The sequence below is a fragment of the Mustela putorius genome, unplaced genomic scaffold, assembly GCF_011764305.1.
Source record: "Mustela putorius furo isolate JIRA1106 unplaced genomic scaffold, ASM1176430v1.1 tig00000788_pilon_pilon_pilon, whole genome shotgun sequence".
In the NCBI taxonomy this organism is placed as follows: Eukaryota; Metazoa; Chordata; class Mammalia; order Carnivora; family Mustelidae; genus Mustela; species Mustela putorius.
This window is the reverse complement of record NW_025421481.1, coordinates 5,447,595-5,514,918: the sequence shown is the minus strand read 5'-3', so window position 1 is coordinate 5,514,918 and position 67,324 is coordinate 5,447,595. Positions and strand designations below refer to the sequence as shown.

At 40.3% G+C, this 67,324-nt stretch overlaps 1 protein-coding gene and 1 non-coding gene across 3 annotated transcripts; one reads left to right on the top strand and one right to left on the bottom strand.

Moving 5' to 3' along the window:
* The first annotated feature begins 8,261 nt into the window (after positions 1–8,261).
* On the top strand, positions 8,262–60,831 carry SLC17A8 (solute carrier family 17 member 8). Of its 2 annotated transcripts, XM_004742953.3 has the most exons (12): positions 8,262–8,994; positions 24,042–24,294; positions 34,992–35,110; positions 37,117–37,231; positions 38,849–38,936; positions 43,142–43,228; positions 43,630–43,769; positions 43,893–44,042; positions 44,992–45,124; positions 52,331–52,441; positions 56,656–56,783; positions 58,615–60,831. In XM_004742953.3, the coding sequence occupies exons 1-12, from the start codon at positions 8,894–8,896 to the stop codon at positions 58,954–58,956; spliced, it is 1,767 nt and encodes a 588-aa protein (XP_004743010.1). In that variant the 5' UTR covers positions 8,262–8,893; the 3' UTR covers positions 58,957–60,831. The 2 variants fall into 2 exon arrangements, with proteins under 2 accessions (XP_004743010.1, XP_044940734.1); XM_045084799.1 differs by lacking the exon at positions 43,893–44,042.
* TRNAK-CUU lies at positions 32,973–33,045 on the bottom strand. Its single transcript has one exon. It is a non-coding gene; the product is annotated as a tRNA-Lys (tRNA).
* Positions 60,832–67,324: the final 6,493 nt, after the last annotated feature.

Sequence of the window (67,324 nt, the reverse complement as noted above, 5' to 3'; positions counted from 1 at the left end):
ATTATATGAAGACAGGGATGCCTGGGTGGCTCAGTTGGTTAAGTGTCTGCCTTCAGCTCAGGTCCTGATCCCAGGGTCCTGGGATCGAGTCCCACATCGGGTTTTGTGCTTGCAGAGCACCTGCTTCTCCCTCTGCCTCTATAGCTCCCCCTGCTGGTGTGCTCTCTCTCTCCCTCTCTCACTCTCCCCGCTCTCTGGCAAATAAATAAATAAAATCTTTATTAAGAAAAGATTATATGAAATTGCTTGAATTAAGGAAAGTGTTTGAATGACTTTGATTACCAGAAAAATGTAGAATGAACATTGGCTGCTTAAAACCTTCTGTATTAGATGAACCCAGGGATGACAAGGCAAGGAGCAAGGAAGTGAGCTAGAATGTCCTTTTTAGCTAATATATGTTTCATTCATTTCAGAAATTAAAGACTTTGCACCTATGGGTATAATAAAGGTATACTAAACAGGTAAGTAAATCTATTCCTTTAAAACAGCGGCTGGTTTCCAGGGGAAAAAATGTCCGGCATAAATGTATTTTGTCATAAACTACCAGAAGATGTCACTGTCTCCCAATTAATGGTCTGCTCCTTTGGCACTTTTGCAGGTACCTTTTTTTTTTATTTAACACCAGCCTGCTGTGATAGATTGCTAAGAGTATTTGTCTTCTAGTATTGAATTTATACGAAGGATAGGACCTCACAAGAAATACGCATTCAAGGTGTGTAGGTTTGTTTCTTTATGCCCTTTCTTGATTCTTTATGCCCTAAATATGAACCCTGTTAGCCGCTCCATATATTGAAATGATGTGGACATTCTGAGTTCTGTCTGAAGTTGAAAGTGAAGATGGTGAAAAATTCTTCAAAATATTCTCTCTGATGTTGATTTCTGCTTACATTTTCAGGTTGCCTTGTTATGATGCAACTGTATTTACTAATTTATCAGATCTTCTAGGATATTTTGGCCTTGGACACAACCTAAGCTATTGAATCTTTTTTCAAATCACCATTCATTGTGTGTAAAGCAGAGCTGGAAAGTGTTTCCATGGATGAAATGAACCAGTATTTCCCCAATTACTTACAAATAAGGATATCAGACTGAGTCTGAGCCAATATACACAAGAGTGTCCAGACAATAACATATTGTTAAAGAAAAATAAATTCTTTTGTCTTTATAGCCAGAAGACAGAGCTGATACTTGATAATTGTCTTGTGCTGGGGGCTGTGGGGAATGGGATTCTTTAAGTTGAAATGGTAGGTAATTTGTTAAAGGCATTCAGGGATAGCTAGCAGATGAATATATGGGTATGATTTCGAGTGCAATCCTGCTCAGTACCTCAAAAGAACAAAGTACATCATTAGTTTTCTCCATGCTGTTGGCTTTAACAGTAAAGTGGGGTAGTCTGCCCAAGCTGGTCCTCTAGATAGTTATAAATATCAAAGAAGCAGTTAAGAATGAAGTTAAAAGTGCTTCATAAATATAAGGAATTTATGTCATGAGTAAATTCTTTTATGAAAAATGTGAAACACTTAGAAATTATTCCAGAATGAAGTTAAAAGTGCTTCATAAATATAAGGAATTTATGTCATGAGTAAATTCTTTTATGAAAAATGTGAAACACTTAGAAATTATTCCATGCTATATGGGCATCCTGTCTTTCTCTATTTTGATTATTTGACTTTCTTTTAAATTTTCATTAGTTGGGAAAAAAATTAATGACACCGAATATTTAGGCAATTACATTGATGAACCAAAAATAGAATTGGGTATGTTTCCAGGGTGTCCATATATGCAGCCTTATGTTTGCAAAGTATATGGAGATGTATTTTATTTAATAAGGGTATAAAATGTTATTCTATGATTTAGGAACATAGAGCCAAATTAATTGAATTCTAGTACCCAACTCCGAGTGAGCTGTAATATAATAGGACCGACAATGCTTTATTGATGGACCTGAATCAGCAGGGCATAATGAACATTTGTAATCAGGTTTGTTTAAATCCTGGCTCCTCCACAACTCTTTGAACGAGTTACTGAGTTTCAGCCTCAGTTTCCTGATTTGCAAAATGGAGACAATATCTATTTGGTCATTCTGCTTTTTGCATATACTTCATCATTCTGCTTTGTGAGAATAAAATATCAAGAAACTCAAGTCACAAAGATAGATAAGGAAGCAATTACTATAGAATGGGCCAAAGGTTCCCATTAACCTTAGAAAGGATATGTTACCACACTTTGGTGGAAAGTGGCAGTCTTAATATAGGGGCTAGTACATCAGTGTTTTATGTCAATTTCTCTTGATTTTACTATTGGTTGGCCCTACTTTTTGGTGGAACTTTTTAGTGAAAGCCAACAACACAGGATGTAATTTTAAAAATCAGCACCCAATTTTATTTATTTCTAAAATTTCCATAGTAGTTGCACAAGATTACCTATCGTTAGGTGCTCAGTGATGTTTGTTCATTCATTCATCCATCTTTAATTAGCATTTTTAAAAAAATATTTTGAGAGAAAGTGTGCACGAGAGAGCATGAGCAGGGGGGCAAGCAGAGGGAGAGGGAGAAGCAGGCTCCCCACTGAGCAGAGAGCCCAATGTGGAGCTGAGTCCCAAGACCCCAGGATCATGACCTGAGCTGAAGGCAGGCACTTAACCAACTGAGCCAACCAGGTGCCCCTTTAACTTTTTATTTACATTCAATTTAACATACAGCGTTTTATTACTTTTAGAGGTATAATTTATATTCATTTTTAAGACAGAGCAAAAGAGGGGGAGGGGGCAGATGGAGAGGGAGAGAGAGAATCCTAAGCAGGCTCCATGCTCAGTGTAGAGCCTGACTTGGGGCTTGCTGTTAAGACCCTCAGACAGTAACCTGAGCAGAAATCGAGAGGCAGACACACTTAGTGGACTGAGCTATCCAGGTGCCCCTCAAATGATGTTTTTAAAGATACAAAGATTTTTGAGTACACCTTCCTGAGTTATGTTAAAGGCAGTCTTCAGTATGCACAGTAGGATTATAGGATCACAATGTACTGTGTACTATGGTATTACAAACTCAGGAAATGGGTGTAAGGACCTACCCCCAGATCTCCACATTCTACTAGCCAGATTGCCTTGGGCAGAATTGAGTCTTGATATCCATACCTGTTCCACGGGACTGTTGTGAGAATCAAATGACATATTTGAAATTGCTTTGTATACAACCTTGACTATTAATAAAAGAATGAATGTTAAATATGGCAGTGTAACAAAAAAATTGTTTTATATACATTCTGCTTAGTACTGATAGTTATCAACAATATAATTATAAATTGTAAAAAGTTGAGAGAGGTTCTGGAAAAAAGAAATTTTTATGCTGGTCTCAGTATGTAATGGAGGATGGATAGGAGAAATGTGGAGTTGGGGTGGAGAAAGGGATTGGCTGGAAAAGCTGGCACAGAATTCAGGGGAGAAGGGACCTCAAGATGATTAGTTTTCTTCATTACCATTGTTTCCATATGAAGTTTCTTATCTGAAAAGGTGAATAACTTGGTCATTAGCTCTAAGCCTGGTTAAAATTCTCCACCAAATAATTTGATTGGATTTGATGAAATTATGTTCTTGAATAATTATCTTCAGGTTGTTTAGGATTCGTTTGCTTACCCACCCCATCCCATACACCCATCCCAGGTAGATTAGAACATCAGCTCACAACCAGGCCACAAGCTCTACTCTTTTCACTGTTGGGGACTAGAAATCCTACTTGTCATTAAACTGGATAGTGAATCTTCCTATATCGTATAGGTAGAGACAGTCTTGGCATTACAGGATTTGGGTTTGAACCCATTGCAATAGTCAAAGTTGTTTATCTGTGAGGAGCAGAAGATGTCTTAACTAGAGCAGGCTATAAAAGGTCAGTTTGTTATAAGGGTGTGGGTATTTCATGAAACCCAAGGGTAGAAGGACAGCTGGATCCAGACCAACAGGAACTGGAAGGTGGTTATAAGCAGAGACATACTCACCCTGATAAAGTTTCATTCTGTTTCATTTCTCTCTTTGTCAGACCGGTGTTCTCTCCATCTCCAGTCCATACAGAGAATGTAGCCCACTCCACAGTTACAGCCCCCCAGGTCCTGCATGGTTAACTAGTAGCATTTCAATTCCAAAGTTTAATTACCAGGAGAATCTGGCATCTGACTGCCTTAGCTGGGTGTAGGAGCTCAGCCCTGATCCATCCAGCAGTGGTCAGAAGAGATGAGAGCCCGCTGTGATCTGAACAAGTATTTCTAAAGAGGTCTTAGTTAATATTTTGTCTAAGGAAAGAGACTTTTTTGATACAGGATGCCAAGAAGTCATCTACTATATGTTGATGGGTGGACTCTTTTTCTAATAAACATTCCGTCTACATATCCCAAAACAAAGCTTTGATTTCATGGCCCTCAGGAGGTTCTATTCTACACATTTCCTACATCTTTACACTATTTGATGTTTTGAGATGGGGATCCATTGTTTAACAGTTGAGTTATAGAAAGCTCAAGATCATCATTCTGGCTGTTTTCTACCACATGGCACACACTCACCCAACTCTGAAAGTATGCAAGTTACCCTCAGATGCTACTCTCCCTCATGCAAGTCTTTGCTCCCACGTGTTTTTTCCTAGTTTGCCTCATTCTCTCATCCCTGAAAAGTAACACTCCCATACCACTTATCTAGGAAGTCCTTTCCTGTTCCCCATCAGCAAGCCAAGTGAGGTGTCCTTCCCTGTGCTCCTGTAATTCCATACACTTGCTGTGCTGCACGAACTCATTTTGTGGTTGGTTTTGTTTTTCAAGAGGCCTTTCCATTTCAACCTCTCACAGTGCCTCAGTAGGGCCTGCCACATAGTAGGCCTTCAAGAAAAACAGCAAGTGAATAAAACAAACCTCAATTCTTTAAAGTCTGGCTTGATATTTTCTTGTCAGCCAGCACTTTAAGCTGGCTCTGATGGCAGAATTCCTGAGTTCGTCTCTTGTCTCTGTTTAGTGTCTTGGTTGTATGCACTTGAGCAAGTTTACCTAACCTCTCTGGCCTCCATTTCCTCATCTGTAGATGGCATAATAATTGTACCTACCTCAGAGGGTCGTTGTGGGGATTACATGAGTTGAGTGTTTAAAGTCTGACACCTAGAAACTACTCCACAAAGGTTATTACCATTATCAACCATCTAAATCACCACCAAGAAACTTTTGTAGACCTTAAGTGTGTTTCATGAGCAACATGAAGGCTAGTTCTTTAAGGATGGTTAGTGTTTTCAGCAGTCATTGACCCTTCAGAAAGAGGTTCATGTGGTCTTTGTCTGGTAGTGCTTCCATTGTGTGCTCTAAGAGATAAGTAACCTTAGAGTATCTAGGGACTAAGAATTGGATTAGAAGTTCTGCCAGTGGATGCTTTCTGTAGTGAATGAGTGTGCTTATCATATTGTGATTGTATTTGCTTTTGATGAAGGAGCAAGGTTTTTGGGAAACAGGTAAAGACTTGGGGAAGTGATTGTATGTGTGATGTCCTGGGGTCTTAGCATTCTCAGCCTTGAGGATTGGTGGCCAGAAACTATCCTTTTAAGAGCACAGGGCTGACAGGAATTTTTGTAGAAACTAATAGGCTGCTTCTAAAATTTATAAGGAAATGTAAAAGACTTAGAATTAGCCAGGACAATTTTTTTTTAAAAAAGAACAAGTGATTTAATTTCCCAATTTCAAAACTTATTATTAAGCTGTGTTAGGACAGTGTGATATTGGCATAAGGATAGACATGAAGATCAACAGAAAGAATTGACACTCCAGAAATAGGTCTTTATGTTCAACTGACTTTTTGACACAGGTGCCAAGACAATTAATCCAGGATAGCCTTTCTAACAAATGGTGCTGGGACAATGGATATCAACATGGAAAATGATGGATTTAGATGTATACCTCACACCATATATGAAAATGAACTCAGAATGATTATGGACTTAAATATAAGAGCTGAAACAATAAAACTTGTAGGGGAAAAATAGAAGAAAATCTTTCAGACTTTAGATTAGTCAAAGATCACTTAGATATATAAAGATATATAAATCAAATGCACAATCTATAAAAGAAAAAAACTGAAATTGGACCTCATCAAAATTAAACATTTTTGTACTTCAAAATATAGCATGAAGAAAATGGAAAGACAAATGGCAGACCAAGAAAAAATATTTGCAAAACACATAATCTAAAAAAGGATTGAAAACATATACACTTCAATAATAATAATACAAAAATCTTGTTGAAAAGATGGTTAAAATACTTGAATAGAAATTTCACCAAAAAAGACATAAAAATGGCTAGTAAGAACATGGAAAGGTGGTCAATGTCATTAGTCGTCAGGGTAATGCAAATTAAAACCACAGTGATATACCATTTCATATCCACTGGAATGGCTACACTAAAAAAGATAGCAAATATTGGTGAGGATGTACAGAAATGGGAGCCCTCATACATGCTGATGTACAGAAATGGGAGCCCTCATACATGCTGGTGGAACATAAAATTATTTTCCACTTTGGAAAATAATTTGGCAGTTTCTTAAAAAGTTAAACAAATACCTATGAAATGACCCAGCAATTTCATTCCTGGTATTTACTCAAGAGAAATGAAGAGTTATGTCCATGCAAAGACTTGCACGGGTATATTCTTAACAGTTTTATGCATAATAACCCTAAATTTAAAACAACCTGAATGTCCATCAACAAATCAATGGATAGGCATCATGTGGTAAGTCCATATATTGAAATTTTCTGCAGAAAAGAAAAAAAGAAATAACAACTGCTGATAGGAGCTGTGACTTGGGCAAACCTCAAAAGTGAAAGAAGCCAGGCACAGGAGAACATATATTGTATGATTCCATTTATATGAAAAGAAAATAGATTAGTGGGTACCTGGGACTGGGAATGGGAAGGGGAGATGGGCACTAACAGTGAATATAAGGGATGTTTGGGGGATGATAGACACATTCTATCTACTTTGTGCTTTAGCTTAAGCACCTAATACCCACCATTATTGCATAATTTGGTAAATTTACTGAAAACCATTATCCAGTTGGAATGGATGAACTATATGATATACAAAATATACCTCAGTAAAGTCAGAGGAGGCAAAGCAGAGGGTGTGATGGGGAGGAGAGAGACACACAAAGAGAGGTGAGAACAGCTGGAGCCACGATGTTTGGATCTGAAACCTGGCAAGTCTTTGCCTCAGTTTCCTGTTAGTGAAATTGGGAAAAATGAGTTACTAATCACAAAGCAGTCTTGGGAAGATTGTGATAATATATGAAGAGTGCTTAACGGAATTGGGCCATAGAGAGAGCCCGATAAAATATTAACTATAATAATAATAATAATAATAATTGTTATTATAGGTAGTGTATTTAATCTACAGGATGCAGCTGTGATTTAGATAACTTAATTCAAATCTTGAAGAAGGATCAGACTGCAGCTTGCAAATGACAGTGACCAGTCCTGTGGACATGACTTTTGGGGGAATCTGAGAGCCCGTAGCACAGGATCTGTTAGGTGCATGCAGGCTGGGAGATTAGAGCACTGGAGCCTTGCTAATGACAGCTGTTTCTTCATGGCAGCATCATTTACAAAGGTGTCACCCGCTGCCCAATAACATATTTTAACCCCAATCAACAATCCTTTATGTTATATCCCACTGTGTGCCAGGTCCTACTGGGGCAGAGGACAGGTGATTTGGAGGTGTGGAGGAGGGACACCTTGTCTACGAGGGTTACTAGAGGAAGAGATGTCTTGGTGAGGCTTAACAATCCCCTGACACTTCCCAGATGAGGGATGTGGAGAGTTACCCAGGCAGAAGGTACAGCTTGAGCAAACCCCTACGTGGAGTTCGATGAGTCCAGTGAAGGGCTGATACGAAGAGCAGAGTGACAAGAAACAAGGTCCCGTGGAGGTCCTTGTGAGCCATGACAAGTAATAAAGAACTTGGATTTCTCCTGAGGACAGTGAGGACCAGTGAAGAGGTCTAAGCAAGTATTAGGACCGGCTCAGATACCTTCAGTTAGGCGGTCCCAATGGACCCTCGCACTGTACCTTGAGAGATCCTGCTCTGTCCATCAGGAGCAAATAAATGCCTTCCTGGATATTTGCATTTAGCACTCTAGCATGCAAGTGTTCCACACTAGTGTCTGGCTGAGAAACCGCTTCGGGGCTCCCACGAGGGGTGTATGAGGCATACTGTGGTGGCCGAGAGCCTGTCTGTAAGGCTAGACCTCAGAGAAGCTGAGGACTTGTAAATGCTTCATTCACTTCGACCTGGGTGTCTGCTCTGGCTGACAGCCCATTAATGAGCCCCAGCGGCTGAGGGGCAGGTATTGTGCCGGTTACTATAGCATCACCTTGGAAAGGATCACTCAGTGAGAGCCAGTGGCTGAGTGAGGCAGGAGGGGGATGTGGTCAGAAGCAGCCAGAGGGGCTGGAGAGAGAGTGCAGATGCTGTTGCTGGGCTCAGGACACCTCGTGGGCTGGAGCCCACTTCAGCTTCTCCAGCTGCAGCCCCAGGGAGGGAGTGAGGCTGCGCTCAGCCTGAGAGTGGCTGCCTGAGACAGTGTCACCGGCTGCTGCTGAGCTTGTGGCTTTCAAGGGACTGAACTCCCAGCCAGACACTACTTGGCCTCTCTTTTTGGGGGGGGAGGGGCGAGTAGGGATTTAGGAAGGGTGTCTCGTCTTGGAATATCTGAGCTGGGTTTCATCTCCTTTTTGATGTTAAGTAGTTACCTCCATGAGAACTGACTTCAGGGTACTACTCATCGAGGAGAGCAGAGTGGTCCCCACGCTGGAGATGAGGAAGGATGACAGTTTCTGAGACTTAACTGTTAGTGCTTGGAGGTCCCCCTCACCCATTCAAAATGCCTTTTAAAGCATTTGATACCTTTAAAGAAAAAATTCTGAAACCTGGAAAAGAAGGAGTGAAAAACGCCGTCGGAGATTCGTTGGGGATTTTACAAAGGTAAAGTTTGGATGCAAACTTCGGGTTTATTTTTGAGGAGTTTCACATTGCCAAGGTTTGAAAGAATTTGCTTCATATTTTTTTTTTTTTTTTTTTTTTTTAAAGATTTTATTTATTTATCAGAGAGAGAGAGAAGGGGAGAGAGCGAGCACAGGCAGACAGAATGGCAGGCAGAGGCAGAGGGAGAAGCAGGCTCCCTGCTGAGCAAGGAGCCCGATGTGGGACTCGATCCCAGGACGCTGGGATCATGACCTGAGCCGAAGGCAGCTGCTTAACCAACTGAGCCACCCAGGCGTCCCTGCTTCATATTTTAAAAGCCACGTTTTTAAAAAGGAGTGGGTAGGTCAGATTAGATGGCTTCTGGAGTCCTTTCCGGCTCCAAGACACAATGCCTGGAGTTTGAAAAAAAAAAAAAATGCATCGAAAGTATAGGATTGAATTAGGAAAATAACAAGACAGGCATTTGTTTATATGGTAGTATGTGTACTTGCTGGAGATGGTGATGTTGCATATTGTGTGTTTGGCATTGAATTAGAAAAGATACAGGGAGATAATATTTCCTGTTAATTTAATAATAATGCCAAAATCAGGAACCCCGTTACATGGTTATGCTTTTAGTTGAAATAATTTTTAAGAATTTTTCACTACAAATGAAAATTGGATATGTATTTAGCTTGTTATATAAACTATATAGGGTGGTTGCTGATTGGTTTGGAAAGAAAAGAATAGGTAGACAATAGTCTGAAGAAAGTATCTTTAAAAATTAGTATTTAAGTAAAAAAAAACACCTTACATGGTTACAGTGAGAAAATATTATGTACTATCGTTAAAGTGAATGTTTTTCTCTAAAATAGAAACACTTTGTATTAAGATAGAAATTCATAGCTGGAAGTTAGAATAAATGCATGTATGTGGTCATTTCCAAACCAAAAAATAAACATTTTTTAGAAGTAAAATACAACACTGAAAAAAATAAAATAAAATAAAGTAAAATACATTGTTCTTGGAAGGAGAGTTTGCCACAAATGAATGAATTGATGGGACATTTTAATTTGTGGTTTTTTATAGACATCGCCTTTCTAGGTTTTATAGGTGAATTTATGAGCAGTCCTTAGGCACAAGGTAAAATGACTTCTTTAAACTCTCTAATATAAAAAAATGTGAAAAATACTCTTGATAAGATTTTTATATGTTTGAATGACTCTTTCTAATCCTGATGAGTGAAAATGCCATCTGGTATCTCCTTTTAACTTTTATATGGTATCCTTTAAATTTAAAAAAAAAAAAAAAAACTTCAGCATGGAAGGGACTATTTCTAGGCACACAGAAGTTCACTCCATTCCTTGGGTTTTATAACACAGGGGCTCCTTGTCAGTGTGAAATTTCCCTGTATCACTCCTTTTTTTTTTTTTTTAAGATTTTATTTATTTATCTGACAGAGAGAGAGATCAAAAGGAGGGAGAACAGCAGGCAGAGAGAGGGAAGCAGGCTCCCTACTGAGAAGAGAGCCTGATGCAGGGCTTGATCCCAGGACCCTGGGATCATGACCTGAGCCAAAGACAGAGGCTTAACCCACTGAGCCATCCAGGTGCCCCTGCACTATTTCCTTCTTGATGAACGTTCATAGTAAGAGAACTGGGTTCAGCCTGTCATTAATTTAAATGTTAAAAACAAAAAGATTTCAATCAGGCCCACAATGAATTATCACATATAGATAAAAACCTAGCGGACAGCAGGATAAACCAGCCAAACATAGGAAGTAATTATAATGACCTTTCCTTTTAAGAATGTTTTAGCCTTGTATTGCGCACTCCCCAGGTAACGTCCATCTTACTGCGGTGGTTTTCCTTTGATTAAAAATGAAAGAGGAAGGCACAATGGCTTGATTGGCATATTTAAGTATGATGACAAAGGCATCTGACAAAGCCAGGAACAAAAACTGTGACTTTGGGTTATCGTTGACTACAGACACCATTATAATCATGCAACTCTGTGCCTTAGTTTATACAATATTTGACAAGGAAGCACTTAGGAATTTTCTTTCCAACATTAAGTTGAATTGCTTTTTTGAAAATGAATCACTTTCTTCTGTAAGAGACTTATTGTAAGAGCTGGTTTTCTAGTGTTTGCGTAGATGATCCACTTGAAGATTCTTTTGTTTGCCAGATTGGTTTGCTTAGGAATAGAACAAGATTCGTAATTTCCACGTTGTACGACCTCAACCCAACACGGAGCTATGTGTTTAGGGACTCTGAATGGTTTCTTTGGAAGTGAATCACAACACAATAGAAAATTACTAACAGGGCTCGAGAGGATATAGGATGCACTAAATGCATGGTAGATGTTATCACTGTTCGCTTACTAGTAGAATGATGAGAAAAAATAGTGCCAAACTCAAACCCCTTCTTTCTGTGATCCTAGAAGGAAATTATTGACAGAGGAAGGTAAAAAAAGGCATTAATTGACTAGCAATCCAAGTTGACCCTAAGCTCTGACAGTCTCTGAGCAGAGCTCCAGAATTAGGACTCCGTCACCGAGTCCTAACACCGAACACACTTGGTGTTCACCTTGTCTATAAGATATTTATATTTAAGTGCCCCACACAGAGCCTGGTATACAATGAACATTCTTTCCTCTCTGCTGATTTTTCACTTAAAACCAGTTGGCAAACTCCAATGGAAAAAAAAAAATCAGAAAATACTGTTTTCTGTTTTGTAAGGTACAAGAACATTCAGAAGTTAGAAACGTTGACTTCCTAACTCAGCAAGCAGTGTAAATCACTGATGTCTTGTAATATTGGATACTGAAATCATCATTTAAATGGAATTCTTAGAGTGCTTTTCTTAAAAAAGATTTCATTTATTTGAGAGAACATGCACATGCATTGCAGGGGAGAGGAGCGGAGTGGGAGGGAGGGGAGAGAGAATCACATGCAGACTCCACACTGACCACAGAGCCCCACTCAAAACTCAATCTCACCACCCTGAGATCATGACCTGAGTGGAAACCAGGAGTTGTGTGCTTAAATACCTGAGCCACCCAGGCATTTCTTTTGGGGGGCTTTTTAATTACTGAATGTTTCTCATGCTCAGGGGGGTGGCACATGCATAGGGAAACATTTGAAGTTTGTACGTGGGGCTGATTAAAGTCAGGCGTTATTAGCCTTTCTGGAGAAGAGTCATTGATAAAACATAGCTGAACAATTTCATCAGCTAAAAGTACACTAGTATTTCAGAAGTGTAGGAAGAAAGTATACGTTCACTCATAGTCCAGTATTGGAACAGATGACATGGAAGGCATTACATTTAGAGACTGATCTCTAGAAATAGACATGTAAATTTTTTGACTTACATGACAATATGGGTGTCCCCTAATTGCTTATGTATAATAAAATAATAATGGCAAACATCTGTTCCAGGCACTGTAAACACTTTTAATTCTTTTAAACCCAATGGGATGGGGACTACTGCAGTTACCATTTTAGAAGAGAAAGCTGAGGCACAGAGAGGTTCAGTAAGTTTCCCAAGGTTGCATAGCTTGTAAGTAAGTGGCAGAGCTGGGTTTCAGACTAGATGTTCTCTGCCCACCATTCTTAGTCATTACACTATGTAACCTCTCTGTCTTTGCTCCTCCCACTTATTGTGTTGAAACTTAATGACTCATTTAGGTTTAGGGAGTTATTGGGCTGCAGTGTAGCCAGCAATCACTGGATCTTTTCGGCACGTATGAGCTTTTCTCCCAATCAGTTGTAGTAATGAAGACTTCCCAAGGGAAACTGATGGGATCCTTGGTCTCCTTATAAGTATTTATATCTTTCCTTTAAAGATATGGAACCAATCCTTGTGTGTTGCTTCCATCATCAGCATTCAGTGACTGTGTATTCAACTTATGTGCCAGACATGCTTTGTCTAGTTCCTTGACAAATACAAGTGTGTGAGAGTGGGCTCTGAGGTCAGGTGAGTCTGGGCTCTAACTGCTGTGACATCATTTACTTTCTGCCTGGACAACCTCAGGCAAGCTGGCATCTACTGGCCAGGGTAATTCTAGTAAAGCAAAGTCAGGTCACATCTCTCCCCTGCTCAAAACCTCCCCACGGTTTCCCACCTCTCTCAGAATTAAAGCCAACATCCTTTCAATGGACTTAAAGACCCTACCTGATTTGTGGGAACTTGAGAACTCTGAGTTCATCTCTGGCCTTCTTCGCCTGCCTCACCCCACTCCAGCCATACCCTGCACTGATGGGGGAACTCCCGAGACCCCTCTTGTGCCAGCTTCTGCATCCTGTTTTTCACCCTGTAAGGTTTTATCTCCAATTCCTTGATGGCTTATTCTCCCATTTTCAAGTCTCTTCCCAAAAGTGACCTTCCCAGGGAGGATTCTCCCGACTCTCTTTCCCTACTCCTCCACCCGCTCCCAATCTCTCTTCCCTGCTGCATTTTACTACACTTCTATCTTAGCTAGGGTTCCCTAAAAGTAGACCCTGAAACAGGAATTTGGAGAGCCTAGGATGTGATTTACGGAGGTGGAAATTGGGAGGCAGGGAGTAAAGCAGGATAGGAAAGGAGAAAACCAAGCGAGGATGTGATCTCAGGTAATACACAGGGGCCAGATCACAGTGGGAGGATCTGGGCACTGAGCTGTCCCTTGAAGCGAAGGGGCCAGTCTTTTGTGTCTCTGCATCTGTTAGTCATTGACTGTGGGCTGTCCCTGCTGGGGATCAGGACCATTTCAAGACCAATCAGCCTTGCCACTCTTGTGACCCTTGGCCTTGCCTTTTGGTCTTGGCATGAGAACCCCAACATGACCGGGCAGCAGTAATAGCTCTATTTAGTGGGATTTTTCACTGTATTCCCAAGTGGAAGAATTCTTCCTTGGGCATCAGGACTCCTAGAGCCACAGAGTCCAAAGTTGAAGCGATGAGATATCCCATAAGTGAATTACTGGACATAATGGTAAGTGGGCTATTCCCACCTCTACTCTGTGTTTTTCAGACCAATGCATTCTGCCCAGCACCCATTATAACAACTGTTGGTTTATGGAACATATTCATTCTAAAGTATAGCACCCTATCTTCACACGGATTCTTCTCTGAGCCAATGTCTCAGCTGCATCTTAATCATACTTATAAGTGGCAGAGCTGAGTTTCCTTTGCTCTGTCAGGGTACCAGCTTCAGCATGGTGTGGCTTGAGGTAGGACCAGTGGATCCCATGGTCCTATGCCCCCTGATGTACCTCCTTTGCCATAATTGAGTGTCTTAGTCTTAGGTGATGTTATGTGGGATCCCATGTTGGCTAATCAGGATTCTTTGGATCCTCAGGTAGTGACGCTGGCCGAGACTTGCAGGCTCATTTGTAGAATATATGTCAGCTTCAGTCAGGATGAATTGCTACCTTTTCCAAGATGGAAGGAGTCTGATATAAACAATTTGCTACCAAGAAGACTGGTTTGTCTCCTTGGACAGCCAGTGCTGAGAGGCTCAGTGGTGCTGGGAGCCCATTCCTCATTGCCTTGGTAAAGGAGTGTGATTCCTCAAGCTTCCTGAGGAATATATTTAGCGTGTGGACTTTCTGTCATATCTATTAAATCCATACAACACATCTTTTTCTATAAATTGCCATAATATTCTAGCATCTCTCTTAAAATAAAACAAAACAAACAGTTAAAGGGAGACCTATTTATTGAAGAGTATGATTAACATTGAAAAATGTCATGAGGGGCGCCTAGGTGGCTCAGTGGGTTAAGCCGCTGCCTTTGGCTCAGGTCATGATCTCAGAGTCCTGGGATGGAGCCCTGCCTCGGGCTTTCTGCTCAGCAGGGAGCCTGATTCCTCCTTTCTCTCTGCCTGCCTCTCTGCCTACTCGTGATCTCTCTGTGTCAAATAAATAAATAAATAAAATCTTAAAAAAAAATGTCATGAATTTTTATATTGCAAATAGTAGACATCAGAATTTTAGCTAAAGGATAGAGGATAACCAATTTAATCCTCACTAATTCATCTATATGGTCCAATCAAATTTAGTAGTCATTGTAACAGGCATTAAAACACGAAATAGGCCTGTAATTTAGGTTTATTGGCCAAGGAAAGAAGGGAGAGAAAGTGAGCCCCTGAACCCAAAAAAGGATATTCTTGTAGCCTTGGTTATTCTGTCTTTGGAATGAATGTGGATGGCAAGGGGAATGATGTCGGACACGCTTAAGCCATGACCTGACTTTCTCCAGGTCCCCATCTCTAGGTTCTTATTCAAAGGGGGAAGTCGCTCATGGTCAAGTTGAAAGGCAGATGTCATGAATAGTCAAATCCACTTCATAGAGATGGTCTCTGCTCAATTTCTGACCCATAAGAAACTCTTGAGCTTTTTTTCAAAAAACCATCATAGTGGCTAATCTCTTCCCGCAGTGCAACAAGACTAGAAATCAGTACGCAATTATTATTATTATTTTTTTTTTTTTTAAAGAGAAGTTGTCCGTCTCCTCTTGGCATCTCTACTTTGTCTAAACTTCTGAGAACCATGCTGGTAGCTTGTTGGAATTATTTCTTTGGGCCTTTTCCAGGATGTTAAATCCTGTGTCATGGGCCCCTTGCATCCATTTTTCCTAAGGCTGTATAACAAACAACCTGAATGGCTTTAATTTATTTTTTCTCTCACTGTGCTAGAGGCCAGAAGTCTAAAATCAAGGTGTCAGCAAGACCATGCTCTCTGTGAAGCCTCTGAAGTGGGGTTATCTTTTCCTCTTCCTCACTTCTCGTGGTTACGGGCAACCCTAGGCATTCCTTGTCTTGTAGACAAGCACGTCACTCCAGTCTCCAGTCTTGGCCTGCGCTGTCATCTGGCCTTCTGCCCTGAGTTTCTGAGTCTATGTTCAGATTTCCCTCTTTTCACAGGGACACCAGTCATTAGATAAGGACCCATCCCAATCCAATATGACTTCATCTTCACTTGATTATGTCTGCAAAGACCCTATTTCTTTCTTTCTTTTTTTTTTTTTAAAGATTTATTTGTCAGAGAAAGAGAGAGCAAGTGAGTGAGCACAGGCAGACGGAGTGGCAGGCAGAGTCAGAGGGAGAAGCAGGCTCCCTGCCCAGCAAGGAGCCCGATGCGGGACTTGATCCCGCGATGCTGGCATCATGACCTGAACTGAAGGCAGCGGCTTAACCAACTGAGTCAGGCGTCCATAGACCCTATTTCTAAGTAAAGTCATATTTACAGATATCAGGGATAAAATACCTTTTTGTTTTGGGGAGTACTCTCCTGATTTTTAAACTCTAGAAATTAATCCAAATTCTGATAAACCACACACATACATACACTCACACACACACACACACACACACACACAATCTAAACCATCAAACAAAACATGTCTATGGGCTAGACTGGCCTTTGAGCTGTCATCTGTAAGCCTGGCTTTTGGAATAAAAAGCCACAGAGACCACGTCTTTTTTTTTTTTTTTAAATTGTCCATCTTACCATTTCCTGATTAGGTAATAAGCTCTGACTCTCTGCTTGAATGAGGGGACAGGAAAGCATGAAATTATTGGGGGGAAATAAAAACAGGTTAACACATCAAAATCAGTGTGACTGTGCCAGGTGCTAGGGATACTTGGTTCCTGACTTTGAACTTATTATGGTATACTGGAAGAGGGAAATACTAATTTTAAAAATTACAAAAAACAAGTAGTATGAACAGTATTGACAGCGTAGGAGTTGAATTTTATTGAGATCTTTTAGAATTTGAAGTCCTGAGAGCCGCATGGATGAGATCCTAAAGCAAATCCCAAACTAGCTCTGGGAGTCAGATTTTAAGTACCTCCTCCCTTTTAAAAAAGTTACCATTTATTGATTATTGATCCAGTGGTAGGAATGCTACTAAGTGCCTTATAAACTTTATTTCCAAGTGCTCAAATTAGTCCCTTATCCTTCCAGGAAACCAAGGTTCAGAGAGGTTAAGTCTCTGCCTCAAGGTCACTCAGCTAATAAATACTGGACTCAGCATTTGACACATGATTGTCTGACTATAGGGCATGTTCCCTCAAACCTTCTTCAATATTCTTTCTCCAAAACCTTTAAAAATGTCTACTTAGTTGAAGCACTTGATTTGTATAAGGTGTTTTCTGGTTTGGTCCTGGGTATACTGGCAGGAACGGGCTTGATACCAAATCTGGCTTGTGTTTTCACTTCACCCACTGCAGCTGGGTGCCTCTTGGGCAAGTTTTTGACATGTTCTGAGTCTCCCAAGCTGTGAGAGAGGGATAAATTCTACCTCTCAAGATTGTTCTGAGGATTAAGGGAGATTATGTATATAGATGTATATCTAAATATGTACCTCACACAGTACCGGTGTAGAAGGTAGTCAGTACCCTTCCATCCCCTAATACTCTATTAGTCTCTTGAGCTGCCATCATAAAGTACCAGAAACTGGGTAATTTAGGAGAAGTTTATTTTCTCACAGTTCTGGAAACTCGAAGTCCAGCATCAAGGGGTCAACAGTTTTGTTTTCTCCTCAAGGCCACCTACTCACTGTGTCTTCTCATAAGGATGCTGGTCTTACCGCATTAGGGCCCACGCATATAATCTCATTTAATTACTCTTTAAGGCCTTTTGCCCCAATGCATTCTGAGGTCCTGACTGTTAAGGCTTCGAAGTAAGAATTTAGGGTGGGGATAGTGGTGACACAATTCAGTCCATAATAAATACTCACCATAAGTGAGCAAGTGAATGGATGTTAAAAAGCCATAAAATGATCCATAAGTTCTGTTCATTTTGTGCTGCAAATGTTGACCTTACTGCCTACAAAACCAAATCAAACCGGGCTGTAATTACGGGTGCATTCAAATTGTAGTAAGTAGTTCTGTTAAGGGCCTGTAGGCTAGTGAGCATATCTTAAGCAATTAGGCTCCTGGTGCTGACGTGTTTACTGGACAATTGTGTTTGTGAACAATGGGCTTGGACTTTATCCTTGAGTGTAAGGGGCCGGCAGTCCACAGACTGCTGCTTTCTGCATTTGGAGAAGCAACAAGACTGATGTTACGTAGGCAAGAATGAAGATCCTCTGATCTTCCAGACCAAGTGCAGGCAAATACCAAAACACCTAATAAACAGCTCTTTTGGATAATTAAAGCCCTCCACTTGTTAAGAACAGAGGCCTCTTTTCTCTGTCTTATGACCTCAACCCTCTTTAGAAAAACAAACCAACATCAAATAAACAAATAAAATCTTAAAAAAAAAAAAAAAGAAAAGAAAAACAAACCAACAAACAAACTCATTTCTGGGCAGGGGTGGACAGATCTTTACTTCTGTGTGTAAGTGCTTCAAGTCAGGAGTGAAGACTGATGGAATTGATTCACCCACAGAATAGGGATTAATTATGTCCAGGCCGTATGCTGAGCCCTGGGAATAAAGAGGAGTCAGAAATGGCTCCTGTCTTCAAAATGCTTACATCTTCTGGGGAGGCATTCATTCACTCATTCACTTTCTCAAATCCACAGACCCTTACTCAACACCTACTGTGCTGATGAAAGCAAATAACTAACTCAGTGTGATAAACTGTCCGACTGAGGAAAGCGTGAAATACTTAGGACACATCAGGGATGGTGTAGCCCTAACACTGAATCAATGTCTACTCATTTGTGGTGGTAATGTTTTACTCTTTGTTGGTTAGGCTTGTTTAATTTCAACAACAGCTCTGTGAGATAAATATCACCTTCATTTCACAGATGAGGAAATACGAGATTCAGAAAGGCCGACTTCTCTTGCCCAGAGTGGTACAGCTAGTACACAGGAGGCAGAGCTGGCTATCAGACCTGGGTTGACTGATAGCCGTGAAGCCTGACTTGTCCCATCATAGAGGGGGAGGGGGTTGAGAACCTTCCTGTCTGAGCTTGTTATACAAGAAATGTTCCACTATTTTACTGTTTTTAAAACCAATCAAATCTGACTCTGAACCAAGCCTGGTGGAAATGAACTTCCGGTTGATGTGGGTGGGCTCTTTCTGCTGCAGCTACGGTGTGCAAGGACCACACAAACAACTCAGGGGGTCCCTCTAGTGGTTGATCCGTGTTTGTGTCTGGTCGCATGGTGGCTTGAAGTCTACTGAATCCTCTATCACATGGGGCAAGGGAAACCGTGACCCAGCACCCAAGCCACCTCTCCACAGCTCCCATATCCTACCTCCAAGTTGGAGGAGTGCTGTTGGAGATGGCTCAAGATCAGGCAGCTATAGGTCCTGCTACTTGGGGAGCCCATATTTCCTTCCATGGAGTTTTATCTTCCCCTTTATCACACTACTCTTTCTTTTCTCTCTGCCCCCCATACCATTGTGTCCTTCTGGAAACTCTCAGTGTATCCCAAATGGCAACATGCACACAGAAGGTGCGTGTGTTGGTCCAGGCCTTCTGAGAAGACAAGAACAGATGCATAAGAGATTTATTGAGGAAAAATGAGGGAAAGAGCTGAGGAGGACTGGGAGAACATTTGGGACTGCGATGCTATCTGTGTAGGAGAAAGGGAAGGAAGATTTTCTGGGAAGAGTCTCAGACTATACCCCAGTACTAGGAAGTTTTGTAATGCCAAGGGGGAGCCCTGGAGCCAGCTGGGCCACTGATGGGCCTTGCCTCTTGCAGGAAAGGACCTGCCCTCTACGCCTGCTGTGCTCAGTGCTCGGTGGGGGAGCAGCCTGAGGGAAGGCAGTCCTCCTAGCAAAACTCTGCTGCATTCAGAGCATAGCAGCTGGGGTTGTCTTTAATTAAACTCCTCAAGGCTCCCTGGTGCCTGAAAATGTTCGTCTGTCTTACTCTTCATCCAAACATCTGCATGATTATAGAGAGAGGCTGAGTTTATGACAATTTTATTAATAGCAATAATAGTAGTATTTACCATTAAGCAATAAAAAGCTCTTTCATGTACCAGGCGCTGCACTAAATAATTTACGTGCGTCCTATCATTTACTCATTAAAACAATCGTATGAATTAGCTATGATCATAGCCCATTTTAGAGATGTGGTTTGTTGTATACTGAACTGTGTTCCCCCCATATTCACATGTTGAAGTCCTAACCCCCAGTGCCTCAGAATATGACTGTATTTGGAGATAGGTTCTTTAAAGAAGTAATTAAAAGACACGGAGAGAGAGACTAGGAAGAGACTGACTCTTAACTATAGAGAACAAATTGATGGTTGCCAGAGGGTAGGAGGGCGGGGGGATGGGTGAAATAGGTGATGGGAATTAAAGAGTACACTTACGATGGATGAGCACTAGGTGATGTACAGAGTTGTTGAATCACTATATTATATACCTGAAACTAATATAACACCATATGTGAACTATAGTGGAATTAAAATTAAAAGTTAAATAAAAAAAATAAAGGAATGCTGAGATTTAAACAAAAAAATAAAAGAATATAGAAATTAATCAAATAAACAAATGAAAGATAATTAAATTAAAATGTGGTCTTCAGGGTGGGTCCTAATCCAAATGACTGGTGTTATTATAAAAAGAAGAAATCTGGACACAGAGATATGCAGAGGGAAGGTAATGTGAAGGCAGCCATCTTTTAAAAAATTTTTCTTTATTTAAATTCAATTAATTAACATATAGCATATTATTATTTTCAGAGGTAGAGTTCAGTGGTTCATCTGCCTTATATAACACCCAGAGCTCATTACATCACATGCCCTCCTTAATGGCCATCACCCTGTTACCCCATCGCCCCACTGCCCTCCCCTCCAGCAACCCTCAGTTTATTTCCTATAGTTAAGAGTCTTTCATGGTTTTGGCCATTTACAGGTCAAAGAGAGAGGCCTCAGAAAGAACCCATCCTGCCAACAGCTTGATCTTGGACTCTGGCCTCCTGAACTGTCAAAAAGTAAAGTTCCACTGTTTGAGCCACTCAGTGTGTGGTACTTCATTATGGCAGCCCTGGAAAGCTAATACCAGCATATTGTGGCTTCAGGTGGTCGAGTGCCTTGGCAAAAGTCATAGAGCTAGCACGCAGGAAAAATAGCACTCAGCTTCTCGCATTCCAGAGTCCATTCTCTTAAATATTTTCCTCTACTGGGTTGTCCATGGTGGCTGGGGCAAGGGCAAGAATGCAGATGGCAAGGTGATGGGAAGCTCACAGAGATAGAACACAGCCTGGTGAGCCAGGAAACACATGTGAGAGGGAATCGGCAGACCTGATAACCAGGAGAAAGCCTTCCTACCTTGCCTATTTCCTCTTCTGGCTCTGTGGTCTTGGCCAATCCACTCTTGCTTTCTGGGCTACTGTTATATTTGTGCCAAATGGAAGTATTAAGTTTCCTAAATCTCACTGAGCTGTTTTAACCATAATGAGGTCATTATATGAAATGGGGAGAAAGAACTGAATTTGCTTTATACCAATATTAGTGTAGTTGTTGCATATTATCCCTATTTTAGCTAAGACTACTGGTACCATTGTAATGGGGTGTCAACATTAGAGCAACAGTTTTCCATGGGATACAAATTATATATGTTCTGATGCCAGAAATTCATGGAGATCACCAGGACCACTCATTATAAATAGTCCTGTGATTCAAATGATTCTTGAACATCAATTTAATGACAATACATGGCATCAGTGCTCAGTCTAACAGAATGAACTCATTAAATGACTGTGGGAATTAATGTAATAAAAGTAGCTGATATACATTGAGTTTTCATGTGTGTTAGGTTCTGTTATAAGTGGTCTAAATATAATAATCCACTTATGATAATCCTGGGAAGAACCCCATGAAGAAGAAACTACTTTATGATTCCTAGGTTCAGATGAAGAAACAGAAGCCCAAAGAGGTTAACTAGACCAAAGTCACACAGCTAAGTAAGTGGAAGAGTAAACATTCAAACTAAGTCACACTGGCTCCTAGTTTGGATATAGAGTGGAGAAGAAATCAAGCATCCAGGATGACTTCAAGATTTTTACCTGAGCAGCCAGAGGAACAAAATGATCATTACTGGGGATGGGAAAGATCTTAGAAATTATTTTTTTAAGGGAAACTCAGTTTGGATATGTTAAATTTGAGATGCTGATTGTGTGTCCAAGGAGATGTCAAATAAGTCTCTTTATGAAAATTGGGATCTGTATCTAAAGCCCACAGATGGAATAAGATCACTTCAAGAGTGTAGATAGAAAAGAAAAGAGATCTGTGAGCTGAGTCTTGGGCATCCTGGTGTTTACAGATTAGGGAAGTAGGGAATTGGTTTAAAAGACAAAACAGAAAGACTGGTCAGAGAATTAAGAGGAAGAGCACATGAGTGTTGTTTCTTGAGAGAAAATAAAGGAAGAAACGGTGATCAATTGTGTTAAGTGCTGATAGGCTGATTACTTGAGGACCTAAGATGACCATTGGGTTGAGCAAAAGGCTCAACGGAAGGCATTGATGACCTTCAGAAGAGCAATTTTGGTGGACAGGCTGGGGGATACCTGGTTGGAATAGGTCCAAGAAAGAATGGGTGGTGGGGAATTGAAGAAAGAGTCTTCCAGTTTTTCTAAAAAAAGAAGATGAAAATGGGTGTAGCTGGAGGAGAATGATGTGGTAGAAATAAGAGCATATTTGTAGCTAATAGGAATGACCTAGCAGAGAGGCAAAAATAATTGATGAATTATGGGAGTGGGAATTTCTGGAATAATATCCTTGAGTAGGTGAGAGGAGGTGAAATCTGGTGCCCAGGGAGAGAGGTTGGTTGGACAATTACCAAAGAAAATGTAGAATGCATCAGCATAAATGCAGATGGGTAGCTAGGTACGTTGAGAAGTTGCTGAAGTTCTCTTCTGGTTATTTCAACGTGCTCATCCATTTATTAAAGCTCACACTCGGAGCTCAGTTAAAATTGAAAGCTCCTTCCCTGGCTTTATCATTGCTCTCGCTTTGAATTCAACAAAACCTGAATAATCCAGTAATTATGGCTCCTTGACTTTCTTCCTCACCAGCTAAGACCTGAAGGAAAGCAGAGAACATGTCACATACTTTATTGCTCCCCAACCCTTGGCATAGTGCCCAACAGACAACATGCACTCAATAAATATTTGATGAATTGAATTGAATCTAGTATATTTATTTCTCTATACAAATACTTTAAATCTGATTTTGCTTGAGTCTTAAAAACTACCAAGATCATATTCTCTGTGGATTGGTGGGCAGATTATTTGTATCTCAATCCATTCTGCTAATCATTGTATTAGCTATTTATTATTGAATTCAATATTCATGAATACTTAAAAGCTTTGCTCATTTTTATAAAAGTTTGGACCTTAGTTGGGCCATAGCAACATCCTCAGAAGGGTTACAATATGTGAGAAGATGCAAATAGTTTTTTGATCATTGACAGTGTTCAGTTTGCCCAATTCCCTTTTATTTTTTAAAGAAAAGGGTGAATTCACTGTCTTGACATACCATAATCTGAACCTGTAGAAGTCAGTGAAAAATCCTAGAAAGAACCACCTAGAAAGAAAGGATGTACAACCCACTGGCTATGTGCTGTGGTAGAAAATGTGCCTCCCTACCTCTACCTAACATTTTATTAAGATTTAGATAAAGAGGAAGAAAAGAATCTGCCATTGGATTGATTTTCTACTTGCTATCTTTTTAGCAAGCTTTAGGTGACACTAAAATCAAGAAGCATAATAGTTAGCTAGGTCATACAATGTGAACGAAGTCTGTCAATCCTTTTCCAGCAGGAAATTCAGTGAAGTGTATTGTCGAGGACACAGACTTGGACTTGGATTTGCATCCCACCTCATACAAGACCTAGTTTCCTGACCTGTATAATAGCAAGATAACACCATCGATGTCATGGAGTAGTTGTGAGCTTTAAATGACCTAATGCCTATAAAAGTGCAATACTATCCCCAGAAGATCAGTAATGCTGGTCACTATTATTTATTTTCATGACAATAACAACTTTCAAAAAGGCAGGCTGCAACCTACTTTGGGCTTTTTCTTCTTTGGTAGACCTTTTCTTTTTGCGTAGTATACTTCCTTTTTTTCTCTAATCCTGGCTTTTCTTCTCTGACCATTTTTCTTCCACTATAGAAAAATTGATGGGACCAATGAGGAAGAAGATAACACTGAGTTGAATGAAGAAGGAAGGCCAGTGCAGACTTCCAGGCAGACGCCCCCGCTCTGCAACTGCCACTGCTGTGGCCTCCCCAAGCGTTACATCATTGCCATCATGAGCGGGCTGGGATTCTGCATTTCCTTTGGGATTCGGTGCAATCTAGGTGTAGCCATTGTGGAAATGGTCAACAACAGCACTGTCTATGTCGATGGAAAACCAGAAGTTCAGGTCAGTGTCTGTGTTTGGTGGGGGCTGTGCAAATACTTAGCTATAGGAAAGAAAGCACTGCCCCTCTTGCATTGATGTGACAAAAAGGTAGAATGGCTACCATGTGCCAGGCACTGTGCAAGGTGGAGGAGAGAGAATGATGAGCAGCATGGGCTGGGCCCTTGTCACCATAGAGATGTCCAAGTAAGTCAGCATGATTCACAGTGGTAGTGCTGGGTTGGAGGTGTTCAGAATGCTTGGGGTCACATCGGAGGATGCTGGGCCAGACTTGGATATCATGGAAGAATTCCACAGAAAGTGATGGCTGGTTCTGAAAGATAAGGAGGAACTGACAGACAAAAGGTGTTTCCTTGAGGTGGGAAGAAGAGCGCTTGAAGAGAAAGGAACATCTTGTGATAAAGACTATAGGAGAGAGGGGGAGGGAGGTAGAGAGGAGGAAAGAGAGGGAGAGAGAGAGAAAATGATGTTGTTTAGGAACTGAGATAGGAGTTCAACTTTTCTGAGCCATGGACCCGTTTGGCAATCTGCTGTAGACTGATGAATCCTTTGCAAAATAATGTTTTATTTTTTTTTAAAGATTTTATTTATTTATTTGACAGAGAGAGATCACAAGTAGGCAGAAAGGCAGGCAGAGAGAGAGAGAGAGGAGGAAGCAGGCTTCCTGCTGAGCAAAGAGCCCGATGTGGGACTCGATCCCAGGACCCTGAGATCATGACCTGAGCCGAAGGCAGCGGCTTAACCCACTGAGCCACCCAGGCGCCCCAAAATAATGTTTTAAATGCTTTTTTTTTTTTTAAAGATTTTATTTATTTATTTGACAGAGAGAGATCACAAGTAGGCAGAGAGGCAGGCAGAGAGAGAGAGAGAGGAGGAAGCAGGCTCCCTGCTGAGCAGAGAGCCCGATGCGGGACTCGATCCCAGGACCCTGAGATCATAACCTGAGCTGAAGGCAGCGGCTTAACCCACTGAGCCACCCAGGCGCCCCTGTTTTAAATTCTTTAAGTAAAATGCATGGGATTATAAATGAAACTAATTATATTGAAATATATATATCAAATTATTGAAAAATAAGGTTAATGATATAGAAACATATGGGCTTCTTTACGAACCCATCAGATGACAAAATTTAACAATGGGTCTAAAATTACTGTACCTTTGGTGTGCCTGGGTGGCTCAGTCAGTTACATATCTGCCTTCGGCTCAGGTCAAGATCCCAGGGTCCTGGGATCTAGTCCTACATCACAGTCCTTGCACAGCGGGGAGCCTGCTTTTCCGTTTGCCTGCCGCTTCCCCCTGCTTGTCCTCTCTGCCCCCCCAACAAATAAATAAATAAAATCTTTTTAAAAAAATAAAATAAAATTACAGTAAGTTTGAAGTCTGCAGTATAAACCATAGTTTAAGATAGTGGTGACAACTGTCATATGAACAGATTTATAATTTCCACTAGCGATGGAGTCACAGGTACTGATACTACTACTGTGGTTTTTTGCCTACATTCATAATCACAGGAAATGCTAAATTTCAGCTACCAGTTAGAGAAAATAAAAATGCCGAATTTTCCCACCAAAGTTCACAGGTCCGCGACCTTCTGTCTTTGGATTAAAGGCTGAGAACCCCTGTAGGAGAGCATGGCAAGCATCGAGACAGGGGGACTCCAGGGTAAATAGAGGTTAGGCCAGGTAACGACTTGGTAAGCCATGTAGGGCGTCATGGGTGGGCTTTGTGCAGGGCCCACCGTATCCAGCCAGGGGTCTCCCAGTGGACTGGGACTGGAGTGAGTAGAAGCAGGAAGCCCAGTGCAAAGGAGTTGTAGTCACAAGCAAGCATGCTCTGATGTGACTTAAGAGCATTGAGGAGGGTGCACGATGTGATGAGTACTGGGTGTTAAATGCAACTAACGAATCATTGAACATTACATCCAAAACCAATGACATACTATATGTCGGCTAATTGAACTTATATTAGAAAAAAGCATTGTTTTTTATGAATCACTGGAAAGATGAAATCTGGCTTGTTTCTTATATAGTAGACCTAGAGAAGTATTGAGGCTATGGGGGGAAAAAAAAAAACCCAAATGTATGCCCAGTGCATACATGCCTCATTGTATTGAACACACGCCCGGGAATGACTTGTGTGAAGGTATACCAGTTCGCAGAGAGGCACCGAGGTCTCTGGTCCCTGCGTGTATATGGAGAAACACTGACGTCAGAGTTTCCCCACTGCTGTTTGGTCACTGTCTATAGGCTGTGCCAGGAAGAAGGTGTCATACGAAATGGGAGCTTTTATTGTACTGTGTCCTGTGTGAGAGTCTCCAAGAGGGGGCTGTGGTGTGCATTATTTCCCGGACTTTATTGTCGAACACCCTCTTTCATGCCACAGCTATTAGCATTACCTGGAACAGTTCCTGCTAAGGGCTGGTGTGGGAAAGTTTGATTCTTATCCACTAAAAAGAAGTCGTTAGTTGGCCCTGCAGGCTTTTTTTTTTCTTTTCTTTTAGCTAAGAGATCTTTCTGCCAGATGAGAAGAGAACAATGGAGAGTCTGCGAGCCTCTTTCTGATGCCGCAGCTGAATTTGTTCTCAAAGGATATGCTAGTTGTTTATTTTTTTGGTTTGGAGGGAGGGCAGGAGAGGTATGATGGGGCAAGCCATGCATTTTTTAAATAAAGAGTGATGTATATTAGTGAGATTTCAGATGTGTATCACATGCATTCTCACAGCCTTTTGTGAGCAGGGCCAGCTAATTAAAACTTGTCTGCCGAGGCCCAGATCAAAATGAGATGCTGGTTTGTGTTTGTTTGTTGCCTGGAAAGATAGGCCTAGGTCCACAGAGTCTGCTTGGAGGCATATGGAAAAGACATTTTTGATAAATCTAAGGAACAATGCTAGTGTGTGCTCTCTGGTTTCTGTAGTTTTCCCTTTGGAGTCTTAGAGAAACCGATGGAGAGCTAAAATATGCTTTGCATAATTTCTTCTGGTCTCAAAAATAGGAGTTTGGGAGCATTTCGGAAGCTGTAGGACAACTCCAATTTATAGCTGGTCATTTCTCTCTTACTCAAATAGAACAAAGCTTACATGTCAGCTGAATATGTTCACCATAATGACAAAGATTTTACTGGTATTTTTGTTTATCTGGTTTTTCATTTTATGGGAATGAGGAACTACATATTTTTCACTGAGATATTTTGAAGTCCTCATTTTCAAAAGAGGAGAGAAGTAAGCAGTATGAGTATGTACGTCTTGAAAATATTTAGGTTATACTGTACTAGTGGTATACAGGGTAATTTTAGCTGATGTGTGAATACTCACTTTTAGTTTAATAATTATGAATTTTAAAACACATGAATCACTTAGAATAGCATCTGACATATGGCAAGCAGTAAGTGACTGATGTTTGAGAAACTTTGTGATTATCTCTTTTAACTTCAGGCAAAGTCCAAACTCCTTCCCATGAATCATGAGTCCTGTAGAGTTAAGAGCATGGGCTTTTGAATTGGCCAGACCTGGTTTCGCACTTGACTTCTTTTGTTTATTAACTCTGGGACCTTGAACAAGTTGTCCTTATGTCCTGGTCAGAGATTGCTGGTTGCAAGGAATAGAAATGCAGTAAAGCAGGTCAAGTTAAAAAGGGAATTATGCGGGACACCTGGGTGGCTCAGTCGGTCCAGCCACTGCCTTGGGCTCAGGTCATGATCCCAGGGTCCTAGGATCAAGTCCCACATCAGGTTCCTACCTTGACAGGGAGCCTGCTTCTTTCTCTGCCTCTGCCTGCCGCTCTGCCTGCTGTGTGCTCACACACACTCTTCTCTCTCTCTCTCTGACAAATAAATAAATAAATAAATAAAATCTAAAAAAAAAAAAAGAAAGAAAGAAAGAAATTATTCAAAAAAAAAAAAAAGGAATTATGCTAGGGCTGTATGGGATCTCATGAGAGTGAAGGGCAGAAAGCAGGTCTGATGTGTGTATTTGTGCAGTCCGTGCCCTGAACAGTGGGGAGCTCAGCCTGTGGTGGGACTGAAATCCTGGTTGTACTCCATGAGGGGCAGAAAATAAATCTTTACCTAATTCTTTCCAGGGCATAAACAGAGGCTCTGCCAGGAAGGGCAGAGTGGAGCTGGCCCTCCTGGGAATGAGGAAATCCTTAGCTAAGGTCTCCAGCTTGCTTGTTCCATACAGTGCCTCATCTGCTCCTGAGTATGCTCCACTGTCCTAGGTCTCTCCATGGACTCTTTTCTTTCCTTTTCCATCACTTCTCACGTTCGTCCTCCATAGTGAAGTGTCTTGCTCAGGAACTGACTTACTTGGCCTTGAAACTAAAACTAAACTCAAAGTTTCAGTTCAGGTGTTCAGCCTTGTCTAAGTACAATTTCTGGGTTCAGATTGGAGAGAGAGACACACATACATGTGGCCATTATGATTCTAATGGGGCTCAAGTGATGATGAAAGTCAGTTCTCAGCAGGCCCAAGTGCTGTTTGACATGTATGATCTCCTTCAGAGAATACCTGGAAACACGGTCCCTCAGAGAGGAAAGTGTGAGCAGGAGACATTTTGATTGGTAATTAGTCTTTGGAAGAAGTGAATCCCTCTGCCTTGGATCTTTGGCTCCCTGGGTCATTCTGTGACTCAAGGCAAAGATGTCTAATCTCTCTTTCTTAATAAGAAATTCAAGTTCTACAAACAGTGCAAAGAATGTAGTTTTTTGGGTCAAGCCGATAAGAGATCATGATCTTGGCTCTCCTTGTAACTAGTTGTATGACTTTGGGCCAGTCAGTTAGTCTCTCCAAGCCTTATTTTCCTCATCTACAAAAGGAGAGCCAAGGTGTTGTAAGAATTAAGGGAGGGAATACATGAACAGTGCCTTAATAAAATTATGTCTCTCTTTTGCTCCAAGCTTCTTTTTTTTTTTTTTAATTTTTTATTTTTGATAAACATATATTTTTATCCCCAGGGGTACAGGTCTGTGAATCACCAGGTTTACACACTTCACAGCACTCACCAAATCACATACCCTCCCCAATGTCCATAATCCCACCCCCTTCTCCCAAACCCCCTCCCCCCGGCAACCCTCAGTTTGTTTTGTGAGATTAAGAGTCACTTATGGTTTGTCTCCCTCCCAATCCCATCTTGTTTCATTTATTCTTCTTCTACCCACTTAAGCCTCCATGTTGTATCACCACTTCCTCATATCAGGGAGATCATATGATAGTTGTCTTTCTCTGCTAAGCATGTCTTTCGCTAAGCATGATACGCTCTAGTTCCATCCACGTTGTTGCAAATGGCAAGATTTCATTTCTTTTGATGGCTGCATAGTATTCCATTGTGTATATATACCACATCTTCTTGATCCATTCATCTGTTGATGGACATCTAGGTTCTTTCCATAGTTTGGCTATTGTGGACATTGCTGCTATAAACATTCGGGTGCACGTGCCCCTTTGGATCACTACATTTGTATCTTTAGGGTAAATACCCAATAGTGCAATTGCTGGGTCATAGGGCAGTTCTATTTTCAACATTTTGAGGAACCTCCATGCTGTTTTCCAGAGTGGCTGCACCAGCTTGCATTCCCACCAACAGTGGAGGAGGGTTCCCCTTTCTCCGCATCCTCGCCAGCATCTGTCATTTCCTGACTTGTTGATTTTAGCCATTCTGACTGGTGTGAGGTGATATCTCATTGTGGTTTTGATTTGTATTTCCCTGATGCCGAGTGATATGGAGCACTTTTTCATGTGTCTGTTCGCCATCTGGATGTCTTCTTTGCAGAAATGTCTGTTCATGTCCTCTGCCCATTTCTTGATTGGATTATTTGTTCTTTGGGTGTTGAGTTTGCTAAGTTCTTTATAGATTCTGGACACTAGTCCTTTATCTGATATGTTGTTTGCAAATATCTTCTCCCATTCTGTCAGTTGTCTTTTGATTTTGTTAATTGTTTCCTTTGCTGTGCAAAAGCTTTTGATCTTGATGAAATCCCAGTAGTTCATTTTTTCCCTTGCTTCCCTTGCCTTTTGCGTTGTTCCTAGGAAGATGTTGCTGTGGCAGAGGTCGAAGAGGTTGCTGCCCGTGTTCTCCTCAAGGGTTTTGATGGATTCCTTTCGTACATTGAGGTCCTTCATCCATTTTGAGTCTATTTTTGTGTGTGGTGTAAGGGAATGGTCCAATTTCATTTTTCTGCATGTGGCTGTCCAATTTTCCCAGCACCATTTATTGAAAAGGCTGTCTTTTTTCCATTGGACATTCTTTCCTGCTTTGTCGAAGATTAGTTGACCATAGATTTGAGGGTCTATTTCTGGGCTCTCTATTCTGTTCCATTGATCTATGTGTCTGTTTTTGTGCCAGTACCATGCTGTCTTGATGATGACAGCTTTGTAATAGAGCCTGAAGTCCGGAATTGTGATGCCACCAACGTTGGCTTTCTTTTTCAATATCCCTTTGGCTATTCGAGGTCTTTTCTGGTTCCATATAAATTTTAGCATTATTTGTTCCATTTCTTTGAAAAAGATGGATGGTACTTTGATAGGAATTGCATTAAATGTGTAGATTGCTTTAGGTAGCATAGACATTTTCACAATATTTATTCTTCCAATCCAGGAGCATGGAACATTTTTCCATTTCTTTGTGTCTTCCTCAATTTCTTTCATGAGTACTTTATAGTTTTCTGAGTATAGATTCTGTGTCTCTTTGGTTAGGTTTATTCCTAGGTATCTTATGTTTTTGGATGCAATTGTAAATGGGATTGACTCCTTAATATCTCTTTCTTCTGTCTTGCTGTTGGTGTAGAGAAATGCAACTGATTTCTGTGCATTGATTTTATATCCTGACACTTTACTGAATTCCTGTATAAGTTCTAGCAGTTTTGGAGTGGAGTCTTTTGGGTTTTCCACATATAGTATCATATCATCTGCGAAGAGTGATAATTTGACTTCTTCTTTGCCGTTTTGGATGCCTTTAATTTCCTTTTGTTGTCTGATTGCTGAGGCTAGGACCTCTAGTACGATATTGAATAGCAGTGGTGATAATGGACATCCCTGCCGTGTTCCTGACGTTAGCGGAAAAGCTTTCAGTTTTTCTCCATTGAGAATGATATTTGCGGTGGGTTTTTCATAGATGGCTTTGATGATATTGAGGTATGTGCCCTCTATCCCTACACTTTGAAGAGTTTTGATCAGGAAGGGATGCTGTACTTTGTCAATGCTTTTTCAGCATCTATTGAGAGTATCATATGGTTCTTGTTCTTTCTTTTATTGATGTGTTGTATCACATTGACTGATTTGCGGATGTTGAACCAACCTTGCAGCCCTGGAATAAATCCCACTTGGTCGTGGTGAATAATCCTTTTAATGTACTGTTGAATCCTATTGGCTAGTATTTTGTTGAGTATTTTCGCATCTGTGTTCATCAAGGATATCGGTCTATAGCTCTCTTTTTTGGTGGGATCCTTGTCTGGTTTTGGGATCAAGGTGATGCTGGCCTCATAAAATGAGTTTGGAAGTTTTCCTTCCATTTCTATTTTTTGGAAGAGTTTCAGGAGAATAGGAATTAGTTCTTCTTTAAATGTTTGGTAGAATTCCCCCGGGAAGCCGTCTGGCCCTGGGCTTTTGTTTGTTTGGAGATTTTTAATGACTGTTTCAATCTCCTTACTGGTTATGGGTCTGTTCAGGCTTTCTATTTCTTCCTGGTTCAGTTGTGGTAGTTTATATGTTTCTAGGAATGCATCCATTTCTTCCAGATTGTCAAATTTATTGCCGTAGAGTTGCTCATAGTATGTTCTTATAATAGTTTGTATTTCTTTGGTGTTAGTTGTGATCTCTCCTCTTTCATTCATGATTTTATTTATTTGGGTCCTTTCTCTTTTCTTTTTGATAAGTCTGGCCAGGGGTTTATCAATATTATTAATTCTTTCAAAGAACCAGCTCCTAGTTTCGTTGATTTGTTCTATTGTTTTTTTGGTTTCTATTTCATTGATTTCTGCTCTGATCTTTATGATTTCTCTTCTCCTGCTGGGCTTAGGGTTTCTTTCTTGTTCTTTCTCCAGCTCCTTTAGGTGTAGGGTTAGGTTGTGTACCTGTTGCTCCAAGCTTCTAATGGTTTCCATCTTTCTTTGATTAAAAGCCAAGATCCTTTTGGTGATTTCAAGGGTCTCTCATCATTTGAACCTCTCTTACTTTAACCCTTATTCTTGTGTCCTGTGCTCGTTACCTCCCAGGTATCCTGACATCTTGCTGTTCCGCTAACCTCAGGGCCTTTGCATTTGCTATTTTTCTGCCTTGAAAGTTGTCTCAGATAATTATTTGCTCTCTTCTTTCCTTTAGAGCTTTACTCAAAAATCACCTCCTCAATGAAGCCTTCCCTCTCTATCTAAAATTGCGCTCTACCTCACTCCTCTCCAGCACTTCCTGTCCCCCTCCCTGATTTATTTTTTCTCCTCATCCCTGATTACCATCTAACACGGGCTGTACTTGTTTATTTGTTTACTAGCTACTGTCCCTACTGGCATCTTTGTGAAGATAGCAATTACTCTTGTTCTGTTCACTGTTGTATCCCCAGGGCTTAGTATAATGTGTGGCACATAGTAGCAGAAAGTAAAAATTTGGTGAGCTGATTTGAATAATGATTTTTAGTTTCATTTTACTCTCTCTCATTTTCTTTTTCTTTTCTTTTTTTTTTTTTTTGAGTAATATCTACCTAACATGGGACTTGAACTCATGACCCTGAGATCAAGGGTCACATGCTCTACCAACTGAGCCAGCCAGGCACCCCAGTTTCATCTTACTTTTTTTTTCTTTTTAAGATTTTATTTATTTACTTGACACAGAGAGAGAGAGAGAGCACAGGCAGGGGAAGCTAGAGAGGGAGAAGCAAGTTCCCCGCTGAGCAGCGAGCCTGATGCAGGGCTCTATTCCAGAACACTCTGATCGCACCCTGAGCCAGAGGCAGATGCTCAGCCAAATGAGCCAGCCAGGAACCCCAGTTTCATTTTACACTTAAACTTCAATTTCCTAATTGGTAAAATGGGAAATACGGTATAGAGGACAGGCCAGTGTTACATGGACTGTGATCTCCTAGAACATGAAGGCAATTCTTGTTTGAGTTAGTATTTCACTGTCTAGCACCTGACCTGGCACACAGGAGGCACTAGGTGAATGTTGAATAAGTGAGCAAATAAATACATAACAGCTTGTGATGGGAAAATAAACTGACAGAAGTTGATAAGGCATAATATGTTGATAATTAAGAACCTTTCCTCTATAACAGGAACACCTTCCATTTTGATATGATTGCTTTTTTTAAAAAATTTTTAAAAAATTTATTTATTTTCAGCATAACAGTATCATTATTTTTTCACTACACCCAGTGCTCCATGAAATCCGTGCCCTCTATAATACCTACCACCTGGTACCCCGACCTCCCACCCCCCCGCCACTTCATACCCCTCAGATTGTTTTTCAGAGTCCATAGTCTCGGTTGTTTTTTAAAAAAGATTTTATTTTTAATGGACTATGTCATATAGACTTATTTTTAATGGACTATGTTAATATAGTCCAGTATCATACAGGTTTTTCCATGTGAGTAGTAGGGGCTTGCCTCTAGATTGCAAGATGTCTTTAATGCCCTTGAAATTCTGTAGTAGATATTTGAGCAATAAGTATTCAAGACAGACCAAGCCACCTCAAGGAGCAGTTGAATTCTCTGGTACTAAAGGTGTTCAAGCAGAATCTCTACACCCAATGTGGGACTCGAGCTTACAACCCTGAGATCAAGAGGAGCATGTTCTTGGGAGCGAGCCAGCCAGGTGCCCCCAATCCTTTACAAAGCCATTCATGTATTTCTTCATTTGGCAAATATTTACTTGCACCTTCTACGTTCCAGAAATTTATTTTAGGTCCTCAGGTTATAAAGCCAAAGGGACATGGCTGTTCCCTTAGAGTTGCTAGCCACCAGTGTAAGAAATGGACATGTGAATAGCTAGTTCGAGAAGAGCACCCAGCAGGGGCCATGTCTGTAAGGACAGAGGTCTGTGGGATAAGTGCAGGAAAAGGTGACCACTTCAAAAGGGAGTTGGGGAGCTTCCTCAGAGGAAGGAACATTTGCGAGGAGTCTGAAAAAAAAGAGTTAACTTTCGGAAGAAAGAGAGGAAAGGGGGCCTAGCCCTGGAGAATCACATTTTCAATGGCTTAAGGGTTGTGCCATTATTAAGTGTGTGTGTGTGTGTGTGTGTGTGTGTGTGTGTGTGTATGGCCTCTGTCCTCATACACACACACACACACACACACACACACATATATATATTTATATATGTATTTAAGTTTGAACATAATCTCTCCTTGCTCTCACTAGAAGACAAACTCAATGACAGCAGGGACTTTGTTGTATTTGTTGCTATAACCCAAGCATAAAGAGCCCTCCACAAATTTTTTTTTTTAAGATTTTGTTTATTTATTTGATAGAGAGAGAGAGGGAGAAGCAGGATTTCCATTGAGCAGAGAGCCCGACGTAGGGCTTAATCCCAGGACCCTGAGACCGTGACCAGGGCTGAAGGCAGAGGCTTAACCCACTGAGCCACCCAGGTGCCCCCACAAATATTTGTTGAATAAAGGAAGGAAAGAAGGACCTGGTGGGGTTGTTATGTAGGATCATTGGTGAAAAATGGTTGTCAAGTGTTTTCTTACAAACACAACCGTATCTGATTTCTCATTTCAGACAGCACAATTTAACTGGGATCCAGAGACAGTGGGCCTTATCCATGGATCTTTCTTCTGGGGTTATATTGTGACACAAATTCCAGGTGGTTTCATTTCAAATAAGTTTGCTGCTAACAGGTAAGGCAAACTGAAATAACACGAATGAGGTACACACCATAACATGATTTTGTGTTTTTATAAAATCTGCTTAGTTTGCTCTCGATTTAGAGATGCAGAAGGAAAGACAGGAGCCATTCCAATAGATGTGATTCACAGATATTGATGTGATTCCGTTCTTAAGCGTCTCTTGTTATTTACTTTTTTGTCTAACTTATCTTGCAACTCTTTTAGTGATTATGTAGTAAAAAGAGAAGTTGACTCTGAATCAGAAGAAATGTTCCTGGACACTAAATAACTCAACTTGGTAGCCTCTAGAGTCACTTTTTTTTTTTTTTTTTTTTTTTTTTTTTTGCTTTTCTGGGTCTTTTTGCTCATCTGTGAAATAAAGTATGGTTTAGATTGTGTTTGAGTTTCCTTTGACAAGTGACATTCTGTGATCCTATGTACTATATTAAAATAGTTCAGTACCATATAGATTTTGTCATGTGAGTAGTAGGGGCTTTGCCTCTAGGTTTCAAGATGTCTTTAGTGACCTTGAAATTCTATCGTAGGTGTTTGAGCAATTAAAACTACCCAAGACAGAATGAGCTGCCTCAAGGAGCAGTAGAGTTCTCTGTCACTACAGACATTCAAGCCAAAGAAGATGGCCTTTTGGAGGATACATAGGGTGTATATGTAGCTGCACAGGGGTCTACTAAATGTCTCAAGTTTCCTTCCAATTGTATGTCGTGTGTCACAGTACATGAATGGATTTCATGAACCATACATTTTATAAAGCAGTTTATCAAGCTCTAAAAGATAACTCATTAGATGGTAATGAAGTCAACATGTGATTTACCAATGAGCATTTTCCAAAAAAGGACAGAAAAATAGAAAAGAGGAAATCCAAATAGAATAAAATAGAATAGAAAATATCTTAATTCATTGCACCCTGAAGTATTGGTTCTTGAAATTTGTTTTGGTTACATTTGTGAGTATGGTTATGTTTTGAGTTGCAATATAAAATATATTTTGTTTTATGGGTTAAGGTAAAAAAGAAAGTCAAGGGGCGCCTGGGTGGCTCAGTGGGTTAAAGCCTCTGCCTTTGGCTCAGGTCATGATCCCAGGGTCCTGGGATCGAGCCCTGCATTGGGCTCTCTGCTCAGCAGGGAGCCTGCTTCTTCCTCTCTCTCTGCCTGCCTCTCTGCCTACTTATGATCTCTGTCTGTGAAATAAATAAATAAAATCTTTTAAAAAAAAGTCAATACCATGAGATCTAAATATGTACAAGCAGGACTTTGTTTACTTACATTCTGGCCTAATTTGCATCCTTCATTATCACTTATCTTTTGTATTCTTTTCAAAAAGTGATAAAATACTGGCTCATATGATCTCAGGGATTACTGCTTATACTTCTGCCATAAAAGGAAATCACGCATATTTCTAACATATTAAAAGGGCTGAAGCATCATTAATGTGTGAGAAAAGAAGAAAAGGCTGCCTATTCTCTTTTCCCAGAACCTCTGGTCCAGGCAGGGAGAAGGCATGGGGAACTGGGCAGCAGGCTGGGGGCTCGGACAGGTACACAGCCCGTTTTGTGCATGGCTTGTCCCAGGACATAGGCTGCTTTCCGATAGTATGGCCTTTTGGTAAAGTGACAGCATAATTGCGAGGCAGGAGACACAATCCAAATGTGTCAATGTCATGTGGTAATAGAACGAGTCTGTTGGGTAGAAGTAAGCAGAATGGTGCATCTCCAGCAAGCTCACCTCATGTTGGTCAATCTCTAGCTTCAGTACTTCATTTGGGAAGGATATTCCCATATTGCCAACAACCTGCCTATAATGGGTCCAGGGATGAGCTCAGGATTCATAGCTGCCCAACAGTCTAGCTTGGGATACACCAGATCCTAACACAATATCTATTTCTCTTTTTATTAATTTCCATGGACTTTCCATGAATGGTGAGGCTCATTCCTGATGTCTGACTGAAGCGCCATATCCACAAGTGTGCCTGCCCCCTAACACAGTGTTTTGGTCCCTCAGGGTCTTTGGAGCCGCCATCTTCTTAACATCAACCTTGAACATGTTCATCCCTTCGGCGGCCAGAGTGCATTACGGCTGTGTCATGTGTGTCAGAATCTTGCAAGGTCTAGTGGAGGTAGGAGATTGTTTCCTTAATGGTTTTTGCTACTGCTAGATAAAGTATGGTCCTTTAGATAATTCAGCTTCTAAAGAAAAACTGTTTTACTGAGTTTTCTGGTCTTCCACCTTGTCCTGCTATTTCCACTCTTCAGTTTTAACTACTGTCACGAATGCTTTAATTAGAATGCCTGTGTGATTACAAATGTATACACAATAAAGGACCATTTCATAGAGTGCAGAATTTCACATGAGGAGGCAGAAATGATCTTAGAGGCAATCTAATCCAACCCTTGTCATTTAATGAATGATGAAACTGAAGTCAAAATATGATAGTTCACATAGCAGTGGCCCTTTACACTAAAACAATTTAAATGGATTTATTAATAAATCTGTAAATTTCCAGGATGTAGTGTTACACAGAGATTTAACTCAGGGACCTGTTGAATCATTATATTGTACACCTAACCTATTATAACACTGTATATTAACTACACTGGAATTAAAAAAATTAATAAGAAAATAAAAATGTGAGTCTAGGAAAAAAAAATGTAAAAACCAGTACTTCCTCAAGAGTAGTACAAAAACAGATGGTGAGCTAAATCAGGCCATAGTTTCCTGAGCCCTGATGTAGAGCAGAGTTTCCCAAGCTCAGTCATTCACCTCTAACCTCCTTCACTTCTGTCATAGCCATGTACAATTTGTACTATTATTTACCTACAGTTTTTCCCTAGATCAATTCATTAAAACACACACACACACACACACACACACACACACACAAGAATCTTATCACAAGCAACAATATCTTTGAAATCATTGGTTTCATGCATCAGTTATATTGTTTCTTTTTTTAAATTTTTTATTTTTTATAAACATATATTTTTATCCCCAGGGGTACAGGTCTGTGAATCACCAGGTTTACACACTTCACAGCACTCACCAAAGCACATACCCTCCCCAATGTCCATAATCCCACCCCCTTCTCCCAACCCTCCTCCCCCCAGCAACCCTCAGTTTATTTTGTGAGATTAAGAGTCACTTATGGATTGTCTCCCTCCCATTCCCATCTTGTTTCATTTATTCTTCTCCTACCCACTTAAGCCCCCATGTTGCATCACCACTTCGTCATATCAGTTACATTGTTTCTTAAAGCCTATTAGAATATATATGCACCAGTAATGGAAAAAATAAATGTCATTTGTTGTAGCAACTCAAATCCAACTCTAGTTCCACTAGAGGGACATATACCAGACTTTGAAAAATAACTGATGGGTGGAAAGAACTTGCTATTAACAGCCATGAAGACTAGAATGTAGTCAGTTCATGGCTCTTGGCCTCAGGTTCTGTATCTTGAGGGGATGGACCAGCTGGTTGCAGAAATCTCTTTCTACACCAATATTCTATAATAATATGAACTATAGAGATTCCTTTCCCATTCCCCACCATCCTTACATTGGAACTGATATTCAAATTGAAGCATCTGTGCTGTGAGTTAAAATAGCTGACATAAGCTACTTGGTATTCATGATTTAGGTTTTATCTTGTAGCCTCTCTTAAAGAAGCAGGGTCCATGTTTCAAACACAAGCAGAAACTGGAGTCAAATCAATAATCTATGTTCAACTGTTTTGCCAGGGTGTGACCTACCCAGCATGCCATGGGATGTGGAGTAAGTGGGCACCACCTTTGGAGAGAAGCCGACTGGCCACAACCTCTTTTTGTGGTAAGTGTATTAGAATCTTAAGTTTTACTCAGGAAGGCTTTGTTTTTAAGTGAAGACCCTACTATGTAGGATTTATTTATTTTTTTTTGCATAACAGAAGTCCAAAGGTGAGTGATTGCTGGTGCTGGTTTCACTGCACAGTCATCCGTCAGGGCCTGACCATGCTCTGATTTTCTGTTCCGCTGTCCTTGAAGTGATAGCTCTTTACTCTCCCACTTGTTCCTCTGGTTCACAAGAGGGTTGTTACAGCTCCAGGCATCAAGCCCACATTCCAGGCAGGAGGAAGTGGAAATGGTTGTCCTAGCCACGTCTGTTCCTTTTATCAGCAAAGCATATGCTTTCCAGAAGCCCCTTATGAGGCTTCCACATATTTCCTTGGCCCTAATTGTGTCAGATTCTTTAGCAACTGCAGAAGCAGCTAAGAAACCAAGTGCTGTCCTTGCCAGCACCATTAGTAGAGAAAGGTCAGAAAGAAGGGGTTGGAAGTGGTTGTTGAATTAGCCAACCAATGATATTTGCTGAGGTCAAAAGCAGAAAAGAGAGAATTGTTAAGCCTTTTGCTCCTCTTCTTTTTATAGACAGAGGAGTTGAAACTAAAGTCTAAAGTTTCGTTTTATTGAGTGGAAGTCAAGGTCCAAGGTCACACTGGACATGGAACAGGAGCTAGACTACCTGATTCTTTTTTATTTTTTAAAATTTCTTTGTCTATTAGAGAGAGCAGGGGCAGAGGGAGAGGGAGACTCCCTGCTGAGCAGGGAGCCCCATGCAGGGCTTGATCTCAGGATTCTGGGATCATGACCTGAGCCGAAGGCAGACACTTAACCTACTGAGCCTCCCAGGCACCACTAAACCACCTATTTCTTAATTCAGAACTTTCCTCACTACACACTATGTATATACCATCATAGAGATCTTTTAATTAATTTTAACCATTACATTCCAGATGAAAATGGAGGCCATTCATCTTACCTGAAAGCACAATAGTGATCCTTAATGAAGTGACTGTAAATTACTGGGTCACCAATCTTCACCTTGTTAATGTTGTCTTATTCCAAGTCATGTTTCTGGGACTGGCCCTCTATGGGTCTCTGGAATAATCAGTGTTTGAAGGGTCTCCTGGATACCAATCAATAACTTAACAAGACAGTGGATGCTGATACCATCAGCATAGTTGTTAAATGTATTTTCCAATATTTTTTTTTATGGGGAAGGGGTTCAGGAAGATAAAAGTGCCTCAGGCCATGAAAGTCACAATGGGGATTGGGTAAAATTAGAATCAGAATTTAGCTCTGCCTAGTTGTTCAAGCTAGTGTGTCTTTACTAGGAAAAACCAACCTGTATTTCTTAGGGAAAGGGAGAAATAAAGCTTCTTGTTAATTTTTGTGAATATTTTCATTTATTTTTCCCTTGCTCTTTCTCTTTACCTCCTTGAATAATAATAATAATAATTGTTATTATAATGTAGATTATTATTATTATATAGAATCCCTGGGACTTTGTTGTGAAGTATTCACCAATGTGCCCAAATTATGCCTAGCTTGGAATTGCATGCATGGTTGAGATGTCTTTGCATCTTTAGCCTCTCTTGTCCTTAGAAACCATTTCTGTCCTCTTGTTTGTAGTTAAGATCATCTCCACTTCCACTACTGACCTGCGCTAACTCTAGAAGCATATAAGATTCTGACCTTATGAATTGTCAGGTCCTTGATTTTATTTTCTTTGGGTGGTTTATTTATAAGGCTTTTCATTTTTTTTTTTTCAAAAAATTTTATTTTATTTTTTATTATTTTTTAAAGATTTTATTTATTCATTTTACAGAGAGAGATCACAAGTAGACTGAGAGGTAGGCAGAGAGAGAGAGAGAGAGAAGCAGGCTCCCTGCTGAGCAGAGAGCCCAATGCGGGACTCGATCCCAGGACCCTGGGATCATGACCTGAGCCGAAGGCAGCGGCTTAACCCACTGAGCCACCCAGGCGCCCTTTAAGGCTTTTCATTTTGATTTGCCAGCAAAGCAAGAATGACTAGCTGCCACACCCCATTCTTAGCGTCTTTATAACCCTTCAAGGGCTGGTTTAAGAAATGGTTGACTCTCAAGGAAGGCTACCTGATCAAAGTCATAAGCTTTATTACTTTTCCCAGCTAAGGTGTGGTCTTGGTTTGAAAGAACAGCGAAGTGTCATTAGAAGGAAACCCAAATTTGGGGTTAATCCATTCTTACACAAAAAATATTGGAGTTGACAGGTACTTTAGGAAATATCTAGTTGAGTTTTCACAGCTAGTGAGGACAGAAGTGGGGACCTGTCCACTCCTAATGGCTACTCCCTCAACCCCATGCCATTCAACAATCATTGGAGGTCTCCTCTGTCCTCCACTGTCTGACAACGGAGGGATCAAGGTGCAGTGAGCTCCTCCAGGGCTGTCTGGATGGCACGCCCCATTGAGGTATGCTCAGGGGCTGTGAGTGTGACAGATTATAGTCAGCAATGTCTTGAAGGATGAGGAAGAGTTTTCTACTAGACAGAGAAGGACAATTTCAAGTGTAAAATTTCCTCTATGAGAGAATGCTTCCTACTATGAAGAATTAATGGGAGTTTTGGAGTGGAGGAAGCAGGACCAAATTATTAAGTAGTTAACAGATAAAGGCTCTGGATTCCTACAGACCTAGTTCCTGTCACCCACACCTGTGTGACCTCAGGAAATTTATCTGCCCTTCCCCCACCTTGGTTTCCCCTACAAAGGAGGATGATATTGGTACCAAAACCAAGAGTTTGAAAGCAGGGTTAAGTAGAATCATGGCTTTGGAATCCTCAACATAGTGGACACACAAAAAGCACCCAATGCCTCTTAGGTGGTGGAGTTATCCCTGGACCCTCACTGTCCTGGGCATTTCCTTACCCCTTACTTCTAGCAACTTTGGTCCAGGGAAGACCACCTTCCCCACATCCACAGCAGAGTCAGGCCTGCAGATCTTTTTAAGCAATGTGCCTTGGAATACTTGTCTTACTGGTTTGTGGAAGTCTGAGCCAAAAAAAAAAAAAAAAAAAAAAAATAGCATTGTCATTCTGTACATCAGAGTCACTTGATAGTTGGGGTTTGTGTGGCATGGATTACAGCTTACAAAACATCTTCACACACATAGTTTATTTAATTCTCAAATATCTCTGTGAGATAGAGATGTCTTTCCCATCTTCTATCTGAGAATAATGATTCTGAGAGACTGAGAGACTCCCTCAGGTGTCATGATGTCCACACTTAGGATTCCAGGTTGGGCCTTTCATGGCCAGTCAAGTCCAGCTTGGAAAGATGGGATTTCATCTCTTTCTATGGAAGATCCCCAAACTCCCATTCCCTAAAGGTCTCCTTGGCATTGGTGTCTGAGACACAGAATTTCCTGTTGCTACTCACTTTTCTGAGCAAGAATTTTTTTCATTCACATCACAGAGGGAATTTGAGAGAGTAATTTTTTTGATTCAGTTAATACTGATTGGGAGTTTTTAGGGCTCATGTCTCTATAGCAGATTATCATGGATCTGTAGGGGATGGCGGAGACCAGGCTGCTGCCTCTAGCCTTTGGGATCATGTCTAGACAAGATAAATTACCACATATATGTAAGTATTTATAAGGTTAATTGTTTTTACAAAGAAATAGACTTAAAAATGGGCCCATTCCAGAGGTAGGTGGAGAGAGCAGCCTTCCTGTTCATTCTGCCATCCTGGAATAGAATTGTTTCCTGATTTTTAAAAAGAAATCAAGACCCTAAAAAGTATGATTTTTTACTAGTTTGAAGTCCTCATTTAAAGACCTGGGTGATAATTCTCCTGAACTGTGAGCTCTGGAAGGCAAATTCATTTGTTCCTTTGTTTGCTCTCTTCACCCCTAATATTGTACCTGGTTGAATTTTTCAAATTTCTCTTAGATTTTTTTTCCCATCTTTTTGTCCTATTTTTTCATGTGATTCGAAATTGCTGTTCCTGAGTAATCTTTGTCTTGTCCTTCCATGGTACTGGACAAAGTTAAAGGGCATCCAGTGACCTTTCTCTCCCTGAAGCCCTATTTTAAGTCAGATGGAGTTTGGGCCTCTGCACGGAGGCATTCTGGCTCTTGCTCAGGTGGATTCATTTTCCTCTCCACAAGAGGAACTCTAGATGGGCTAAAGGGACCCACATAGCAGTTGTCAAGTGTCCTCCGTGTTTTCTTGTTCTAGGTTCCTATGCAGGGGCAGTGATTGCCATGCCTCTGGCTGGGGTGTTGGTTCAGTACATTGGATGGGCCTCTGTCTTTTATATTTATGGTGAGTAATTTGACTTCATGAGTTCCCATGGATGACTCATAGAGATGGTATTTTACTGTATCATGGGGTTGGCTAAGAATTTACTATAGGAAATGATGGAAAAGAGATGATTAAAACAAGCTTATCATATAAATGGAATACTTGTCAGCTTAGGATTCTTTTAATGCTTATATCAAAGTTGGGTTTATTAATGAGAACAATATTATCTTTCTTTAAATACCAGTTAACAACAACAATGGGCAGCAGTGACAGCAGCTGACAGCAGTGACAGCAGTAGGGAAAGCAAAACATACTTTCTTCTAGATGGACATCATGCCATCTGGGAGTATTATGACAGTTGGAATATTTAGAGATGGAGGACAAGGAAACCACATCATTAAACATTTTGTTTTTTACTACAGGCATGTTTGGGATTATTTGGTACACATTTTGGCTATTGCAGGCCTACGAGTGCCCAGCTGCTCACCCAACCATATCCAGTGAGGAGAGGACCTACATAGAGACAAGCATAGGAGAAGGAGCCAACGTGGTTAGCCTCAGTGTAAGTACAGAGGAAAGATGAGAATGGTCTCTTTTCTACTTCTCTTAGTGATTGTGTTGTACTCTTAAAAAAATAATATGTCAATATAACCACTAAAAATCTCATGGTGTTTTTACTCTCTAGAAATTTAACACCCCGTGGAAAAGATTTTTCACATCATTGCCTGTTTATGCAATCATTGTGGCAAATTTTTGCAGAAGCTGGACTTTTTATTTGCTGTTAATAAGTCAGCCTGCTTACTTTGAAGAGGTCTTTGGATTTGCAATAAGTAAGGTAAACACAGAGATGCTTCAAATGTTCTTGAACTTTAAATCCCTTGCTTCAACTGAGAAAATCTTTGCATGACAAAATAATTAATGATCAGCATTCATAACAGTTCTATGACACCTAATACCCTCGAGGTCAGACAAGTTCTACGTTTTGGGCATGGTATATATAGGCTATTAATTTCTTCTTCATAAGGATCAGAGCTATATTAAACTGCTTTTAAAGACTTATGTTCTATTTGATTTCAAAGTGGTTTTGAAGCTAAATTCAAGAACTGCATATTAGGTAAGGATAAAAAGATTTGAAGGTAAGATGTTTTTGTGGGTTTTTCCCCCCAAATTACTCAGTGAGTAGCAGACTATTCCTCTCTCTGTAATGGCAGTTATAGCAATAACAACCATTGCCTTGTATGGTTTATAAAGAACCTCTTTCAATGTCCCCAGCCATTGTCATGAGGTTGTCTGTGTTTCAGGAAGGAAGGGTAGATGTAAAACATAAACCATCATCATGAAAGACACAACCTCCTTTGTACTAGGGGGAGAACAGTAGCCTAGCAGAGGTCATTGTGTGTGTAGCTCCAGGTACTGTCTGAAACGACCTTGGAGGAGCTAGCATAGTCAAGTCATAATGGCTGCCATCAGTGAGCGCTCACTCTGCCACGAGTGTTTGACTAGCATGTGGAGGCACTATGGGAGGTTCTGGGGCCTCTTGTCTTGTCTTGTATGTCCTCGAGTCTTGTCTGTCCTCAAAGAGCTTCCAATCTGGTCAGAGACACAGGTCTGTATTTAAAATAATTCACTCATTCATTATTTATTACAAAATTCAGGCCCATCTGGGTCCCAGGTAATTAGATAATTAAACTCAGTTGGGGCAGGAGTGGAGGGGACCCAGAGAATTGGGGAAGTGCAACTCTCCATAGCAGCTAAAAATAGCTCATTTCTTCTTTGTATTCCAGGTGGGTCTCCTGTCAGCAGTTCCCCACATGGTTATGACCATCATTGTGCCTATTGGAGGACAGTTGGCTGATTATTTGAGAAGCAGGAAAATTTTGACCACAACGGCTGTCAGAAAAATCATGAACTGTGGAGGTACTATGGACTTCATAGGTGGCTTCAGCAGCCTTTACAGAATGAGATGAAACTGAGCTGCAGAGCATATCCTGGAGGTTATATCTACCCATTAGAAAGGATCCTGGGGCACCTGGGGTGCCTCATTTGGTTGGGAAGCCAACTCTTGATTTCAGTTCAGGTCATGATCTCAGGGTTGTGAAATCAAGCCCTGTGTTGGGATCCATGTCAGTGGAGCGTCTGGTTCTCTCCCTCTCTCTCTCAAATAATTAAATCTTAAAAAAAAAGAAAGAAAGAAAGAAAGAAAGGAAGAAAGGAAGATAACAAAGGATCTTAAAGTCTCCTAAGTTCATTATCCAGCAATACTTGAGTGCCTATCATGTCCCTGCCAACTGGTCCTCCAGCCCATGCTTGTGCAGCCTGAGATAGGACAACTTAGCTGGTAAATCAGTACACACCTCCAACTGTAGAAATGCTTCTTTCGTCTACTCTTAAGCCAAAGTGAACTGATTTCCTGTGACATACCTTTATCATTTGTCCTTCCCATACATCCTCCACACATAATCCTTTGCTTATGTAGTTTATTCCCTTATCTCTTTCCCTTTCTCCACATACAGCTTTTGGTAAGAAACACAAGAAAAATATTTTATCTGAATAGTCTTCTTTCCTCTCAGCTTATGCTTGTATATGTGGTGTACACACACACACACACACACACACACACACACACACACACACCCATCCTCTTTTCTGTATTTATTTCCTGCTTTATGCTTTGGTTTGGCAAAGACAAGGAAACAGGGTGATTTTCCAAAAGAGGTAGGTGAAAGTAATCGTGAACCCCTGCCATGTTTATGACTGCTTACCTTTTTTAAACCTTCCACTTTTTCCTTATTTCTTTTTGTTTTTGTGTTTTAAATTAGCATTTATTGGATGCTTTCTGTGTGAGACACTAAATGACATCTTTTATACACATTATCTCATTTAATCCTTATAACCATGCTGTGGTTTACAGTGAGGAAACTGGAGTAAAGAAGAGTGACTTGCTCAAGTGGCAGATGTTGTGCAAGATCCCAGGTCTATCTGAGCTCTTTGCCAGTGTCCCAGTCGCTTGCTGCTCCTCCTCCTCCTGAGGACTGGTGGGGTTTGAGGTGGACAGGCAGGAAGTAGAGAACAGCGCCATCTATGGGTGAAAAGTCACAAGAGCTACTACATTGGAATGGAGGGAACAGGTGGACAGTCACTCTAGATTAAATGGGTCAGGGCCATTTAGAAATGAAGAGTACATAGAGATTGCACAAGGGCAGACATAATCTGGTCCCACAGTATTTCAGGTATAAAGTCTGACCAGGGAGTTTGGGAATAATGTGTTGGCATCAGGTGTCCACTGACGTGAACTTTTTTTACAGGAGACTGAATGTTGGCAGGTGTGGACCTGCTCTCTGGTAGGTGAGAGGTGAAGCTCTGGGGCACTGCATTTATGGTAGCTGAGGTAAACAGATTGATGCCCTCCCCCAAATGTTCAAGTTCTAATTCCCAGAATGTGTGCTTATGTTTCCCTACATGACGAAAGGGAATTTTGCAGATATGATCAAATTAAGGATCTTGAGGGGCGCCTGGGTGGCTCAGTGGGTTGAGCCGCTGCCTTCGGCTCGGGTCATGATCTCGGGGTCCTGGGATCGAGTCCCGCATCGGGCTGTCTGCTCAGCAGGGAGCCTGCTTCCCTCCCTCTCTCTCTCTCTCTACCTGCCTCTCCATCTACTTGTGATCTCTCTCTGTCAAATAAATAAAATCTTTAAAAAAAATTAAGGATCTTGAGATGGGGAGATAATCTTGGATTATCTGGGTAGACCCAATTTAATCACAAGGTTCTTTCTAAAAGGAGACAAGAGGTTCAGAATCAGAGAAGGAGATATGATGGTAGAGGCAAACATCAGAGATACAGCCAAAAGCCAAGGAATGCAGACAGTCTCTAGAGCTGGAAAAAGCAAGAATGGAGTTTCCCTAGAGCCTCCAGAAGGAACACAGCTCTCCTAGCCTCCTGATGCTAGCTCTCTAGGACCCATTTTGGTCTTCAGACCTCCAGTACTGTACAGTAGTAAATTTGTATTGTTTTAAGCCACTAAATTTGTGATAGTTTGTTACTGTAGAAATCAGAAACAAATATAGGAGCCAAATTTTTCTCCTCTGGTTATCATGTTCTGCCCCAGCTGAAGATCTCCCTCCACAACCAGGCCCTGGATATCTCTTTCCTTCTCTGACTCTGGTCCTTCCCTTGCTCTTTACTGTGAGCTCTGCACACCTTCACCTCTCACCTAGTCCTCACCACATGTCCTTCCACATGGGTTTATCTTCCGTCTTGTGAAGTTGACATCAACCTTCAGTGACTGCTCCTTCCAATGCATACACTTGGGTGGTAACTCCTCATGTTAGCTACCGTATTATAGCTCTTGCAGGAAGGTGTTTTAGGCAGAAGGAACAGCATGAACAATGCCCCCGAGGCAGGCATGAATGTGGCATGCCAGAGAGCAGAAGGAAGGAAAGTCAGAGTGTCTGGAGCTCAAGAGATGGAGGGTGACAAGAGATGGGACTACTCAACTAGGGCCAGATCTTGGGAGGCTTTGAGATATGCACAGAACTTGGATTTTTTTTTTTTTTTGAAATGCCCTGGGAAGCAAATAGAAGGTTTAAAACAGAAAAAGTGACATGATCTGGTTTATGTTTTCAAATCTGAAGACTAGAACATAGAACATAAGAGTGAAAGAAGGGAGACCAGTGAGGAGGCCATTTCAATTATTGTGTCAAGAGAAGATGGTATCTTTAACTAAAGTGGTATCAATAGAGATAGAGTGGGATGGGTTTCTAAAGTCTCTGAGCCCAACTTTCTTCTTTAAAATCTGTATAATAGCATTTACTTCCAGTGATTATTACAAATGTGAAATGGGACAAGGTACAAAAGCACCTAGCATGGATCCAACCTATAGAAGGTTGTCAGCATATGTTAGTGCCTTTTTCCTCTCCTGTGTTTAAAACACTGACAAAACAGAAGTTTGTCTAAGGAGACATTAGACAACTATCTGCTATTCAAATGTATCTTGGATGGCCAAAAATATGTAACCTCTTAACCTGGAACTTGAAGAAAAATTCTGGATTTCAACCCCACTTGCACAACTGTTTCTCAAGCCACATGCCTTGAAGACTCTGAACATACTGTATAGGACTGTCTTGTTCGTGTTTAATTTTACCCCAGTCACTTCAGCCATTGTCCCGCTGTAATCGACAGCGTCAGTGTTGAGTAGTGATGGTGAGAATTATCAAAGATTTGACAGAGCTAATGAAGTGACTGTTAAAAATAAACCTTTTTTTGTTCTGGAAACTAGAATGCAAACATAGAATCTCCCTAGCTTCTCGCCCATCTTTAACAAACAAACAAAATAGCAACAACAAAAACCAACCCAAACCTCCTCACATGTCTTTTCATGTCATTTTATATTTTGAAATAGCAGACCAGTGAGTTCTACATTGTATGTTTTAAAAGGTGGTTGTCTTCTTTTGCTTATATGCAAAGATGCTAGACTAGAGATAAATACATGAAGAGAGAGCTTTGTGCCATCACTGAGGAAGCCAGATCAATTTGGACATAAGGAAGCATTTGCACGATCTTCTAGAGAATTTAGTTGGTTTCATGTTCTCAAAGAGGAAATACAGAGGACATTTCTCATCCTCTATCACACATTTCCTAGAGTCTGTCACCTTTTTTTCTTTCCATAGACAAGGGATGTTTGCTGCTAGAATTACTTAAAGCAAACAGATCACCTAAGACACGAAGCTCTGCTCTACTTCATTCTCAATCAGGGCACATTTCCAAGATCCTCAAAAACAGATGTCAAATCCTTGTACTTCCCTCTATAGTACATGTAAAGCGTGACTGAGGTAAAAAAATTCTAGTCTGGCTGAATTGGTTGCCTGTGTGAACTTTTAGATTGTTTAATATGAAATGAACATTTTTCTCTGACCTTTAAATCCTAATTCTGTTTCTCTTGTCAGCTCTGATAGGTTCACTTTCAAGGTCTCTTGTTCACTTCTGAAGTTCAAGTTTTATCCTCAAGCTCCTGAAATATATAGTCCTATCGATAGCATTTTTTTCACTAGGAACATTTAAGCTCATAAATTATTTTTTTCCTCTTTTTGGAAATCTACTAACTATTTGGCAAAGATCATTTTTCTTCCCTTATAGATGAACCAATATTTCATTCATAAGTTTTATTCTTCACAAAATGTCTCCATTCTAATTGTTTGGAGGAATTAATTTTTCGGTACAGCTTTTGTCTAGAGTGTTAAAATTAAAGAAGTTTCAGCCAGATGCTTTATTTAAGACAGGCACTTCTAAAGCACATATAGTTAGTGTATAAAACACTAGCAATTGTCCCTTATATTTAATTTAAACCGTTGAAACAAAATTGATAAAAGTAACAGTGGTCTAAATCCCACACTTGAGAAACACAGCTGTTTCCATTTCATGTGAGTCTTTTTAAAAGATTTTATTTGTTTGTTTGTTTATTGGGTGTGAAAGCAGGGGGAAAGGCAGAGGCAGAAGAGATAAGAGTCTTTTAAAAAAATTTTTTTAAAATTTTTTATTAACGTATAATGTATTATTAGCCCCAGGGGTACAGGTCTGTGAATCGTCAGGTTTACACACTTCACAGCACTCACCATAGCACATACCGTTCCCAACGTCCATAACACAACCACCCCCCTGCCAACAAACCTCAGTTTGTTTTGTGAGATTAAGAGAGGAGAGACAGAATCTTTTTTTTTTTTTTTTTTTTTTTTTTTTTTTGGAGAGACAGAATCTTAAGCAGTCTCCACGCCCAGCATGGAGCCCAATGCAGGGCTCCATCTCAGGATCCTGAGATCATGACTTGAGCTGAAATCATGAGCCAGAAGGTTAACTGACTGAGCCACCCAGGAGCTCCATCATCTGATTCTTTTTAAGTGACCATCTAAAACAATTATTGATGCTTGCCTTGTTTCTTTGATAGTTTTAAGAAAATGAGCTCAGAAGGTAAGCAATTTACCAAGGTCTACAAAAAGCGTTTTGGCTTGAATTTCAACCTAACTGTCTTGACTCTGGGTCCCATTTTTTCCCCCTTTGCATTAATTTGTTAAGTATTACTTACTGAGTGATACTATATGCTAACCAGTCTCTGTGTTATACATTTGGTATCTTTGTGGGGGAGGCAGAAACACAAATGAAAAATTACAAAGCAATTACGAAAAGTTCTATAAAATTAGTAAGAAGAAAGAGATGTCAGCTTCACTGGTGGGGGCAGGGGAAGGGCAGGGTTGCCGGGGAAACTTCCTAGAAGAAGCAATGTTTGAATTGGACTTTGAAGGATAGTAAGTTTTCTCCAGAGAAAGAGAAGTAAGTGGTAGGAGAAGAGTATCCTGGGCAAAGGAAGAGCCTGTGAAAATACATTAGGGGCATGTAACAAATTTTGTGAGTAGGAAATGGCTCATGGATCTGCTTGACTACAAGGAGGGTTTTATATGGCCTAGGGTCAGAGAGGTGAGGGCTGGCCGATGGACAGCAGGAAAGGCTTATTATATGCACTATAGTGGTAATGTGGAACTCTTGATGAAAGTTTTAAGCAAAGGTCTGTGGTCTAGCTTTGTGGTTTAGAGAGAGAGAATGATGTGGAGAATGGGTCGGAAGAGGGGGAGATGGGGAGACCATAAAAGGAGCTGTTGAAGTTGTCCAGGTGAGAGGTTATGGGATCAGGACAGGACAGTGACAGAGGAGGAAGCAGAGGTCAGGTTGACACCTGTAGATTTGTCTGTGAAAGCTGAGGGAGAATGGGAAGTGTCCAAGATGATTCTGAGATTTGAGCATTTGACTTTTGTTGGTTTCTTTCTTTTAAAGATTTTATTATTTTTTTAAGTAATCTCTATACTCAATGTGGGGCTTGAACCCACAGTCCCAAGATCAAGAGTGGCGCACGTTCCACTGACTGAGTCAGCCGGGTGCCCCACTTTTGGTTGACTGAGCTTATGTGATAGGCACTGTATTTGATGCCTTTTTTTACCCAATTTCATTTAATCTTCCAGCATCCTACAAGACTGTATTATTAGCACCCTTTTGGGGGATGAGGCATCTAAGGAGTGGAGTGACTTGTCCAGGGTCACATAATTTGTGATTTGTTGTGGAATCTGAGCCCAGGCTTGTCTGACTCTAAAGTCTGGGTTCTAAGCACAGGTGGACAGATTAATTTAGGGAGGAAGAGAGAATGTGGTGGAGGTGAAATGGTGGTGGTGTTTTTTGTTTAGAAGTAAAGAATAGGGGAACAGAGATTTGATGTGAGTATGTGGTCTTTGAGGTGACTACAGAACAGTCAGGTGATGTCTGGAATCAGCAGACAGTCTCCAGAATGAAGCATCATTATCTTCCACCTCCCAGGACACTTCATATACCTGAAAATGGCACTTATATCATCTTTCTGTCGGCTGTTGACTGAACTTGGATGTGTGTATGTGTGTGTGTTTTGTGAGAAGAAACATCTCCATAATTTCCTCATCCTTTTTTATTGTACTGGATTCACTTATTTAGAATGAAAGGAACAGAAAGTACTTTTGTCCTGCTGTACTTCTGTGCAAATATCTCAAAGCTTTTATGCAGCAGTCTGAGAGCTTAGCAAACTTCTGAAAAGGGAAGAATTTTGCCTTGTGCTTTACAAGAAGTGAGGTGCTGGGTTTGTTTGTTTGTTTGTTTTTAGATATTCACTACAGCTTTCTTGTCATTTCTGGCAATATATGTTAGAGTGTTGTATTTTTCTGTGAGTGGCCATCACCTATATAATCAAAGGGGGATCACGGGCAGTATATAAGAGAATTTTAGTATCTAGAAATGGCAGAGGCAACTACCTATGAAGCAACTGATAATAAATATTCCCCATCCGAGGGGCATCACTGGAACATGCTGGAAACATTCAGTATTCACAGTGCACCAAGGTGTAGGTAGCATGGCTCACAGAACACCTGGGTAATGTTAGCATAGTCATGTAATCATGAAGCATCCAGCTAATATTGCTAGCAATAGGCTAGGATATAGATACTAAAAACTTAGGTCTGTGGAAATAGGAATAGATTCTTATTTGATAAATACATGAACTGAGCTGACTGACATGGAAACAATATATTTTTTTTTCTCCCTGGTGTTTCCATTTGCAGGTTTTGGCATGGAGGCAACCTTGCTCCTGGTGGTTGGCTTTTCCCACACCAAAGGGGTGGCCATCTCCTTTCTGGTGCTTGCTGTAGGATTTAGCGGCTTTGCTATTTCAGGTGAGATGTCCTTTCATTTTCCAAATCTTTTCTACAGATTCAGTGAGTCTTGGGAGGAAGGAAGAGAAAAGGAATATTCTATCACTTTCCTTTAGCAGCCAAGCCATTCTCAGGGAACAGGCTCTGGGCTAGAGAGTTTCATCATGTGGGAATGATAACCCCCCTGAGCCATGGGCAGAAGCACAAGCACATGCCCCAGAAGAAGTGGTCCCTTCATACTTCAAGACCAGGTCACCCCATCTCATAGAAGCTCTTGTAAAATTTCCAATCTTCATCTCTAACTAGAGAATGGCTAATATTAGCTCAAAAGTCAGGTGATGTAGTCATTTGACATTATGTTATAAAATCCAAAGGGTTTTTTTTTTTTTTTTTTTTTTTTTTTTTTTTTTTTAGTGGAAAACATCTTTAAATTTTGTCTTCTCCATGGCTTTCAGTTTCTAAAGAAGGAAATGCAGGTCTAGAGAGGGGAAGTGACTTTCCTAACAGGCAAGAGCAAGTACTTAGAATAATAATGATGCTAGTGAGAGCTAACCTTGACCAAGCACAGACTCTGTTCCTGGTTCTGTTCAAAGCCCTCTGTGAAATTCTCACACTACCTGAGGTGGCCTCAGTCTGTCTCCACGTTTCACAGGAGTGAAGACCAGTTTACTGAGGGTGTGTGAGAGGCCAGGGCACTGTTATATCATGTCTTTGGGCTTCAGAAGCTCCCTATGCACAACTGGATGAAAAAGTAAAATTCAGTTGTTCTCCTACTTTAAACCAGACTGTCATCAGGCAGTGATCCCATACTGGGCAGTTTACACAGATGGTGTGTATGTCACAACACTTTGAAGCAAGTAGATAATATCACTAGTTTACCAAGGAGGTACCTAAAACTCAGAAAAATCAGATCTTTTTCTACTGTCATATAGTTGGTAGCAAAGGAAGAAGTAAAGTTCTGCTGGCTCCAAGCCTGTGCTCTTTTTGCTGTTCTAGGCTGCCTGAAACATCAGAGTAAGAATATCCTGGAACAGAAAAATATGGACCCTCTGATAGTTTTTTAACCATCGTAAAATAAAGTCTTGATCTTTTCAAAGTAAATAGAGCTGTTGGACAGTGAAATTGGGGGCAAGGGGGTCTATTTTAAAAGTAGCATGCAGCTAAGAAATTGGGTTTGGAGGTGCATAGACCCAATTTTGAGGCCTCACTTTACTATTTGCTATTTATAAAAGAAAAAATGCTAAGTTATTTAAATTCTCAAGCTCTGGTTTCCTCACCTAGAAATTGGAGAGGTATAATGGCAACCTCACGGGGGTTGTTGGGAGATGGCCATGAAATAGAGATAATTCATGCATTCACTTACATTTCCTGTGAGCCAGGTGCTGTTGGCAGCAGGAGGGAGAGTATAGCAGAAAAAAAAAATCATATGGCATCCTCATAAAGTTTACATTCTGGTAGAAATAAAGCATTTGAAACCCTTAGTCCAGTGCCAGATACACGACAAAATTAACAAGTATTCACTATTGTGAATTGTGTTGTTGAGTCATTATTCATTTACTTTAGCCCAGGACTTCTCAAATTTTGATACACATACAAACCACCCCAGGATCTTGCCAAATGCAGATTCTGATTCAGCCCAAGATTCAGCATTTCCAATAAGCTCCCCAGCACTGCTGATGTGCTGATCTATGGTCTATACTTTGAGTAGCAAAGATAAAGCCATCATGACTTGTTTCCAGTAGATGTGGATACCTTTCTCTGATAGCCCTGTGATGCAAAAGGGATTCATATCCTGTGTCCAGAGATAATGAAATATTTAGGCTCACATTGTTCCTGGATTGGCAATTACACCATGATCGGAAGGAGACAAACCCAATATACCAAAAAACAGCACCTGCTTTCTTTCTTTCTTTCTTTCTTTCTTTTTGACAACCCAGTGAGAAGGATATTGCTATATCCATTTTACTAGTGAGGACACCAGAGTTTAGAAAGGTGACTTAACTTGCCCATGTAAATTGAATGGCTGGGATTGGAAAAATGGTTTACCTGACCCAGCAGTGACACTGTGGGAGGGACAAGGGCCCTGGGAAGAGTGATTCCTCAGCATCTTCTATCTACCCACTTTATAAGGAGTTCATAGGGATGCCAGGGATGATAGTACCATTCAGGAACTGATTATCAACAAGAAAGCTGACATAGATGGGATTAGGAAGATACAGGGATGAGTGATCCTTATTTTGAGAAATGTCCTATGTAGAGAAGACAGACTCTCCTAGCCTGTGTGCTTTTTTTTTTTTTTTTTTTGTATCCACTACAGTATCTCAGTTTCTCAATGATTTTTTTCTCCTAAACACCAGGGTTGTGCAGCTAGAAATCTAAATGGCTTTTCTCACATTATCTTTAGCTGAACACAGATGCCTAGGCTTTGTATCAGAATATAATACTCAACGATCATACTAATTGCTTCTTATCTCTGGGTTCTTTTCTAATAAAGTGTTTATCGCTTTCAAATCAACAGTAAGATTAATTAATCTTGCAGCTGTTTCATATTCTGATTGTCTGCCACTTTGATCTGAAAGAGAAGGTATATTTATTATAAAAAAGGTTTTCGCAAAATTCTCCCTGAAATTGGAGATAGGGAAAAACAACGAATGTGCCAGATTAGGGCAAAAAACATTTTTTTAAAATCCTATTTTCAGGTTCTTTGCACAGAATAGAGAATTAAAAAGCAAGGCAAAGAAAAACTAAAAACATGAATAAGCAAAACCTACAATCTCTTGCTGTAATTTCAATGGCTCAAATGCATAATTAATTATTTATCAAGTGCATACTATGTACCAGACACTTTGCCAGTTCAGGTAAGATAGTGGTAAACAAGACAGATGGATAACCAGCCATAAAGAACGTTCATGTTGGTTTTCACTTCTATGTACCATGTCCTTAGCATACAATTTTTAAGTTAATTCTCACAATTTTATAAGAATGATTATGCCAGCCGATAGAGGAAGAAACAGAGGTTCAGAACGTTCAAATCCTTTGTCCACGTTTGCATCTCAGTCTGCAAGAGGCAGGTCTTTCTGCCTCTAGAATGCTCGCCTGGGCAACACTAGTAGAACTGGTTCCGAGGGCAGGTGACCTCCTCCTTCGGAGCCTAGCCCCTTCCCCTGCCTTTGCTCTTCCCCCTTAATTCCATTCATTCATTTTATATTTTTAAAAGATTTTATTTATTTATTTGAAAGAGAGAGCATGAGCAGAGGGAGTGGCAGAGGGAGAGGGAGAAGCACGCTCCCCTCTGAGCAGGGAGTTTGGGCTTCATCCCAGGACCCTGGGATTCTGAGCTCAAGGCAGGTGCTTAACTGACTAAGCCACCCATTCATTCCTCTCTCTTGATAAATAGTGAGGTTTTGGCATCTTATTGTTTTACCATTCCCAGGAACATTATCATCCCATAGAAGACCTCAAAGAGAGGGAGATGCTTAGCCCAGCAGCTGCAGCGGGTGGTGGGTGGTGGTAGCAGTGCTGGTTAGCAGAGCTTAGCTGCTTGCCAAGGGCTCTTGCATACATATTTCCTGAGGCTCATCTCACAGCATCTTTAGGAGTTAAGTAGTCATTTTACCCTCATATTAGAGAGGGGAAAACAAAGCCCTAAAACTTACGTAAGTGGTGGAAATAAGATTCAAATCCAGATTTACAAACTCCAAATCAAGTATGTATGTGAAAGTCTTTTGCAAGTTACAGAGGATTCTGCCAATGTTTGTGCAAATATTTGTTATCAAAAAAGGACCTTTTCCATTGTGCCATGTGGCCACCAAGACAGGCTCACCTCCGGTGGCCTTTTGGGAGTGAGTTAAGGACTAGGAGGGAGGGTTTTATAAGGTCAGGTTTGGTTCTAATCCTAATGTAAACAATCAGTGCGATTGTTTACTCTGAGTAAATGTGATCTTTTCAATTTTTTCAGTATTGCCCAAAAACACTGTTATTTTGGAGTTCCACCTAGGAGCACAGATGTCACAATTCTCTCCATGGAGAACCCATGGGAACCATTGCTGGTCAATCACAGTTCATTTTTCTGCTATGTGCAGGCACGCCTGACAATTCTCAACCCAGCTGTGTCAGAAGAGGTGTTCATTAGTCATATGATAGAGGAAGCCAAATAGATTGGAGAGAGTTAGGAAAAGCTGTGTTGTTACCAAAATGTTCTTGACTCTGATTTTGAGATTTTGGCTTCACTGTAGGTTTTAACGTCAACCACCTGGACATTGCCCCCCGCTATGCCAGCATTCTCATGGGGATCTCAAATGGAGTGGGGACCCTCTCTGGAATGGTCTGTCCCCTCATTGTTGGTGCAATGACCAAGCACAAGGTAATGGTTTCCTTTGGGACTCTGGGTTGCAGTATCAGAGGACTGAACTACTGTGCAAACTTGAGATCTCAAGGCCCTACCCCAGCCTGTAAATGTGTATGTCTTTGACCTTGGCTGAGTCATTTGAACTTTTTTCCTCCTCCTCCTTTTTTTTTTTTTTTTTTAAATTATTGTTTATTGATGGCAAGAGGACTGATTGAGGTTTGGTTCCACATTTCCTCAAGGGGTGTGTGTTGCGGGGTGTGGGGGAGAGAAATGAACATCATAGGGACTATTTAGAGACACAAAGAAGAAACTGAGGTGATCGACTCAGGATAAATAATTGACCCAAGATTGTTTTATAATTCTAAGTAATTAAATTTTATAACCTATTCCCATCTATTACTTAACATGTTCCGGTGTAAAGATATTAGTGGTGTTATACTTCCTTATTATGAAGAAAATGAACAATACATTAATGGCCTTATCTAAGAACCTTTAAGGGTGGGGCACTCAGTCATAACTGAACCTTTGTGTATTTAGAGGAGGGCGGGTAGTAGAGGAAGATCCCAGATCTATCCAGAGTTCAACCAGAGGCCACATTGTTTTAGGATGCTGCTTTGCACAAATAAAAATTTTCTGATTCTATGGAGTTTTTACCCAACTTTTCTTAGTTAGATTGCCTATTACTAATATGATTTTAGAAAGTCAGCTTCTTGGAGAAAAAAATGTAGGTTAAATTTTCTTCTTCTTCTTTTTTAATAGAAAAGGAAGATGGGATTTGGGGGTTTTATAGGCAGAAGTTCTATGTTTTCCCTCTCTGTTCATGAGATTGTGAGATGGATAACTTGACCACTAAATCTCGGATAATGACTTCACCTAACTTTAAACACAAATTCCCATTATTTTTCAATTTACCACATCTTACACAGATAATATGATTAAAGTAAGCTATTGACAGTCAAGAGTGTGCAATTTCATAATTCAAATATTGTTATGTATCCAATAGCAAGCAAGAGGGAGACTTCTGATATTTAAAATGGTGGGTTCCTAGGGCGCCTGGGTGGCTCAGTGGGTTAAGCCACTGCCTTCGGCTCAGGTCATGATCTCAGGGTCCTGGGATCGAGTCCGGCATCGGGCTCTCTGCTCAGCAGGAAGCCTGCTTCCTCCTCTCTCTCTCTGCCTGCCTCTCTGCCTACTTGTAATCTCTCTGTCAAATAAATAAATAAAAAATCTTTAAAAAAAATATTCATAAAATGGTGGGTTCCTAAAGCAAGTTTAATGTAAGCTACCATATAAATGGAAACCCCATTTGTATATTTAAAAGACCTGTGAAATGGTGCTATATGTATTTTTACATATTATTTATTTTGTTTTTATTTTTAAAAAGGTTTTATTTATTTATTTGAGAGGAAGAGAGAGCATGAGAGAGAGAGAGAGAGAGATCACGAGCAGGGGTGAGGAGTAGAAGAAGCAGCAGGCTCCCTGTTGGGCAGGGAGCCCAACAAAAGACTCAATCCTAGGACCCTGGGCCAAAGGCAGATGCCTAACCTATTGGGCCACTCAGTCTCCCCAATATTGTTTATTTTAAAAAGAAGTTGTCTAAATTAAAGAATGTACATTTATGGTCATCTCTAATTTCTGTATTCACTGTTGTGTTAATTTTCATTTTTTAAACACTCAAATTCTGTTTGGCTCCTGGGCTGGCTTCTGCCATACACCTTCCTTAGAAGCACAGCATTGCAGTTGGTTGTGGGCAGGAGATTTTGTCCCCGTGGAAGCTTCTAGAACAAACTGTTAATCTCTATTTTTGGTTAAAACACATTAATTGTTACTATATTTCCTTGTCTAGACCCGTGAGGAATGGCAGAATGTGTTTCTTATAGCTGCTCTGGTGCACTACAGTGGTGTGATCTTCTATGGAGTCTTTGCTTCAGGGGAGAAACAGGAGTGGGCTGACCCTGAGAATCTCTCTGAGGAGAAGTGTGGGATCATTGACCAGGATGAATTAGCCGAGGAGACAGAACTCAACCATGAGAGTTTTGCAAGTCCCAAAAAGAAGATGTCTTATGGTGCCACCACCCAGAATTGTGAAGTCCAGAAGAAATGGAGAGGACAGAGGGGAGTGACCCTTGATGACGAAGAGCTGACATCCTACCAGAATGAAGAGGGAAACTTCTCAGATTCAGCCTAAAGTCTGAGGGGCACTTCCATCTTCTCCTTACATAGAGTCAGAAAGTATCCATACCTATTGCCTTCCCCATAACCTGGCTTGCTAGAGGGTCAAATATGGTGATACTGGAGGTAGGAGCGGGGGAGGAAGGAAATCTAATCAGCAGTAGAGAAAGAAAGGAAAATATTTTGCAATGACATGTTAGGGTATGGAGTTGACTCTCAGTTGACAAAATGGGGATAAATATATAATTTTTTGGATTGGCAGTTGGCTCTTCTCAAAGAAGTGTTCTGAAAGTTCAGTTCAAAGCTCAGTTCTCAAAGTACTGAACTTATTCAGGAAGGAATGACTAGAAGAATAAGGGAGACAGTACCATGCTGTTCAAAGAAAAACCAAAGGAACTGAGGATATTTGGCCTGGAGCAAAGAAAGCAGTAGCTGTCTCTACATTTCTGAGGGCAGCCATGCAGAAGAGGGTTTCCTATTCCCAATAAAGGCCACTGCTCATGGAGGTCCTGCACTGTGCCAGGTGCTTTATAAACATTCTCATTTAATTCCCAGACCGCTATGACATATTTCTTGCCTTCATTTTACAGCTAAGGAAGCTAAAGCAACAAGATATTGATTGGCCCAAGGGCCAGGGCTGAGATTGGTGGGGTCCAAAATAGGTGGCAGTTTTGGGGAAGAAATTTTCACCTCAGTGTAGAGAAGACTTTTTTTTTTTTTTTTAAATAATGAAAACTGAAACTTGACAGGGTTGTCTTGGGGATAATTCCCTATTTTGGCAGCCATGGGGGATGGGAAACATCTGGTTTGGTGTGAAAGCATTGCCATTGTATGAGGGGCTGGATTCAAAGATCCCGAGTTTGGAGAGAGGTTAAAACATAACAAAGAAAAGAAAGGAGAAAGAGAAGGAAAAAGAAAGAAAGAAAAGGAAAAAAGCTAAATAAGATAGCCATATTTTCAGGAATCTGATGTCCAGAATGGCTGAGAGGAAGTAAGTAAAGGGTTGGCTAAATTTTGACCCTTCATGGCATCAAGAATTTAGTTAAATAAATAATGCCCCAAATTACTTATACAGCTTTAAGACATTCAGTAATTTAAGAAGTAGGTTCATGCATTTTATGAGGTAAAATTCTCTTAGAAGAGTCTTCTGTTTTAAAAAAATGTGTATCTTTAGCCATTTCTGCTAGTGATATTTGGAAGTTTGATTAAACTATGCACAACTATGGTTGAAGTATTCCTAATGATGGTATTTGGAATGTTATTGGGAAAAACCAAAATAACATAGTAGTAATTATATAGGGAAATGAAATGAAAGCATGAATGAAAGCACCTGTAACAACTAGACCTATAGCTAATCTTGAAAAATTCATCTTTGATCACATAAGGCAATAACATGGATACTCTCTGGATATATTTTAAAATCTAATGTTATTTTAAAATTTAAAGTTGGCATGTAAGATACTGTTTGAAAGTAAAATTGTTTCTTGTTCATTGGTTTTGAAAATTTTGTTTCTACTTTCAGAAGAAAAATATAATGTCAAAGAAAAATTATAGATTTACTTGTAGTTTACTATAAAGTGTTTTTTGTAAGTTCTACCACGTACATTTCTTGTTGCTAGTTGTATCAGCAGAGTTGCAAAGGGTAATATTGAGAGAAAAAAAGAAAGAATTGTCTGACTCTCTAGTAAGTAATATCCTGTATATCATTGGTATATAATTTATGTTATCTTATATCTTTAAATCTCTTTAATGAGTGAATGCATGTACATATGACAGTTCCTGGCATGTAGAAAGTGCTCAATAAATATTAACTATTATCATCATTATCATCCTGCAACCTTTCTGGGAACTTTTCAGTTGAAAAGAAAGCATGCTGTAGACTTCTCATCCATCAGCCATAGAATTTGTTGTGAAGGTTGTGTTGTTTTCTAAGTTAAAAAAAAGAGAGAAATTTACAGTAGCTAGTGTTTTATTTTTTCTTCTGTTAATAAAGTCAAATAACTTTTAAAAAACTCATGATAATCCTTGAGGTAATATTGAAGATTGCAATACAAAGCTGTATTTGCTCCATCATTTAGAGTCAAGGTCATATGCAGAAATCCCACATTTTGAGAAATCAAAGCATTCAAGGTGCCTGTAACTTGCCCTTCTAATATTAAAGAAAGAAAAAAGAATGGAGCCCTGGATCATTGTGTTGAAAATGAAAACACATTATTTTGTTGTGATGGGTTCTGCAAAGATTGCATCACACAGATTATTACATTCGAACACCAGACAGATGCAGTTTTCAGTCCATGTATATTTTGCTGCAAATATCCATTTGTAGGTCAACCCAGGAAACAAACCATAAATTCAGCAGAAGGGATGGGAAAGCCTGAAGTGTTGGATTCTTGAAACAAGAAACGTTTGACTTTTTGTAAAGAACGCAACTCTTGGAAGACTCCTAAATAGGACTAAAAAAATTATTCAAGAAATCAAGACACATTTGTTATCCCTGTGTGGAGGTGAAGTTCAATAGGTAAGAACTGGAATGTACTGTTTCTCTTTCACACTGCCTCCTTCTGACCCCAACACACCTGTTCTTCTGTCTCTGTTTCTTTTCTCAGCTGATCACATCACTCTTTGCTGGAGCTAGGAATCTTGGAGTCATTTTTGACTTTTAAAAAAGTAATTCTTTCTCTCTCTCTTCCCCACCAAATCTATTTAATTTTATTTGCAGTCTGTGATCAATGTCTTACATTGGTTTTGGAAAAATTTCAGCTGTTTTCTCTTCTGATACTGCTTTTGCTTCACCTGTGTGCAATTTCGAAGAGTCCAGCTAAATGGATGCTGGGCAGGATGTGGGAGTGTTTTCCATATCTCTTCTATGTTTTCTATATTTTCTAAACCTTTTCCTCTTTCTGTGTCATTCTGGATATCTTCTGATTTAAAAAAAAATTCTTTATTTCTCTCTTCAGCAAGGTCTAATCTGGTAAAAAGAAATCTGTTGTGTTGTTCATTTCAGTTACTGTATTTTCAGTTTGAGAATTTCATTGATTCTTTCAAAGTTCTACTATGTCTTTTAAGAAATATTTCTAGTTCTCTGATGAAATTTTCAATCCTGTATTTTATTTCCTGGAACACAGTAAGCTAATTATTTTGAAATCTGTTCAGTGCCAATATCTGGAGACCATGTAATTCTGTTTCTATGTTCTGTGGGTTTTGCTGATTCTTGTTCAGATTATCTTATCTTGGTCTGTATTTGGTTTTCTCTGTATCCAAAATTGTATTTGAAAAATTATTTGGGGGCGCCTGGGTGGCTCAGGGGGTTAAAGCCTCTGCCTTCGGCTCAGGTCATGATCCCAGAGTCCTGGGATCGAGCCCTGCATCAGGCTCTCTGCTCAGCAGGGAGCCTGCTTCCTCCCCCTCTCTCTCTCTGCCTGCCTCTCTGCCTACTTGTGATCTCTGTCTGTCAAATAAATAAAAAATAAATAAATGAATTAATTTAAAAAAAAGAAAGAAAAATTATTTGTAGAGGGGCTCCTGGGTGGCTCTGTTGGTTAAGTGTCTGGCTATTGGTTTCAGCTTAGGTCATGATCTTGGGGTCATGGGATCACCTAGGGCTTCACACTCAGTGGGACGTCTGCTTGAGATTTTCTCTCCTTCTCCCTCTGCCCTTCCCCCAATCATGCTTGCTCTTGCTCCCTCTCTAAAATGAATAAATAAATAAATCTTGGGAAAAAAAAAGAAAAATTGTTTGTAGAAATGATTTTAGGTTTAAAATAATGCCTTTTTTCCTTTCTCTGTCCAGAAAGGATTTTTTTTTTTTTTTTTTTCCCAAGAGCCCAGAGAGTTTCCAGTTGTGAAATCTGAGATCTTCTGGGCCACCCAGATGACTCAAAGCTGGGCTACAGGCAGCATGAAGGCTCTTTTACTCTCATTTCAACTTCATTCCTAGATTATAGCACATCAGGGTCTCCACCCACACTGCTGTGCATTACTGTGGGTCTATACCAAGCCCTCAAACTGCTCAGCTATCAAGCACTGGCTTTGTTATAATTAACAAATGCTCCCAGGAGAAAAGTGGCCTCAAATGCCAGCCTCACTTCTCAGGATTTTTGTCTTCACCCAGATGGCCAGATGGTAGCCAGGAAACTTTTCACTTCCATGCTGATTCTCCAATGTTGTTGAACAGACACTAAAAAAGACATCCCTCGCCCCACCCCAGCTTTTCTAGTGTGCAGGTTCACCTGAACTGAGTAGCCTGTCATAATGGACGACAAAGTCCTTTTTACTTTTATTTTCACAAATTCTCTTGAACAGATTTATCTCTCTAGAGATAGTGTGGTAATAAAGCTCAAATCTCAGTGGCTTAATACAGCAAATGTTGATTTCTCTCTGATGTTGCTAATCGAGTGTGGGCTAGTTGGGTGGCCTGGAAGCTTGTTTCAAACAGTCACTCAGGTATCTAGGATGTGTCTTTTTCTCCACTCACATCTTACAGTTCACCATTTGGAACATATAACCTCTGTTATCACCATGCAAAGGGGAAGGAAGGCACATTGGCTATTTATTGCCTCACTTGGAAATGACACTGTCATTTCTTTTCTTTTCTTTTTTTAAAAGATTTTTTTTTTTTTTTAAGATTTTATTTATTTATTTGACACAGAGAGATCACAAATAGGCAGAGAGGCAGGCAGAGAGAGAGAGAGAGGAGGAAGCAGGCTCCCCGCTGAGCAGAGAGCCCGATGCGGGACTCGATCCCAGGACCCTGAGATCTTGACCTGAGCCGAAGGCAGCGGCTTAACCCACTGAGCCACCCAGGTGCCCCTAAAGTTTTTTATTTTATTTTATTACTTATTTTTATTAACATATAACGTATTATTTGCCCCAGGGGTAGAGGTCTGTGAATCGTCAGGCTTACCACTTCACAGTACTCCTCATAGCACCTCCCCTCCTCAATACCCATAATCTAACCACCCTCTTCATACCCCCCTCTCCCCAGAAACCCTCAGTTTGTTTTTTGAGATTAAGAGACTCTTATGGTTTTTTTCCCTCCTGATCTCATCTTGTTTCATTTTTTCCTTCCCTACTCCCCAAACCTCCCATTCTGCCTCTCAAATTCCCCATATTAGGGAGATCATATCATAATTATCTTTCTCTGACTGACTTATTTCGCTTAGCATAATACCCTCTAGTTCCATCCAAATCGTTGCAAATAACAAGAGTTTATTCCTTTTGGTGGCTGCATAGTATTCCATTGTATATACATATACCACATCTTCTTTATTCATTCATCTGTTGATGGACATCTAGGTTTTTCTGTAGTTTGATTATTGTGGACATTGCTGCCATAAACATTTAAGTGCACGTGCACCTTCAGATCACTACTTTTGTATCATTAGGGTAAATACTCAGTAGTGTGATTCCTGGTAGCTCAAATTTTTGATGAATCTCCATACTGTTTTCCAAAGTGGTTACACCAGATTGCATTCCTACCAGCAGTATAAGAGGGTTCTCCTTTCTCCGCATCCTCTCCAACATCTGTCATTTCCTGAATTGTTAATTTTAGCCATTCTGACTGTATGAGGTGGAATCTCATTGTGGTTTTGATTTGTATTTCCCTGATGTCAAGTGATGTGGAGCATTTTTTCATGTGTCTGTTGATCTTCTGGATGTCTTCTTTGCAGAACTGTCTGTTCATGTTCTCTGCCCATTTCTTGAGTGGATTATTTGTTCTTTGGGTGTTGAGTTTGAGAAGTTCTTTATAGATTTTGGACACTAACCCTTTATTTGATATGTCGTTTGCAAATATCTTCTCCCATTCTGTCAGCTGTCTTTTGGTTCTGTTGACTGTTTCCTTTGCTGTGCCAAACTTTTGATCTTGATGAAATCCTAATAGTTCATCTTTGCCCTTGCTTCCCTTGCCTTTGGTGATGTTTCTAGGAAGAATTTACTGTGGCTGAGGTTGAAGAGCTTGCTGCCTGTGTTCCCCCTAGGATTTTGATGGATTCCTGTCTCACATTAAGGTCTTTCATCCATTTGGGGTCTATTTTTGTGTGCGGTGTAAGGAAATGGGTCAGTTTCATTTTTCTGCATATGGCAGAAAAATTTCCCAACACCATTTCCATTGGACATTCTTTCCTGATTTGTTGAAGATTAGTTGGCCATAGAGTTGAGGGTCTATTTCTGGGCTCTCTGCTCTGTTCCATTGATCTATGTGTCTGTTTTTGTGCCAGGGCCATACTGTCTTGATGATGACAACTTTGTTATAAAGTTTGAAGTCTGAAATTGTGATGCCACCAACTTTGGTTTTCTTTTTCAACATTTTTCCTCTGGCTATTCGGGTTCTTTTCTGGTTCCATATAAATTTTAGGATTATTTGTTCCATTTCTTTGAAAAAAATGGATGGTATTTTGATAGGATTGCATTAAATGTGTAGATTGCTTTAGGTAGCATAGACATTTTCACAATATTTGTTCTTTTAATCGATGAGCATGGAAGGCTTTTCCATTTCTTTGTGTCTTCCTCAATTTCTTTCATGAGTACTTGATAGTTTTCTGAGTACAGATTCTTTGCCTCTTTGGTTAGGTTTATTCCTAGGTATCTTATGGTTTTTGGGTACAGTTGTAAATGGGCTTGACTCCTGAATTTTTCTTTCTTCTGTCTTGCTTTTGGTGTATAGAAACGCAACTAGTTTCTGTACATTGATTTTATATCCTGACACTTTACTGAATTCCTGTAACATTCTAGCAGTTTTGGAGTGGGTTTTTTTGGGTTTTCCACATAAAGTATCCTATTATCTGCAAAGAGTGAGAGTTTGGCTTCTTCTCTGATGATTTTAATTTCTTTTTGTTGACTGATTGCAGAGGCTAGGACTTCTAATACTATGTTGAATAGCAGTGGTGATAGTGGACATCCCTGCTGTGTTCCTGATATTAGGGGAAAAGCTCTCAGTTTTTCCCCACTGAGAATGATATTCGCTGTGGGTTTTTCATAGATGGCTTGATGATATTGAGGATGTACTCTCTATCCCTACACTTTGAAGAGTTTTGATCAAGAAAGGATCCAGTACTTTGTCAAATGTTTTTTCAGCATCTGTTAAGACTATCATATGGTTCTTGTTCTTTCTTTTACTAATGTATTATATCACATTGATTGGTTTGTGGATGTTGAGCCAATCTTGCAGCCCAGGAATAAATCCCACTTGGTTATGATGAATAATCCTTTTAATGTACTGTTGGATCCTATTGACTAGTATTTTGGTGAGAATTTTAGCATTTGTGTTCATCAAGGATATTGGCCTGTGATTCTCTTTTTTGATGGGGCATTATCTGGTTTGAGGATCAAGGTAATGCTGGCCTCATAAAATGCATTTGGCAGTTTTCCTTCCATTTCTATTTTTTGGAACAGTTTCAGGGGACTAGGAGTTAATTCTTCTTTAAATGCTTGGTAGAATTCCCCTGGGAAGCTGTCTGGTCCTGGGTTCTTGTTTGTTGGGAGATTTTTGATGACTGCTCCAATCTCCTTACTGGTTATGGGTCTGTTCAGGTTTTCTATTTCTTCCTGGTTCAGTTTTAGTAGTGGAATACATCCATTTCTTCCAGATTATCGAATTTGCTGGTGTATACTTGCTCATATTATGTTCTTATAATTGTATTTCTTTGGTGTTGGTTGTGATCTCTTCTCTATCATTCATGATTTTATTTATTTGGGTCCTCTCTCTTTTCTTTTTGATAAGTTCACCCAGGGGTTTTACAATCTTATTAATTCTTTCAAAGAACCAGCTTCTAGTTTCATTGATTTGTTCTACTGTTCTTTTGGCTTCTATTTCTTTGATTTCTGCTCTGATTTTTATTATTTCTGTTCTCTTGCATGATTTAGGCTTTCTATGCTGTTCTTTCTCCAGCTTCTTTAGATGTAGGGTTAGGTGGTATACTTGAGACCTCCTTGTTCCTTGAGAAAGGCTTGGATCACTATATACTTTCCTCTCAGTACTGCCTTTGCTGTGTCCCACAGATTTTGAACAGTTGTGTTTTTATTATCATTTGTTTCCATGAAGTTTTCAATTCTTCTTTAAATTCCTGGTTGACCCATTGATTCTTTATTAAGATACTCTTTAGCTTCCATGTATTGAGATCTTTGCAACTTTCCTCTTGTGATTGAGTTCAGAGCATTATGGTCTGAAAATATGTAGGGAATGATCCCAATTTTTTGGTTCCAGTTGAGACCTGATTTGTGACCCAGCATGTGATCTATTCTGGAGAATGTTCCATGTGCACTAGAGAAGAATGTGTACTCTGTTGCTTTGGGATGAAATGTTCTGAATATATCTGTGACGTCCATCTGGTCCAGTGTGTCATTTAAGGCCTTTATTTCCTTGTTGATCTTTTGCATGGATGATC

What these genes read in the sequence shown, in the direction of transcription:
- SLC17A8 (XM_004742953.3), top strand. Translation starts at nt 8,894, where the DNA reads ATGCCTTTTAAAGCATTTGATACCTTTAAAGAAAAAATTCTGAAACCT. An exon ending in ATGGAAAACCAGAAGTTCAG is followed by an intron (nt 24,295 to 34,991) that starts GTCAGTGTCTGT and finishes TTCTCATTTCAG; the next exon opens with ACAGCACAATTTAACTGGGA. An exon ending in CTCTGTCTTTTATATTTATG is followed by an intron (nt 43,229 to 43,629) that starts GTGAGTAATTTG and finishes TTTTTACTACAG; the next exon opens with GCATGTTTGGGATTATTTGG.